Here is a 60,355-nt window from a genome sequence, read left to right as displayed (position 1 = left end):
TACCTTTTTTGTTATTAATCCATCTCTCAGCATAGGACAGCCACATTATTTCATACCATCTTTTCTTTCTAGCTCTGTCTAGACATTGCATTATTACTTACCGGTAAGTTGACAAAGAAAAGTTACAACGATCAGGGGAAATGTGTATTACAAATCAGGGGACCATTTCATGAAACTTTTTGTCAGTGATTTACACCGACAACTGTTAAAAGCTACTGAAATCCTTGCGTCTGATTGGCTGATAGCAAATTTGTCGTTGAAAACCTCCAACGAACTCGTTGATGATCTCCGTAGATCATGATACCTACTGACTAGCCAGCTGTGGTTATCGTTTGTTGTTTGTTTGTTTTTTGACTCCACCCACTGTGTATTGTGTTCAAAGTGCAAAGTTAAAATGTCTTGATTATTTCATTAAGATTATTCATTGAAGAGTCTCCTCACGTCTGCGTTTTATATCATGAAATATGATGTGTTTCCATGTAAGCTGGTATAAAAAGCAATTTGCAAACACAAATCACAATACGAACCTAAAAAAAAAAATCACAGAACTTTTATCACACAATAAAATTGTAGACTGATGTACCCTCTTATTTTTTTCTCCAATTCTATAGTATCTCCAGACATAAGTTTATTTTTTTTCTCATTAAAAAAAGAATTAAATGGTCATCAAAAGGTCCCAATTTTCAGAAAGCTGACAAATCTAGGGTGGGTTTAGTCAGCAAAGTATAATGATGTAACAAACTACCACATACTGTAAAACACAATATTTTCGTGGCATGAAATTTTCGTGAATTGGAGTCGACGGCCTTTTTCGCAACATGAAATTTTCATGAGTTGCCTCAAACAGTCAATGTGTATAGTGTAGACAAGAACTTTCACATGCATTTTAACTTCGCGAATCTTGGATTTCGCGAAATTCATGAAATTAAAATGCATGTGAATATTCCTCGTTTCACAGTAATATAGGACGTGTTTTAGGTGAATTAGCCCTTGATCAAGCCGACACATTTTTTTTTTCTTTCTTTCTCTTTTGCAGAAGGAGTCCAGGAAAATGGTTGCTGTTTCAGTTATTCCCATTGTACACATTTGCTTTTAGCTGCTGAATGTTACACAGAAAACGAGAAGAAAAAACAACAACAAAGAACAGATGATCAAAAAAAAAAAAAAAAAAAACTGGCCCAAAATCGATACTTATGCATTTGTGTCAAAACGAACCCCCTTTTTTATCAACCAAACGGACATTGATGGATGCTTTTGACAGTCTGGAGTTACTTTCCACCCCTTGTTCTCTAATTCTTCCATCCATGTAGCTACATCATTCTCTCCATTATCCTCACACCTTCAGAGAGTCGTCTCCAGCCGAGAGTGAGGTTAGTAACATCATCATTCCCGTTTGGGGGAGAATCCTTTCCCTCGTCCCTCAACAGAAAAGACTCACCGGTATCAAATGTGATGAGAGCCCCCGGCCACGGATTGATCCAGAAAACTAACACCGCCGTTCTCGCCCGAAGACGCCAGAGAAGAAAAGGAGAATTTTCTCTCCTCACCCCCCTCCCCCCCCCCCCCCCCCCAACTTCCTCTTCAAAGAATATGACTCGGTTTGATGATTGATTACGAACAATGCTTGGACACCTATTGTTTGCATCTTTGCACCAAAAATTAACACAAAAGTTTTCATGGCAGCGTACCTCTGGGAAATATCATGCTGGAAAGTATTCTTATTTTGTGGTTCCTTGACTTCACTGAATGGCCACGAGCATCTCTGTAACTTACTTCCTTAACCCCCTCTCTGCCAATGAGTCAAATGTGCATAAATTTCATACTCAAACCTATGGACATGAGATTAATGTGGCAAGAGAGGGATACCATTTGGCTCCATTAAGGGCTTTTTACACTTGTAAATTTTTGCGTAGCCCCGGACCAACGGTGGGGCTAAGGGGGGGCCTTAGCCCCACCGTTGGTACGGGACTATCCTTAGCCCACTTTCTGTTTACACTCGTTTTTGCCAAAGTGGGCTAGCCCCACCAATAGTACGGTACTATCTGGCCCTGCAAAATAGCAGGGGTTAGCACCGCAATTGCGGTGCCAAGCAAGTGAGTGTAAACAGAACGAAAAAATAATCCTGGGCTAAGCGACGGAGACGAAGGCCGACCCCCCACTGACCAATCAGAAACGAGGTAATCAAGTGCTGCCGATGTATGCGTGTACGTGTACAGTACACAGCGTAATTATGAATATTCATGTGGTTTGGAAAGTCCGGGGCTAAGAAATACGAGTGTAAAAAGGTCAGTTTTCTCCTTAGCCCTGGACAAGAGATAGTACGGGACTAATTGGCGAGTGTAAAAAGCTGAAAAAATTGGTACGGGACTAACGATAGTCCTGGGTCAGAGAAAGTCCGGGGTTAAGAAACACAAGTGTAAAAAGCCCTTTACACTCGTTTTACTCCACATACTACACGCTACATACAGAGCATACACACACACGCTGCACATATCCTCTTTCCCATGTTTGAAACATGTTTCAAATTGAATACCCGCTAAAAAAACACACTTGCACAGGCCTTCCAGATTGCATTTCTCAAATTGTTGAGTTTAGCATATCTATCACGAGTTGAGAGGGAGGCGTTGCCACTGTGCAGCTCCACTGCGATATTTGACATGAGGAGCGAAGATGTGTAGATGGCAGTGGTTGGCGTGGGCAGGTCCGCGCTATAAATGCGATTCAAAATGATTTTGTGTTTATCATCTCCACACAAAGTATGCAACATGCATTTCTGGCTCAAACAGGCTTGCGATCTGTTTTTTGGCGTTTCAAAAACGTGTTTCAAACTGCATTTTATAGACAGTTTTGCATTTATTGACTGCCCAAATTTCCCTGAAAGTTGTTTGGAAACCTCAATTCTATGCCAGAAGTGAGGTGATTAAAGTACCCACAGACACAGACACACATTTGGGAAGCAATGCATGCAGGTTTTCATCCATCCCATTAAAGAACATAGATGGTTGTATTATTGAGAGAAAAGTAATGGGAGAGATGCTGTGACAAAGACTATCAGTGAAATACTGTAAAACATGATATATTCGCGGCATGAATTTTTCGCGAATTGGAGCCGACAGCCTTTTTCGTGGCAGGAAATTTTCGCGAAGTGCCACTGGCGTTCAATGCATATAATGTAAACATGGACTTTCGCGTGCAATTTAATTTCGCGAATCTTGGCGCTCGCGAAATTCGCTAAATTAAAGTGCATGCGAAAATTCCTTGTTTTACAGTATACAACTCTGTCTCAATTAATCCTTTCTGTTCTAAGATTCAATGGTGCAAAAATTTTGCATACATACCTATGGATTAGAAATCAATGTGGAAAGCAGAGGGTTAAAAACTGTTGTGGTGAGAAAAGAGGTGGGAGGGGGGAAACCACATTCACACCCCCCCCCTCATTAACAGTTTTTAAAAAATCATTTCTTTTTTTTCCCTTATAAAGTCTGAATTCATGTAATAACATAAGACTGTTGGCTTCCATACTTTTTTCATACTAAATTTATGAGTCTACATTTGTAGTGCGACTGTGGAATTCACTTATTCCTAAAGCAACTTGTTCCCTGTGATATTCATACCTTCAATGTTGTGAAGAAATGTCCTTTCCTGCAACACCGTGAAATTGAAATATAGCTCTGCTAATTTTTTTCTGGCACTGTCCTAAATTTCACACAAAGGCATTTAATCTTCCAAAGTCAACAACCGCCCGCTGCATTTCAATACGTTTCCAAATCAATTGAGATGATCGTGTCAAGCATCGGCGCAATCATTGATGAAGTCGTCAAACAGCCCAGCAGTGTTCGGGCAACGGATTTTGAGAGCATGACAATTTTTGAATTATGGAATTTGGTCATTGTGTGCGCAAGCCCTTGAAATACAACATCAAACATAACGATTCTCTGGGTACCCCTTTGAACCATCGCTGGCCAAATTTACTCACACCTGATTAGAAAAATCTCGGGGCGACAATAATGTGTTTACTCGCTGGTCTCAAACGAAGGCTAGTACTAACATAAACTTGTCAAAGTGGAAGGCCTGGTATGGTGGCCACTTGTGAACACCCACACTAAAATGATTTATCACTCAAATTCATCCTCAACCACAACAGACTCAATAATACAGAACTATTACAGTGCTGGATTTATGAATTATATAAGTGACATGTATTCAAAATTACAATAGTTTTCTTATGTAATATGGAAATATAAGGTGGAATGTTGTGCCTGTTCCCTATAAAGTTTGCTGGATAGAAGTTTATTGCAGAAATTTGCTGCATGCATGATGGACAAAGTTATTGCACGCAGTACTGAAAGATATCAATATTATGTAATGTATTTGATGGCCAATATAAGATGTAAACATCTTGTGTATATGTCTCTCATGGCTTCCCAAATACAGTGGGTATACTATTAGACTCTATCCATAATATGCTCATTAAAAAAACAGGATAGATTTTGTTTGTTATTTTCTTAACAAGCAATCTAGTGAATACATGAACACATCAACTGCAAGAACTCTTTTTTTTATCAACAACATGTGCAGTTATTAATTCTTACTTCAAAATGCCATGGAAATGCAAATGACCTGACTTTACAAAGGTAGTTTTAATTCACTGATTATGCAAATTTTGACTGAGTTAAGTTAATGTGCATGACATCCAATAATGTATAATTGTAATATGCATGCTGACATGCAAATTATATAGAAAGGTATACCAGACCTGATTCACGCTCATTTAGCCCGTATGGACTAATTTCAAAAACTGATTTGATTTAATCTTCATCTATGAACCTGGGCAAAGGGCATCACAAGATTTGAAAAGGCCATCTCAAGTTCAAAATAAGAAGCAACACATGGAAGTTATGAATATATTTATGGCATATTTACCAAACTGAACAGTGTTAGCATAAACAACTCCATCTTCTTAATACAAGCTATTTGTATGCCCCTTTGACAGCCCATAACTGCTCTCATCACATGAAAAATGACCCCCAACTTGAATTTCATCAATATTCAGATTCTTTCAAAGACATCTGAAGCTGTCTTGCACATGAAAATGAACACTTGGCATTTGGCATTGGGTGGGAAATTTTTTGCATCATGACTCTGAACTACCATACTTGAACTCTTGGCCCAGGGATCATGAACATCTTGAAAATTCCCCTTCCATCATAAACTTGTGAGTCAGGCTCAAACTGAATATTAAATTTCAAACCATGCTTTTGACCGGTCAGGGATTAAATAAGGTGATAAAAACTTGAGCAGCTGAATGTGAGCTTGGAGACACAAAGTGCGGTTAATGACCTTTATTTTACTACAGTACAATACTATAGCTAGGTTCACATGCTGTTCCTAAACTTTAAGTTTAGGTCAAAAACTGAACTCTCGATGATTAGCTTGTAGTTTAGCACCGTGTGGACGCACTCAAAAGATAGCGATCTTAAAGTTTATCCCATGATTAGAACAATGAGACATCTTAGGGTTTACACTCTCTCCACAAGCCACAAGGGGTCCCCACTCGTAGTTTCGCTCCATGTGGACACAATAATCAACAAGCTTACAGAGTTATCATTAACCTCGCGTCTCGTTCGCTGAGCTATTTTGTATGGGCACTTCCGTTGTAATCATCAAGTGGGGCTCGCTTGTAAATTGTCACTTAAAGTTTAGATGTGCGTGTAAACCCGCGTCGTGAATTCACCAGTGGAGCTAATCATCGACAGTTAAGTTTTCGACCTAAACTTCAAGTTTAGCAACTGCGTCTGAACACCTTTGTTGTGTTTGATTTTCAGCATTAGTCTGAACACCTGTACCAAAGAAGGTCAGCTAAAATGACATGAATGGACAACATGAGTTTTGTGATTCAAATTTTGTTTATGAAACCCTTTAGCAATATTGACGGGCTGAAGTTCTGCCATATGAACATGACACATTACTGTAAAAGTGGATATTTTCATGTGAGGATTTTTTTTTTTGCGGTCAGCCAGGTGAGTTAAAGTTTGCATGTTTTCAATTCCACAGGAGGAAAATATAAACGGATCTACTACATATAACAAACAAAAAATTTAGTGTGCTTTCTATTTTTGTGCATTTTATCTGTCGCACAAAATGTGCGGAAATTTTCACCCTGCAAAAATGTTAATTTTCACAATACAATACTATAAGTGTCCGAAACACATTTTGTTGGTTTTATACACAACATTATTCGGAATATGGATTCCGAAGGGAAGATGAAATATCATGGACAAACAACATGTGAGTTCTGTGATTCAAATTTTGTTTCTGGCACACTACAGCAATACTTTATTCCTACGGGCTAAAGTTTTGCCTTTGAATGTGACACAATACCTCCCACTCTTTTTGACAACACAATACCTGATTAATGACAACCCTGCCCTCCAGATCTAAGGTGCAATCCCCGGGACCCTGCCGATCCCTCCCCCTCCTCCCACACCTCAATCACGCTCACCTCCAGAGGGCGACTCTAACGGGACAAAAGACCACACTTGTATCTTGCAGCCTGAAAGGGATACTTAGAAGCTATAGGGCTTCCATGACCTTGATCTCACACAACCTAGCTACCATACAAGAAAAGAGAGAGAACTTATACATACACACAAGAAAAAAAAAATACAAAAAATAAATGCCACCAACAATGAATTTCAAATTTTGACAGCGGTTGGTGTTGGCATTCATGCGATATGATACTGTGAGCAAAATGGTGAATCCCTGTCCCTCCCACTTCTCATGGGGGGTAACGGAGAGGTGGGACCGAATTGGATTAGAATTTCTGCCTATCTCGTTTCATTCCGCGGAAACATCGGGTATGACAGAGAAGAAGAGGAAAAGAATGTTTGAATGTCTGACAAATTACATCACACCCTCAAGAGCGGGGAGGTGGCGTGAGATGAAACCCAACCATCGAGGGCTTCCGTCGATCACACATTGCTGTCGCCGCGGCAACGCATCATCGATATAGATATACACTGAATTGGAAGTCCTCAAGGAATGTTGTCATCTTTTGCGCTGCACATTTATCAGCGCTCTGCCAGATTTGATGATGAACTTGCAAAAACAGATTCTATTTCATATAGTGTCAGAGCGAAATGCCTCAGGAGCATGAGTCTATACAAGCTCTGGGTCGTTGGGGTGATGATGGGCAAATTCAAACTGGTATCTTGAAACGCCAAAGAGATACACAGGTCCCAAACTGGTGCCTGTTCATATACAGCCTACTGGAAAAAGAAACCAAGAAAAAGAAAAAGAAAATGTCCATCTGATGGTTTGACCCTGTTACTGACAATGGTTTGCCTAACCTATCAACAACACTGCATACAAACAGACAATGTCCTGTACATGTCATCACATTATCTCTATTAAGTCCGAGATCAGAGAAGGTAGAAAAATGAGCATAAAGCTGACTTTATCAATGTGAACTTTTAATACTTTTCAGAAACATTTTTTCTGGTAACAAGTTGGGCAAGTTCCTTCAATAGTGTTTTGACACATTCATATCTAACAAAAATTTAAAAATTCTTTTCCCGACTTTACATGGCTCTCGTGATGATATATCACATGCAAACAATGATAACAGATTTATGTTTTTGAAGAAAGGTGAAACAAATAGTTCATATCTACTACTCAAGATGAAAAGAAAGAATAAACTGAGAATTAATACCAGTAACTATGCACTATTAGATGAACTGTGATTTTGAGTTTGGTTGTATTCATCCATGAGTTGCAGCACAATGATTCATCCAATACCGCTGCTGATTTCAATACACACATGCTATACAAATCTGTCATCACTCAACCCACACATTAATGCCATTTAATCCTCTGTTGACATTGCTATGTGTACTCACACATGCCATATCTCGTTGTTGGCTGAGATGTCTCCGTGTGTATTGATTTCTACCGAGGTAGATGTCAACAAACTTTGCATGACCCCAGCATCATATCCATGAAGTAAAATAACACATTTTTTTTTCATTTTCTTGAAGGAGTTATACTGTGTAACCTATCACTGCCCCTGCTTAATCCATGCCATAAGTTTCTTTCTGTTGCATCCTTCGCCCCCCCCCCCCCACCCTTTTCATCAGTAGAAGAAAAGAATGTACTAAAATGATAAAAAGGCATTCATCATCCTTTAGATATTACTTGCCTAAATAGGGTATTGACATTGCCAACATCATTCTCCATGGATGGGACTGAAAATCTTTGGCATATCAGTCAGACACTCTGCATTTAAAGGCATTATGTACCATTTGCAGATGAAACAAAAACACAGCTTTTAGTGCTTCAAAATAGTTCTAAACTATGGGTTAGGGATAGAAACAACTAATGTAAGAATATGAATCAGTACAAATCAATGTTAAGTATTGTTAAATATATAAAACATGAACAACAGTTATAATAAAAATGTTTCTAGACTAAAATGTCAACAGTAATGGTTTATTGAAAAAAATAAAGATATCTCCTTATATTTTAGGCTTAACTGCAAAATTTTTATATGGTAGGATGTATTGTGATACAACTGACCTACACATATGCATCAAATACAATATCTAAGACATTTTTTTTAAATCACTGCTCACAATGGTAAACAGTACCTTTAAGATAGTAAGTCAATGCAATTGTTAGAAATGGATACCAGATCATGACAACACCTTGCTGTAACCATAAATGCCCGCCTATACACATCATCTGCTTTTATTCAGATGGAGATATTACTGCTGTATTTTTTTATAAGGTTGTGAGTTTGTTTTGGGACCAGCATGGATGTATCTTTGTTATTCCATTGAAGATGAGTCCCGAGTATCCTCGGGCAGGCTGGTGTCTATGGGAAATGCGTGTTATGGCAAAATCAGTCCGTCCTCAACGGGTTAATAGTATTTTGTCTCGCATTTAAGTGTCTGCATGGGCAATTTTTATTGATTCTTTTTTTTTTGTAAGTGATTCAATAAAGCACCAGTTGTAATGTGTCAATATTCAAATAGAGCACTAGTGTTAGGGTGATAGATATTCAATTGGCTGGGCTGCCAGTGCCCTTGACTTCGTGTCTGCCTGGGCAGTGATAATATGAGCTGACCACTCAGCCACAATGACCATTCAATTCTCCCTTTTGACCACATCACTTGTGATCTTCAATCAACTCATCGAAAGGTCAAATATGGAAGTGGCCTAGGGAGAAAGGGAGGGTGAGGGGCAAATTTCAACTTCTCCTGACAAGCTATGTGAAGTCCATGTAAAAAAAAAAACACCTGCTCAATGCAATTAAGAAATATGTGACCCGCTACAACAAAAGGATCCGAAAGTCGGGGGAGGAGAATTTTCTGAAAATGGTATGATACTATTCCCGTACTCTTCTACTTTAATTTCATATATAGCACAACTCATGAAAGTATTCGGTGGCGGAGATATCGATGATTTTATCAGCGCATGTCAAGTGGTTGAGGAAATCAGAGTTTCGAGAAAAACGCCTTCAAACTTGTCCTTCCGACGCTATCATGGTCATGGGGAGGCGAGACAGTTTTCACCGCTTGACAATAGAAGGCACGCTCCTAGTGACCTCCGCCACGTTCAGTCAAGCTTAGCGCCAGCAGTCTACGCACGACCAATCGGTAATCAGGATACCACTCACTGACCAATAAGATCACTCCCTCGTTGCTAGGGGCAGAGTCTAGCTGTGGCGCTAAATCCAAATCTTCGGACAGGTTTCTCTTACATTGAAAGTCTGAAAATCATGACCCAGAAAAACGCTAATTTCTTGCCTTTCCTTTGATCATTTAGCTTCGAAATTTCGGCAGATGATGGACAAAACATTAGACTACAAAATTATGCCAAAAACAGAAATCCGATTGTTTTGACCAATTTTGATGATGTAACTTCTGACTCGATTTTCTCAGCTCGGCCATCAGCGCCTTTAGGATCCTTTTGTTGAAGCGGGTCACATATATACAGTCCCAATGCAGTTATGTTTGTGTTAGAAGTCTGTACATTTACTCAATTACAATGTCATAATTTTATAATTCTTTCAAACCTATAACAATTGCAGATAACAGAAATTTGTGCACTTCAAATCCTACGTGATCCTAATTCCACCAGCTTCTTTTGAGGTCCTTATCTATTGAAGGTATGCTGTTTGATACAGATTTACATCGGATTAAATGAGCAGACAAGTACAGATATTTGCCACCCCGTGGTCTTTTTCACCTGACCTGGCCTGTACCAGCACGCTGAAGCCTGGAGGCTATGAATCATGTGGTATGTAACACAGCAGTAATCTTCTGAATCACTTCATTGACATGGGTTGCCAGTGAAATACAAGCAGACATCACATTTATGCACCCTTGATTGTAATACATTACAGAGATATCAAGACAAATAAAGAATGATAAAGGTTTCGTCAAAATCACCCCTCGAATAAGACATGAATTTCTAAAATGAAATAGTTCTACATGTTACAGACAAAGCCAATGCTTCAAAAGTTTTCAGTAATACCTATCTGATCACAAATATTCATATTTCATCCCCTTTTCTTTTAAGCCATAAGATCAGAATGGAAGATCTGAATCCTTTACATCAAATCTCGACATCTTATAACTGATAATGATGACTTTTGGGCCCAGGAAAGGGTTGAACTTTGCCAAAATATCAACCAAACATATGATCTTTTAATATGATTTTGTGCACTAATCATGTGGGAGAATTGTTGGGTATATGGCGACATCACGACCCACTTCTAATTGCATTGGGGTTGCGATAAATTTTGAATGAATTTCTGATGAATGACACATGAAACATTGAAAATTCTATCATTTTTGTAATTTATGTTCGAAATTGATGAAATTGCTACCCATTTTGTTCATGTCGAGCTAATTCTACTATACCGTAGCTAATTTCGGCATGGTGTGAAATTGAAATGTAAGATTGGAAAGTGGAATACGATCCGACTCCGAAATGCCAGTCTGCCGTTAAGCAGTAATGTTGTGATGTGATGCTTGGTGGCTTGATATGTGCGCGGAATGCATACCATCACATATTCTAGGGTTGGCGCGGTGATGACAAGGTCAAAGGTCAATTTAAAATCATGGGCAGGAAGCAAAAGGTCTTGGTTCGACACATTTTTCATCCTGCAATGGATGTTACCGCCTGAGCCTAAAATTGTAAAGGTGGTAACGACTCGCAACTTTTGCATACTGCTGCTGACCCCTTTCCAACTCAGCTCCCTTTACAAAGGCATAAAAGAATGTAGCCTGCAGAATCACAATAAAACAGCTCAGAACGTGCTATCATTACATACATGTACTACCTTTTTGTTATCCTCCACTTTTACTTATAAAAGTTAGTTCTGACTAAACTTTTCCAGTTCATTCTCTCGATCTGTCTTTCAAAAAATGCATTATAATCATTGTTCACTGCAACGTTGAAACACAATAATGTTGTCTAGCCATATAACCAAGTTTTTGTTTTCAGAAGAGATAAAAATGTGACTAGTAAGCTTGTCTATTCCTTGGTATCCCATCATTGCAGTGTGTGTCTTGCAAACTATATTTTTATGACGGCATCATACGGAAAGAGGTGCAGAGATTTTAGGAGCCATCAAAACAAAATGATTGTGATCGATACATTTATCTTTCAATAATGCACAACACATCGCTCTCATTAGCATGCATGGTGTGGGACTACAATCATTACCCATGGGACTGTCCATTGATACAGCCATTCACAAATATACAGGATTAGCCATTCCCCTGTCTTTGTGGTCTCAAGAACCAAGGATTACAGCCATCCTTCTCCAGTGAATCACACATCTACAAAGAGACAAAAAGGAGTGGCTACCAGCTACTTAAAGAAGGATATAAAGGATTCCACTACTGTCCTTCTTTAGTGAGATGCATGCAGTTGCTTCCCTTTTCATAGACATGACCTAAGCCTATTCATCATGAAGCACCAAGCTGTTGAAGATTGTGTACTCAGAGGATAATTACCCTCATATTCCCTCCCTTACCCATTGTGAGGGTCCCTTTAAACTCCTGTTACCAAAACCAAAGTCAAACACAGGCCTCCATGTTTCCCTATTCAGAAAGACCTTCCACAATGCCGATGCCACTGAATACAGTAGGTCCTTCATCTACTGCTTTGCTTGACAAGTATCCATCTTCAAAGTAGCTTGATTTCCTCAAAAGATCTTTAAGCTGGTTCAGTGTGTGATTGGCTTGAACTGCTGCCACTCCCGACTTCCTTCAGTTGTGAGATTTCACACAGGGTCATGATTGCCCTTTTTGTGAGGTTTTTTAATGGACTTCTACAGGTAGATTATGCATCAGTAACTGAAGCCCTTGTCTAGATGTGTCCACATAATGATGCAATGTTAGGCCTCTGATGTTATGGTTTTACTTCAGATTCCATGACAAAGACTGCTGAGAATACTCACACAAAACATATGATTTGTCACCTTTTTATCAAACAACACCCTAATAAAGACATCAGCTTGTCATTAGGTAAACAGTGCAGGTGTACACTGACTCCTCAAAATAACTGCATGACAAAACCCACACAAAAATAACTTCAAGCTTAATCACACTAACTCTTAAATCAGTTACATGAATGGACTTCAAATAGTAAGGTTTTGGTCCAAACAGAAACCTTCCACAGAGAAGTGCTTCTTAACAATATGTAGGACATTCAAAAGATGTTTTTGTTTTTGTTTTTTTGTTTTGTTTTTTACGACAATGTGTTGATTGTTTCTGACCAGCTTTACATTTCACAATTTCTCATGAAGCACAGGTAAAAACAGACCCCAGTTACTTGTCACTCGAGTCATTTGTCCATCAACACTTAAGAGGATATGCAAGTGAACTTTTAATAGGCCTACACCAAATTAGTATCAGCTAATTCCCTGCAAAAACTTGCCATTGCTGTAATATAGCCTTATAAGAGCTGAAGAGGTGATTAAAAAGGCATCCTTCCTTAGATGATATATTTGAACTTAGCTCACACCTATCAATTAATAAATTAGCCTTGCCTTTACAAAGGCTCACCAAAATTGACACATCGCAGAAACATGCTAATGAGAAAACTCAAACATCTCTACTTAGATGAATTCTTTGTAAGATCCCACAATCATCTCCCATTCAGGATGTTAATATCACAATGTCATGTACATATACTATGAGCATCACACTCTGAAGATCTCCTGAGCTTGGCTGAGTGCAGTTTGTTTACCAGCTCCTCAGAAAACATTATGTGCGATCTCTTTCTTCCTCTTCAAGTGCCACTTTTGATGTGTTTGTGCTTTAAATAAACTTCCTTTGTGGGCCAATAAATCTACAGACCTGTGTGGGGAAGTCTGTGTCCACTACAGCCATTATTGCACACAAAAAATAATTTAACAAAAACTATATAACAAATAATGCCTCTTTGTGCCTTAAGAAGATAGATGTGATTTGATTATAAATGAATCATTTCCACCAACTCAAAACTATTTATGACCGGGTTATCAGAAGATGCCAGACCCAGAAATCAGAACATGTCGGACAGATTTCAAACTTGATAGCTTTGTTGCCATGCTCGTCCTCCCTCGTATTCAATGTATGACAAAAACAATTTCAGAATGCTGAAAATGAATGTAAAATGGTATCAAACGCCTCCAACTATGGATCAAATCACAATGATTACTTAAATGTAACATTCAACTCATAAAGTGAACTCTTTGCATTTATAATGAAACACAAGACAGAGTGTTTTTTTAGAATATAACATTAAAATCATATTTAAAAAAAAAATCTTTTGACAAACAAAGATATTATTATTAACCTCTGACCAAAAGGTTTCATGCAATATTCTCGTACTGAATGCCAGAGATAAAACAGTGCATGAAAAATATATTGAGCTATCAAAGGCCCTAATGACCATTCCTCTGATACTATGTCCAATGAATAGGCCTATCAGACTGTTTGCATAATGTTCATAAACCAGTATGTAAAGCATTAGAAAGATATTTGCAATGCCATATGTTTTGTTTAATATTTTGCAAATTAGGACTTGTAAGACAATTTAAGAAGTAATTGAATTTGCACTGAGAACCACATTGACAGCATGAGAATAAAGTGTTTCCATTCTTTAAAAGAAGTTAACAATTTGCCATCTTAGGGATGGTATACAATGCATTTGTGTCACAAGAAGCAAAATTTTGATGAGCTGTAAATTTCAGGAATAAAATAAAAATTGTCAGCTTCACAAAACTAGTGAAATTTAATACATCTTTGGGGGGGAAATGCATTTATATACAGTGTTTAGCACAGCTCTTCCACATAACAAGATTCCAAGAATAGCCACATGCATGTTTTTAACACTCTGAAACAACACTTGTCTAATGATGAAACTGTCCTTACATAAGAAACAGGTGAGTTATGACATCTTGCAGAATACCTGAGAAAAATGAGCTCCAGCATGCCAAATTCAGAGACATAAGCCAGGATGACACTTGCACGACTTTTGGCCACGATTTTGTCGTGGCAAGTCGTGACCAAAATTTTGAACAATTCAAAATTCTCGTCCCGACATGGCACGCAGGTCACAACGGGTCTACGCACACTTCACGCCAGTTTACGACTAGTTTGCGCACTGGCATGACTCGAGTTGTGCCAATGCGTGCCACAGAATCGTGCAGGCGTCAGCCTGGCTGACACACTACATTCAGACAGTCCCCCGCTTCGCGGGGAATGTCCCGTTTGCCAGGACTTAATTTCCGCGGCAATCTCATCGTGTGAATGCTCAGTGGGACATTCCCCGCTCCTCCGACAAGGTTGTCGAGTCCAGCAACAAAATTCTGGCGGGGGACTGACCTTGATCTCTCGCACAGCTGTTTTCCTCATAAGCGCGCATGCTCGAAATATGGTGGCATATCAGGTAATCATATAAATTTGCAATCGCGCGCCGTACAGCACTACGTACGGTGACCTAACGCACAGCTGAAACCACCAGCTGTGTATTTTGTCCCCCTTTCAGCGGGGGATATATTTCAAATGTATGTGTGGACGGTCGACTATGAAAAAAGATTCACATCTCATAACTTCCCCCGCAAAGCGGAGGATCATCTGAATGTAGGGATACACAGTGCCAATACTACATAATCACAAAAAGTTAAAAGCGCAATCTCAAGCAAAAATTCCTGCAACAAATACCTTGGTATAAAAATGACCTCTACAATGCCCGTCTTCACAACGCTGCATGCTGCAAATGCCACAAAATATAGCAAAATCAGGCAAGATCTCAAAGCAAATATGCCAGTAGCAGGGATGGACATATTTTTGATGAATAGAATCCTCTATTGACAACTGGAAAGCGTGGATACAATGACACATTTCTTCTATTGGAATGGTATCCTAGCCAGCATTAGGCTTCTGATCCTACTTGTGAGTGGCATGCTGTAAATAGCAGGCAAGGATTTGGGTTACGTAAAAATTAAAAAGCATGTTACACTTTTGCTCAGAGACTCCAACTCTCCCGCTTTTGACGGGAGATCTCCCGCCGAAAGCCCATTTTTGCAGAATCTCCCGTTCGAGATTTAATTTCTCCCACTTGAAATGATTTCTTACTTAACTTCATTGTATGTTGAAAAATAAGCCTTACATAACGCGAGAGAGCATCTAGAACCATAGACCGCAAGGGACTTTGCGTTCAGTTGGGAGTCTCCCGTTTGCTAGGGGTTTCAGGCGGGAGAATCTCCAGATCAGAAGGTGCTTGGGGTTGGAGTCTCTGTTTTGCTTGAACAGGTAATGTCAATGGTCAATGTGCACTTGTGTCTCTTCAGTTAAAGCAGGGAGGTGCTAAACACTAAAGTAGGCATTTTAGGTGATTTTTCAAAATGATATAATGCCAGGAAAAATTAGTGTAGAATGAAAGCCCTACTCTTCCCATTCACAAATCTTTTTGAATTTTTCAAATCGGTCAAGCGGTTGCAAAGATATAGGCGTTTTAATATCACAAGACATGCCCATTTTTCAACCCGGGGTCAAAGGTCAATCTTTTGTTTTACTTTGTTTTAACAGTGGCACCGCCTGAGCATGTACACAGACAACTAAATTGCCTATAATTCCTTTACTGTTTGAAGTATGACAATGAAACTTGCAGGATATGATGATGATAGATTGTGTCACAATTTTGCACTGTTTTTAAAGAAATATAATTCATATTTTGAAAATTATGAATATTAATATTCATAAAAATGCATATAAATACTTGTAACAGAGTGATGAATCACAATAACTCAACAAAATTTGCAGGATAGCTTTGTAGAATATTTTCCCACAAGTCTACAATAATTTTTTCATGAATATTACATTAAAAATATTAATATCAATATTAAAAAGTAAAATATAATGTATATTAATTGGTAATGGTTAACAATACCAGGAAAAAAATGCAGATTTGCTAAATGACATGTTTTGCCAGAATCCTGTCAGAAGGCCACATTAATATTATTCATACAAATATGAATACTGATATTCAGATGAAGATATGAATATTAATATTCATATTGGTCCATATATTTCTGGTCATAAATGTTCGCAATATCTGGGTGGAAGTTGCCTTTCATCTTCATATCACTTTCTGCCACAACTCTGCAATAGTATCAAATTCATATTTTTCATTTTTTGACAAATATGAATATCAATACTATACACACACACACACACACACACACACACACAATCACACAATTCATGGCACACATACATCTTTTGCAGTTCGCAGGTATAGAAACAAAGCACTACAAAACGCAAGTTCAATAAATCGTTGAGAAATGTATAGATGTATTCTGCCATGTGATTTCAAATTCACTTTATGTTCACTCTACTGGAGTTGCCTTCAAAGAAATACAGAGCAAAAACCTATATCAAGTCTCAGTCAGGTTTTAAATTTTGGGTTTGAAAAATGCATACTGATGCAGTACTGGGAACACATGGATAATCAGCACTATCCAAACATTATAACAGTTCCACTTACATAACATATGTGGAAGCACACATTAAGTGTGAAGAACATGTGTGACTTATATGTTATATATGACATCAAACACCAATGATCGGCCTCTATCAGGGAGCTGAATGTGAGTGGGGCAGCGATGAGCCTGCAGAGGATTCTTCTAGCAGCTGACTTGGCTGGACGGCAGAAAGGTTTGTTGGGCCTGTTACATGTCGTTGAGAGGATCCACTTCCAGCTTGGCCAGAGGGAAACACAGAGTCATGTTCCGTTATAAAGAAGTATGATCAATATTTGATTACTTTACATTGATTTTATTAGATTAAAAAAATAGTTCAGAGTCCTGGCTACATGTACAGTAATCACAGATTAACAATCTGTTTTGCAAAACGTTATCCAGATTATGAATTTATAAAGCCTGTGAAAATCTTGAGGCAAAATTTTAACAAATTTCTTAAACAAAAAAACAACAACAACATATATAGAATTGCAGTCTGTAAAGTTCAAGTTTGAAGTGTCACAATTTTAGGATAAGACCTTGCTTATTTGTCTCGCCCTCACTGGCCTCAGATTGTGTGTGCATGCATGTACGTACATGTTCACATGAAAAACCAGAAATCTAAAAATAATAATAAAAATAAAATAAAATAAATGAGTCACAATTTTGGGGGTTAAAGATGGATATATATATAACATAAGGAATGAACTTAAATTTTTCTAACCTGAACTTGGATTTTGTTTGCTGGCTACACCGCTGCAGTCACCTTCAACATCCATGACAATAAGAAGGCACACGTACCCGCCCAGTCACCTGAAAATAAAGTCGTAATCAAACTGACATGAATTACTCTCAGAATACGAAGATTGAAGGCTTCAGGCTACTCTGTAGGAAATACTAATGAATTGACAGTCAAGCGCTTAGTGTCTCATATAATCATCATCACTAGTCTGATCAATCTTGGTTCTTCTTCAAGCACACTGTCTAAATATCGAGCCAAGACTCATGAATGTTTCTGCTCAAAACTTGAGTTGAAACAAAACACTAAATATCAATTTATCAGTCACAGAAAATTAAATGTAAATGATGTAATTTCTGCTTTTTATATTTACGTAGGTTGACGTTAGTGACATAGCTAGGCCTAGTGCCCTCTTTATTAGCACGAGCAGCACGAAGTGCTGATATTTGTCATACACTTAAAAAATTACGGTAATTTCCCCTTCCTCCCAGCTCAGTGGTGTTCAGTACGAAGAATCAGAGAATGAATTCTGTAATTACGTAAAATACTTCACAGTAATTTTACTCCTGTAATTTAACAAAATATAACTATACCTGGAATACCAGGTTACAAGTAAACTATTGTACTGAAGCTTGAATTGTAGAAACTGAAGAAATTTTCCAAAAATTCTTGCAAGTTGCAAAGAAGTCTTTTCAAGTTGCTACTGTCTGTAAGTAACTCTAGCCCGACCAGACGCTAAAAAAAAAAAAATCATCGGTGTTACTCCGGCCTCCAATCTGACTTGTATACTAGTACTGTAACTCAATCTGTCAAATGTTCATAGTTTTTAGGTCGTCCAGAGGGGATATTTGAGAGAGACACTTCATAACAACTAGGGATTTTGAAAGTTGCTGTCAAAATAATCCGATCGAATTTCGATCGAAGTACGAAGTGGAACAAAGCCTGCTCTGCTCTGCAGGTCAGGTGTACACAGTACAGTAGCTCACATACATAACGTGTACTGTAGTATTGGCAAGTCAGTGTGCACGATCGTGACCACTACATTGATCAAAACATACGGTCGGTAACAAAAACCTGATCATAAATCTGACATTCAAACGCGAAATTTTCGTGAAGGATAGTATAAACTAAATATGGAAACAAATTAAGTCACTCTTGGGGGGTCGTGCCACAAGGGATTTTGATTAAAACATCGTCGATTCCTTCGTACCAACAGCAAGGGTTATCACACATCGCATTTGTTGTTTACCGTACTTGTTTACAACACATACCAAACGGAACGATCCATTCGCCATGCAGGTAAATCAACAGAATGAGGTAACTGAAAATGCAAACTTTGCCTCAATGATGACCGGATATTTAATCGATTGGCATTAAGATTACTCTTTACTATTAATAAAAATGATCAGCAGGCCAGCATCGTCTTTTACAAAGCTATAAAAAGACCACACACACAAACATCGCAACACTACGATACCTGTCCGTAATGGATCGTTCACGTAAACAAATCACTGCTCGACATGCTCTCAGCTGTCGACAGCTGCGTGATTGCAGTAAAAACTCGCTTGGAAATTGAACGGACAGTGCTGCCTAAAAATCACTCTAGCATCAAAATGAAATCATTTTTCACCATGAAACTTCACATAAAGTTTCTTGAAACATGATAGTATCTACTTACGTGTGAAATAGACGGATCTTGGCGCATCTGGATAATGAAATCTTCAAGCAAACTTTTCTTTTAGCTCAGACGTCATGAAGCTTCACGATAGGTGATCCATTTCACATATCATCGGAATTGTCAATGTTTACTCTGTCTGTTCGGATACTTTTGGAAATTCATTGACCAATCACATTGATGCTACGACCCTCGGAAGTTAGCAAGGTATTCCGAGCAATTTCGGAGAGTTTCTGAAAAGACGGTGCCGTCGACCCAAAACTCTTCTCGGCGGCGCTGCACACGCAAACCCTATAGTCCGGGAGCCAGCGGGGGTCAGCCTAGCTGAAAAGGTTACCAATTTTTATGTGTATAGCAATTTAGTACATACGCCCCTGAGTATGGAAATGCACGTCTGGCTGGTCATCGGTGGTGGGTGTGGCCAGGAGGGCCAAAAAAAGGACCCCCCAAAATTAGGCTAGCCTAGCTGGAAAAGTAACCCTTTGAAAACAACTGGAACTTGTTCGTTACACTTACAGGATAAATGAATGACCATTGCCAGACGTTTTAAGTGGTGGGGGGTAGCGGCCAGACGCTCTTAAAGGCCCAACTCCAGCTAGGCTAGCCTAGCTGAAAAAGTAACCTCATGAAACCCACTGGAACCTGTTCGTTACACTTACAGGATAAATGAATGACCATTGCCAGACGTTTTAAGTGGTGGGGGGTAGCCGCCAGACGCCCTTAAAGAACCAAATTTTTCCAGCTAGGCTAGCCTAGCTGAAAAAGTAACCTCATGAAACCCACTGGAACTTGTTCGTTACACTTACAGGATAAATGAATGACCATTGCCAGACGTTTTAAGTGGTGGAGGGTAGCCGCCAGACGCCCTTAAAGACCCAACTTTTTCCAGCTAGGCTAGCCTATTTAGCTGAAAAAGTAACCTAATGAAACCCACTGGAACTTGTTCGTTACACTCGGGATAAATGAATGACCATTGCCTGACGTTTTAAGTGGTGGGGGGGGGGGGGGTAGCCGCCAGACGCCCTTAAAGACCAAACTTTTTCCAGCTAGACTAGCCTGTATATAGCTGGAAAAATAACCTCCTGAAACCCACTGGAACTTGTTCTTGTGATACACTCAAAGGATAATTGAATGATTGTTGGCAGACAATAGGCGCCAGACGCCCCAAAGACCAAACTCTTACCAGCTAGGCTAGCCTAGCTGAAAATTAGGAAAGTAACCCCATGAAACCCACTGGAACTTGTTCTTTTGATACACTTACAGAATAAATGCATGACCGTTGCCAGACGCTTTAAGTGGTGGGGCGTAGCCCCCAGACGCTCTCAAAGATCCAATTTTACCAGCTATAAGGTTCACATATTTCAGAAATGATAGCAGTGTAATTCCATAACAATATGTCCTACAGTATCTATTCTTATATGAAGGCTTTTTTTTTAATAATTAAGTTTCTTTCCTCTATGACCATGATAAAACAAACCCCTGATGATTAAAACAAAAGACAATCAAAACTTGGCAAATGAACTCTTTGGACATTAGCAAAAGGGAATACATCAACAGTTTTTGCAAACACTTTATACAATTGTCTAATACTCCATCAAGCTCATAAAAAATACAATCATTAAGACTCATCCTCGGTGTACATAGCTTAAACTGCCAAATTTACTTTAAAAAGGGGAAGTAAAGCTCAACACCTTTGGCCTATGACTTTTTAGGTACCGTATCACCTTACACGGTTGAGGAGATGGGTAAAGAAAAATTACTAACGAAATAAAACTTATAGGAACATGCTTCACATGACCTCACCGTTTTCTTCTCTTAAGAAAGAAACGAAATATGAAAATTGTTCAAGAGTGTTTTTGAACATAGTACATTACAAAAGCAGACAAATTCAGGGTTTTTAAGAAACATACAACTCACAATTACAAGGAATTCCTGTCGTGTCTAGTATTGCACGTTTTTGGTTTGGAGGGTTTTTGATGCTAATATTTCAAGACAAGTTTATGCTCCTGCACTTCAATGAACTTAAATGTAAAGTAATGATCAACCTCTCTTGCCAATAAACTCAACATTTGCTGTTCTTCAGTAAAGCATATGACAGAAACATATGAGAAACATGTCTAAAATTCATATGAATAAGCTCACAGCAACAACAAAAATATTATGTTATCTATAAACTAATACTGCATGTACTTAGTTTCGAGGGATTAAGATGCAAAATGTTATGACAAAAGCCCCTACGTGGCTACCAGCAATTAAACATCCTTCAACTCCTTTAGCAAATGAGCTCATGTGTATCATCTTCTTGTTGAGAAGACGAAGATGAGTAACGATAAAATAACCAAACTATCAACTTTCCTTAACATGTTTTACGTGAAATCATTATTGCTTTCTCGTAACGAAATTGAAAAAAAAACAGAACATCTGAAATTGTTCAAAATCGCTTCTTGATAACGATGAAAGCAAAGGAAACTTAGTGTTTGTAACCACTATGACACGTGTCTACAGATCTGCCATGCTCATAAGAAACGTAACTCACAGGAATATAATTTTATACAGTAAGTACTTGGTTTGGAGGACATTTAGATGCCAACTTTTCAAGAAAAATACTCCAGCACTGACATTAACTGATAAAAAAAGGAATGCTCAGCTTCTTTATCCAATTAGCTCATAGGTAAAGTTGTAGTTGAAAAAAAAAAAACCGAGTACACATAAAAATATAGACTTCCCGTAACATGTATCACAGGTCATGATCTCCACATTTGCTCCTCTTAACTTAATCAAATATATATTTAAATTTGTTTTAAATTACCTTTAAACAATATGAAGAAAACAATTCTGTGTCTGCAAAGGCTTGACACGTGTCTAATACTGGGTCACGCTCATATTTAACGTAGCTCACAGGAACAAGGAATTCACGTGTGTATAAAATAATACTGCAGAGAGGGTGCAAAGTTGAACCCTTTATTGAGGGTGAGAAAATGTTCCCTTGGGTACATCTTTCCACCCACACTAAGTGGTGCTAGATTGCACCTTGAGGGTGCATCTTTCCACCCACACTAAGTGGTGTTAAGTTGCACCATTCTTGAGGGTGCGATCTTGCACCCTTTACCTTTCGGCGTACCTTTGTACCCCGTGTAGCCTTTACATCTTGGTGCAACTTTACGTCCTTTCGTGAGGGTGCAAAGAAACACCCAAAGTTCCAAGAATGTGCCTTGTTTTGAGGGTGCAATCTTGGAACTTTGGGTGCTGCTTTGTACCCGCAAGAAATGGTGAAAGTTACACCCTCGGGAGCAACTTTGCCCCCTTGAAAAAGGCGCAACCTCGTACCTTTAGGTGCAACTTTATGCCCGAAGGATGCAAGAATGTACCCTCTCTTGAGGGTGCAATCTTGTGCCTTATTGGTATGATGTTGCACCTATGTGGTGCCTATTTGCTCCATGACTGCTGCATAATTGCTCCTTTAAAGGAGCAAGTCAGTGTCACTGCCTGCTCCTTTATAGGGGCAATATTGCCCATCATCTCAGGGTGCAACTTAGCATCACAAAATCGGGTACGATTTAGTTCCTTAACTACTCTAAACCTTGAATAGTGCGAACTGATGTAAGCCTATTTGCTCAGTATATAACTTATGTTGTTGTTGCACTCTGCAAAGTAAATAGGATTAGTGTAACTTGGATCTTGTGAATCATGAAATGTGTGTGCGTGTGGAATTTGTGAGTTGTGAAAATGTTAATGTAAAAGTTAACTTAGTTGTGTTTGAATAATATACTGAAACCAAAAATGTACCCAATTACCTTTTCAATAAGGTGAGCACTATATCTATCAAACAGTTAACCTTCTCGGCAAGAGTATACATCTGCACGAACAGAGATGTGAAAATATGATATGCAGTTGTCTGGATACGTTTTATTCAAAACGTTCTTGAATGCGTACTTATTCACATAATCTATAAGAATAACATATGCTTCTTACAAGTACTCAAAGCCTCTAAAACAAGAGCATGCTTCTTACACTTCTAAAATATACACCATATCTTAAAAACAAAGAGGATTTAAGAAGCTGTTTGTATGCATTCAAACGAATCCATATTTCTATCTAAAATCTAAAACGTGTCTTGTAAAAGGGGAATTCGTTTTATGATGACGATGCCAATTGTCTTAAAGTCCTTATCACGACATGTCTTGGAGTTCACGCTTATTGAAAACATGAGATTCTTGTACGTAGATTACAACTAGGGTTTAAAGAGTTCACTGAGATACGCATACCGTATACGGGCATTTCGATGAAAACATTTAAATACAAGGTACTGTAAATAATATGAAAATCAAATTCGATACCAGCCCGTATCGGCAACCAATAGAGACTATGGAGAACTGCAGTTATATTGTATTCAGATATTGTTTTGGGTGATACACGCATGCCGACTGATCTGGGATCAATTCGAGTCCCTCGAGCTGAGATTCCGGAACTGCAATGAGCAAACCATCATTATGCATAACAAAGTGACTGAGAATAATGCATGCACCAGTTTCTGTTTCGTTGTTCTATACACAGAAAGTTGTTTCGTTTTCCAATCCTGTGCAGGCACACAGAGATTTACAGAATTCAATCATCTTTGGCTATAACGCCATGGTCGCGTGCAAAGTGAATGCAGCTTATCTAACTTAACCTGTAGTTACTGAATAGGGGACTACTGTATATTCAATTTATACATTATTAATCGGATGATAGAACCTGTCAAAGAGTAAATTGCGGATATTATATACCATTGTCAAATTCACTTTCTGTTCTATACATAATATCAATGGAATGTTATGAACCACTTCAGCATTACCGAATCATTATCATAATTATTTCCCTGAAACGGCTGCATTTATGAGCGGGAAGAGTTTGGCATCATACATAGCAAGAGTCGTGACTACAAAACTAAATACATGTATTATACAAGGTGTTAGGACACTTTGAATCACCCCCCCCCCCCAAAAAAAAAAAACAACAACAACAACAACAACTTAGTTAAATGTTGTACAATGTATGCCCTACTTCCATTAACCAATGATCTTTGACCTTTGAATACATGGCCCGCATTTTTTCAACGAATAGGCATTTGGATGCAACGTAGGTATTATATAAAAGAAAAAAATGTTTAAATAGGAAAATACATTTAACCACTTCAGAAATGATTATGGAACAAATAGCAAAATATTGACACGTTCACTTCTTCCGTAATGACATGACAGAAAACTTTCCTCACCGAATCGTTCTGCCGTAATTCAGGAGCAAGTCATGGATATATACTTAGTTCGATTAAAAGAGTCATTGCAAAAGTATCTAATGAAAAGTATGCTTCAGAACTACATCATTGTCATTTATTCTATAACACTACTAATATAGAGCTATTGGTCCGCCATATTGCCTAACAGGTCGTTGTCCTCCTACCACGTTTGTTTAGCAAAATAAGGCACAGAATTTAATTTTGCGCTTGTTGCCAGAGACTCTGATCTTCTTTACCGCTATTCTCAGACATGTATATGCTGGTGCTGTATGAATTAGAAACGGAAGCTTACAAATATTCACCATCTAACAAGGCAAAAGCGAAGTGATGTCTCGTCCACGTATCGACTTTGTGATTACAGAGATTTTCAAATGGTATAGTTCATTGACTTTTTGACTGTTGGCGTACAGTCGGACTTCACCAATATAAACACTTGACAGCAATCATTAGATGATCTGAGGAGTGAATTTGGTGGTCATATAGCTCAAAAGTGTGGAAAGTTATTTAAAGAACACCAGAATACTATGTCGACAGTGTTTATCAGGTGAGATACAAACATAGAACAAGTTCCAGTGGGTTTCAGGAGGTTACTATTCCAGCCAGGGCTATAGTGTAGCTGGTAAAATTGGGTCTTTGAGGGCATCTGGCGGCTACCCCCCCCCCCCCTCACTTCTTAAAACGTCTGGCAACGGCCATGCATATATCCTGTAAGTGTAAATAACAAGTTCCATACAGTGGGTTTCACTAGCAGGGGCGGATCCAGGAATTCCGTAAAGAGGGGGCGCGTTTACAAAATTAAAGGACAAGTTCACCTTTATAGACATGTGGGTTGAGTGAATGCAGCAATATTAGTAGAGCACATCAATGACAGTTTTAGGAGAATCGGACAATCCGTTCAAAAGTTATGAATTTTTGAAGTTTCTGCCTAGTCAGGGCTAGATGAGAAGACTACTATAGCTTGTGATGTCATATGAGTACTACAACTATATAAAGAAAGTATAAAGAAAATTCAAGATATTCTCACTTTTCCCACATAATAAAAGAACACTCGACTTCTCTCTTTCAGAAGTCAGGGGGAATAATATTACCCCTAACATAAGTCAGTAACAAGTCGAAGAAATGTGCACTTTATTCAAAAAGTCAAGTTTTGTGAAATTCTCTTTTTATTTCCCTTATATCGTTGTACGCATGTGACATCATACACTGCAGTAGTCTTCTCCTCCAGCAGTAATTGCACAGATGTTATAAAAATTCATAGCTTTTGAACGGATTATCGGATTTTCCCCAAACTTTCACTGATGTGTCCTGCTAATATTGTATATAGCCTTCACTCAATCCACATGACGAAGGTGAACTTGTCCTTTAAATGGGGGGCGCACGCACCCCTCCCCCATTTTTTTCTTTTTATTTCTTTTGTTTCAACAAAAAATGAAGGGGGGGGGGCGTGCGCCAGTTGCGGTCCTCCCTGGATCCGCCCCTGATTAGGTTATATTTTCAGCTAGGCTAGCCTAGCTGGAAAAGGTTGGGTCTTTGAGGGCGTCTGGCGGCTACCCCCCCCCCCCCCCCCCCACCACCACTTAAAACGTCTGGCAATGGTCATTCATTTATCCTGTAAGTGTAACGAACAAGTTCCAGTGGGTTTCATTAGGTTACTTTTTCAGCTAGGCTATATAGCCTAGCTGGAAAACGTTGGGTCTTTGAGGGCGTCTGGCGGGTACCCCCCACCACTTAAAACGTCTGGCAATGGTCATTCATTTATCCTGTAAGTGTAAGTGTAACGAACAAGTTCCAGTGGGTTTCATGAGGTTACTTTTTCAGCTAGGCTAGCCTAGCTGGAAAAATTTGGGTCTTTAAGGGCGTCTGGCGGCTACCCCCCACCACTTAAAACGTCTGGCAATGGTCATTCATTTATCCTGTAAGTGTAACGAACAAGTTCCAGTGGGTTTCATGAGGTTACTTTTTCAGCTAGGCTAGCCTAGCTGGAAAAATTTGGGTCTTTAAGGGCGTCTGGCGGCTACCCCCCCACCACTTAAAACGTCTGGCAATGGTCATTCATTTATCCTGTAAGTGTAACGAACAAGTTCCAGTGGGTTTCATGAGGTTACTTTTTCAGCTAGGCTAGCCTAGCTGGAAAAATTTGGGTCTTTAAGGGCGTCTGGCGGCTACCCCCCACCACTTAAAACGTCTGGCAATGGTCATTCATTTATCCTGTAAGTGTAACGAACAGGTTCCAGTGGGTTTCATGAGGTTACTTTTTCAGCTAGGCTAGCCTAGCTGGAGTTGGGCCTTTAAGAGCGTCTGGCGGCTACCCCCCACCACTTAAAACGTCTGGCAATGGTCATTCATTTATCCTGTAAGTGTAACGAACAAGTTCCAGTTGTTTTCATGGGGTTACTTTTTCAGCTAGGCTAGCCTAATTTTGAGGGGTCCTTTTTTTGGCCCTCCTGGCCACACCCACCACCGATGACCAGCCAGACGTGCATTTCCATACTCAGGGGCATATGTACTAAATTGCTATATACATAAAAATTGGTAACCTTTTCAGCTAGGCTGACCCCCGCTGGCTCCCGGACTAGTATGTAACGTAGCAGCAGTGTACAAATATTCGTTCTATTCCGCACATGCTCCTGAAAGAGAACGGCGACAATGGCTGAAGCACTCATAAGTTTATTTGTTAGTGCGGGACTGAGTGAACAAAAAGCGAAAGAAACGGCTAAGAACGAGGTTTTAGCCAGTAACTTCAAAACAGTCATTGAAAAGGTACGTTTATATATTTGATCGAGTTAATTTAGTGCGAGAATTCCAAAATTTGACCGCATTTATGCACGCACGTACATGTGTCGTCGATAGTATCCCGCACCGCTGGAAATTCGGCATTGCCTTATAAATGAGTTATGATTTGTTGCAAACTGCGCACAGTACTATGGTATTGTTACGAATCTGGCTGCTGTCGTGTCCAGTTATTGCATCATGTTTATGTTGTGTTATAGATCTAGGTCTAGACAGAAAGATCCGTCTGTCCGGAGTAGTCTTTTATTTTTTTGACGTTATCACTCTCCTCTGTAGACAACAATACAAAGAAAATATAAAGAAAATTCAACAAAAATTCACTTTTCTAGCATTATGAAAGAGCACTTCAACTGCCACTTGACTAACGTTAGATTCTAACCGCTTTCAGAAAATTTCAGAGGGAATATTGCTACCCTTAACATATGTCAGTATCAAGTTGATAGAATTTGTAATTTTCATGAAAAATGAACTTTTGTGGAATTTTCTTTATATTTTCTTTAGGTCCTAGTATTGTTGCCCACTCATACCTATAGCCTCTAGTAGTCTCCTCATCCAGCGGTTCCAACACCAAAACTTTAAAAATTCATAACTATTGCATCGATTGTCCAATTTTCCTCAAATTTTTAATGATATGTTCTACTAATGTTGCTGCTTTCACTCAATCCACCTTGCTCTTTGGGTTTGCGTTCCCTTTAACTCTTTATGTGCCACGTTCGCATGTCCGACTCAGTCGACGGCGCGCCAACTTCGCATATTCTGCTCAAACGCACAAACCCGCCAGGGGCGGATCTCTTTATTATCTTGTTTTGGGGTGTCATAGTGACAAAGCCAAGTATTTTAGGCAGTAAAGGTAGCTGTAGCAGAAAAAACTGTCTGCCATTTTTTGCTTGCTGTAAGCTACCTGCAGGTGACTGGTGCGTGCTCCACATGTAATGCACTTGTCAATGTAATGACGCACCCCACTACCCCCGGACATGGGTGCGTCATGGTCATTTTTTGACTGACCACACGGGGTTTTTGACGGACACCACAGTCACTTTTTTGACGGACATAACGCTGCAAGTGACGAACACCACAGTCACTTTTTTGACGGACAACACATTGAAAGTGACGCACACCTCGGTCACTTTTGTGACGGACATCCTCGGTACATTTGACGCACCCCCGTAAATACTGAAACGATTTTTGCATACGTTTTATTCAAGCAATTTCATTTTCTTTTGGTTCGTACACATACACTGTAATTTGTAAAAGTTTCGGCAAGTTTCCCTTACCATGTAAGCACCGTATTGTCATTCACCGTACATCACGCTGCTGCTACGATATTCCGAACAGTAGTATGTATTCTGTGCATGCAATCCATACATGACAATCACATATGTGTGCAGAATGCGCTGTGTGTGCGCGGCCATTGCTAGTGCGGTGGATGCATACTGCTAGCTGCAGCGCAGGTAGGTACACACCACGCCACGGCATTCATATTCCCGCTCGAGTAGGGGCAAGCATGGTGTCACCGGACACCATGGTATTACCGGACACGCACATTTTTGCGTACTAATGACATTCTGTACGCGCGAGACTTCGTAGATTAGCCTCACAGAACTTTTTGTGGACCGAAATCGCAAAAAACGCCACATAAAAATGTTAAAAAACGAAAAAATTCACATTTTACCTCAAATTTATAGTTGAGTGACCCGCACCTCGTTTATAGTTAATATTTATGCATGTTTGAATCACATTTCGCGACTGAAATTCTATGAAATCCCACTCACATACAGGAAAAATGCTGAAGATTCTATTAGAACCAAAAGTTCACTGATCAATATCGGAAAAATTGTAGCTATCGTCCTCAAACGCGAACGATGCGGAATAGTTGTGCGCTAAAGGGGCACGCAACTCATCACCCGCGCGTGCAGCTCCCATAGACAAAGCACGTATACTCTAACCAGTTGTCGATTTCTCACAAGGTTTTATTGCGTGAGCTGTTCGAAATGGTCAAGACAGACATTTTACTGTAAAATACGAAATTTGAGCTTCATTTGCAGATTTTTTTGTGTGTCATCCGCTCGGTGAGAATGTGTACGGTGATTTGTGGGATGAATTGTGATTCTGGTGCAAGGATTAGGTGCGAAAGACCTCGATTATTCGATTACGAAAATAGCGTCCGGTAATACAATGCGATTTTGCACCGCGCAAAAAACCACTATTTTTAGAGGGGTATGTTTGAAGCATATTTTCTAAAAACTGGAACGAAGAAATGACGTAAGTTGGCTGAATTCGTAATTTCCATGAGTCTGTGAATAAGTGGTGTTGTTTTTAGCCGAAATTTCATTCTATGAGTACGGAATTCAAAGCCACAAAGAAAAGCGTCCGGTAATAGGATGTTCCACCCTACTAGTACTGCGTAACTACAGCCTAGTCGCGGTACGTAGAGATTCGCACAGCTAACAGCGTCGCGCGCGCGTCTGGCCAGCTGGTCGGGCTAGATCCCGCGAGCAGAAAATAGCATGCGGCAGGCAGGTCTTCTGCTGCCGTTTCGACAGGAAAGATTGAACTAAGTTGTTACATCGCTGAACAGTCCCTGGTTTGAGATTGAGTATGCATGATTTCATGGGTTTGTTGGAGGGAAAATGTAAGGAGAAAGGGTGGCTTTTAAATTCTTTGCTTGCCAGATTCTGGCAAGCATTTTTTCCTCTTATTCCAAAACGCTTCCCGACTTTGATTTTCACTTGCTGCGGGAAAGCGCTCACTGTAACGTACCATGACGCACCCCTCGGTTCAAAATAATGCGTGTTATTTTCCATAGCCAAGTGACGTACCATGATGCACCCCTCGGTCAAAATTTTGACCGACAATGATGGGATTTTAACGCACCCCTCGGTCAAAAATTTGACGGACAAAGCTGGTAAAATGACGAACACCTGGGTCACAAATTTGACGGACCAAACGAGGAAATGACGCACCCATGTCCGGGGGTAGTGGGGTGAGTCATTACATTGACAAGTGCATAAAGCACAGTGAGGATTCATGAAAAAACACACACAAAAAGAAAAAACCTGCACAAAAAACAAAACTAAACAAAAAGTGCAGTCAGAAGAAGGTAGTTTGACTGCATGTGAACCCATCTTGACAAAAAATTAATAAAAAGAAGAAAGAACAAAAACCCCATGATGGCAAGGTGCCAGACTTGGGGAAGTGGGAGGGGGTAAAGTAGGAGACCAGAAACTGTGCACAGGCACATTCCTGGAGGTCATAAACCGTCTGGGGTTTGGGGAATGAACAGGGAGAGAATGTTTTGAGCTAGCTCAAGTCGAAGACTCCGGGCAAGACCACTGACAGGGTATCAAATGTTATGATTCTATAGTGCTTTTATTTAATTGGCCTCAAGTAAGGCTATTTCTCCTCTTTTCTTCATTTCTTTTCTGGATTATCTCCCACTGCCCGATAAAAAAGTAAGTTAACGATGTCAAACTCATAGTGACCAATTTTGCTCTAACTATTTCTCCTCCATTCTATATTATTTTTTTCTGAATTATCCCCCATTGATCACTGCTCCTGTCCATATTTCTTTTCTGAATTATCCACCAATGCAAAAGAAAAAGAAAAAGAAAAAAGAAATAGTGTGTGTGTGCGTGTGTTATATTGCCATTCTGGTACCGAAGTGCCTTACATTGTGCTACTTGTCATTTTAGAAAAATAGTGGCCTTGGTGCCCTTTTGACCAGAATTAGGTGCCCTTTAAAACTGGCCTCAATGCACTTTCGAATGGCCTTGATGCCTCATGAAATTGTGGGGTATCCAAGACCACTTTGCCCCAAGCTGAAAGTGCCCTTTTAAAAATTTTATTTTGAGCCCTGAGTTCAGTGAGAGTTTCAACCAATTTTTAATTTCTTGTGAATGTTTCTAGAATCTTGGGTCAGGACTTGCTCATGATTTGTTTTCTAAAATGTATCAGGATGTGCATAATGTTTGAAAAATGTTAGTAGAACCCGAGATAGATCCAGACAGTTTGGAGAATGTTTGGCATATGTCTTACAAAATCAGCAAAGTTCATTCGACTATTTGTTTGCCCATGATGGTTGGAACATCTGTATTGATTGCGTTAACTCGTATGTTCTTTGTGTGGGTCGACTCGCTGTAGTCAGCAATGGTACACATGACATTCACAAGAAAGCATTACTCCAATTATTTGACTGCCTCCATCTTTGCAAAATAATTGCTTATCAGCCCCAAAAACAAGTACAACATATATCCTGTTGTATAAACTTGTACTGAATAAGTGGAAATTTTTTGCACATTTCTCATAACATGAAACTAGCATGAAAAATAGAAACAAGCTATTCTTTTGCTTGTTATATATTATATGTAATGTTATGTATCTTTGATCTCGAGATTGGCATATTGAAGGGGAATCACTGTTCTGTTATATGTAGTTTTCTTTGTTTGCTAGTCCTGTAGTATATTATTGAATGTGCTAAATGTTTGTAGTGCAGACCAATTACCTTTTTGTGCTGCCAAAGCTGAAGTGGTGAGCTTTTTAGCTCACCTGAGCCGAAGGCTCAAGTGAGCTATTGCGATCGCTCTTCGTCCGGCGTGAGTCGTGTGTCTTGCGTCGTGCGTCGTGCGTCGTGCGTAAACTTTTTACATTTTCATCTTCTTCTTGAGAACCCCTTGACCGATTTTCACCAAACTTGGCAGGTAGCATCCCTAGGGGGATAGGATCTGAATTTGTTCAACTGGGCACCATACCCCACCTGGGGGCCCCCAGAGGGGCCCAAACCCCCCCCCCCAAAAAAAAAAAAAAAATAAGGAATCTTAAAAAATCTTCTTCTCTAGAACCAGAAGTGATAGAGCTAAGTTAATACTATGAATTAGTACATTGACGACTGTAGTTTCAAGTTTGTTCATGGCGGAATCAGGGGTGCCCCCCTTGGGACCCAGGGGAGGGGGTGGGGAAGGGTCCCAATGGGGCCCAAATTGTACATTTTCATCTTTTTCTTGAAAATGCCATTATGAATTTTCACCGAAGTTGGCAGGTAGCATCCCTAGGGGGAAAGAATCTCATTCCCATCAAATGGGCACCATGCCCAACCTGGGGGCCCCAGGGGGCCTAAATTTGGACCAAAATTGTAAATTTTCATCTTCTCTTGAAAACCCTATCATAAATTTTCACCAAACTTGGCAGGTAGCATCCCTAGGGGAATAGAATCTCAATTCCATCAAATGGTCACCATGCCCTACCTGGGGGCCCCAGGGGTCCCAATCCCCCCCCCCCCCCTCCCAATCTCCTACAGGTAAGGAATTTCTACAGATTTTCTCTGGAACCAGAAGTGATTGAGCTAAGTTGATACAATGAGTCAGTATATTGATTTTAAGTATATTAAGTTTGTTCATGGAAAAAATCAGGGGTGCCCTACCCCTCCCCCCCCCCCCACCCCCTTGGGACCCAAGGAAGGTTGATGGGATGGGGGGGGGGGGGGGTCCAAATGCGGGCCTAAATTTTTATCTTGCTGAAAACAACGTAATGGATTTTCATCAAACTTGTCAAGTAGCATTCCCATGGGGATAAGATTTCAAAGTGTTTGAATGGGCACCATGCTTTCCCTGGGGGCCCCAGGGGGTCCAAACCTCCTACATTAATGAATATTCAATAATATTTTTCTCTAATTCTAATCAAAAGTGATAGGGCTTTAAGTCTTTTTTTTTTTCCCAAGCTGCATAATCCAACATTCTATAAAGTACAGTGTACTTGGTAGATATTTTTTATCAGTGTGATGGAATATGTAAATGGACACCATGCCCCCACTCTCAAAGCTACCCCCACCATAAGTTTCCAATGTTCTCAGGTAAGAGTCTGCAAGAATGCATGGAAGGTGAACTTGCGATACTCAGATGAGCGCGTGACCCCCGGGTCTCTTGTTTGTGATGGTCTGCTAAATTAAAGTACGCAAAATTCATCTTACCTGGCCAAGTGCAAAAAATTACTTGCACAAAAATTTCCACTTTTACAGTACTAGTGGGAGTATGGTCAGTGTACAGAGATGAATGTGAAACTATAATGAATTGGGCCACAAGAGCCAAGGTCAGAAGCCAAACTGAAGTTTTCTACTTGATTTTAAACACTTTGACTAAAGTCAATTTTGTCCCATGGTTCAGGAGGAATATAGAAGACTTTGTTAGTGCACAAGTGTACTTCTTGTGAAATATTAATATTTTGGCACGCTGCTTTAGTTAATATTAATTTTGAGTCACTGTGCCATCTCCTGCCTTATCTGGCAAGCTACAATCCTGTCTAATATCAGTTCTTGATAATGTCAAAATATTTATCGAAGGCAAAGCAAAACAATGGAGGCGGTGATCTTGGCAAGGCTGTTGGCAACTTGCTGTACCATCTCAGCACCAGACTGAAGGACAAGAAAAGAGCAGACTTTCTCATCAGATATATCACCTCCAAGAAGATAGCCACTGAGCCTCAGCTTGCAGGTCAGCACCCACCATCAGAGTGCAGACAGCGTGAATTTCATTGTTACCAGCAACTTTCATTATCAAGTTCTAAGGACAATCCTTTTCTGTTTTCTTGATATCAACAACTATCCAGAAAAAGGAGATTGTGTTTAGGATTTATTTTGCTAGTAGATGTTTTGTCAAGATGTAACAATAGAATGACGAACAAAATAACCCCATTATTGATTATTTCACAGCTGAAAAACTTAATTTTACCTATATAATCAAGATAATCTACAAAATTTCATATTTGTATAAAAGTATGCATTCCTTTGACTCATTATGGATTATATGTTCTGAGTAATGTTACTCCTCCTGCTTTCTGAAAGAGGTAAGGCAAGTGTTCTTTCATTGTGCACGAAGAATGAAAATGTGTTGAATTTTCTTAATATTTCCTTCATATATTATCCTTGTATCGTATATGATCTTACAAAATACTGTAGTCTTCTCATCCAACGATGGCAACACTAAAACTTGAAAAAAAATTCATAACTTTGGAACAGATTGTCTGATTTTTCTCAAACTTTCATTGACGTGTCCGACTAATGTAGAGCTGTGCATTCACTCAATCGACAATTAATTGGGTTTCTTTCTCTTTTGACTGAATTATATTGAAAATGTTTTACAGTAATACAAAGAGTTGATCATTCAAGGCGTACGCATGAAATTTAGGAAGACCAAGAAGTTGATTATCAAATAGTTGGTAGCAGTGAGCATTACATTGTATATCCTATATAACAAAAATGCTTGTGAGTAAAAAACAAAACCAAACCAAACAGAGCAAAACAAAAGCAAAAAGGGGAGAGGATATGCTTTATATACAAGCTCAGCAGAATGGCAACCTGAACTTGTATGCAGAGGCTGCCAGCTATACTAGTCTCAAGGTCCATTACACTATCATCTCAGTTTATACCATATTCCATTCATGTATTTCTGTGTGTTTGTCCGGGCTTCATTTTTACAGCTGCCCTTGAGTACATCAAGTCACATCCAGTAGATCCCATCAGCATGCCAGAATTTGAAAAGGCATGTGGTATTGGGGTATCAGTGGACCCTGAAGACATTGAAGATGAGGTAAGGTTGAGAAGGATGTACAATTTATAACTTACAAATGCTTACCAAGCTGAAGTATCTATGAAGTTTAATAATTTTTGATGGCCAAAAGAGATCTTTGTTTAAATCTAAAGAGCCCCCCCCCCCCCAAGCCAAACATAGCACACAGCAGGAAATTTGACTGTTGCAGGTTGTAATTACCAATAACAATTTCTGTGTCTTAGGATTTACGAAATATGTTGTCAAATTTAGATACTTGATAATGGCCTTATCTCTTGATATTGAATGCTGCCTTTACATTGATACTGTAAAAAAAAAAAATAAATAAGTGTGCCTTGCCTATATATTCTTGTGAATCACCTAGAAATCAGTTGATATTTTTCCTTACTAAAAGATGAAACTTGTGCAAAGGATCTAGTGATTGAAAAGACACCTCTTACATGCATATGTATGTGCATCATATGATTTAGTGTATCTTGCTGTAACATGCTAAGCCTTCTCTTTGTTGTAGTTTATACGGTTTAAAGTACAATGGAGGTTCCTGCATATTTTGCTATATTTCATCATCCTTCTGCTATATTTCATCATCCTGCTTGATGTACTCCTGATATCTTGAATGTTGCAACTGTACAGCTCCATTTGTGTCAGTATTGTTACTGATGTTATTTTCTATGATTTCACGCTGTGACTCCCAATTGCCACAAGATGTCCTCTGTTTTTTAACTAAAAACATGATTCGTGCTATTATGCAGTTTTCATGATATAGATTTGTCCTATTTATTCACCATGGTAAAGATTTAATCCATGAGGAAGAGTACTCGAATTTAGAATGTTTCTGTTATGCTTCCCTAGGTGGAGAGGGCAATTAGTAAGCACAAGGATGGTCTGCTGGAAAAGAGGTACCAATATAACATGGGACTTCTCATCAGTAAGTATGTTACATCAGTGAAATCAGTTCTGTGTCACTTCTAGTAAGCAAAACTGAGGATGAGGAGAACATTTTTGATATTGAAACCCCACATTTTCAAAGATCAGGTGCACTTTAACATTTAAAACTTTAATATTTTGGTGTACAAACTCGCTTTGTATCATGGGGGGGGGGGGGGGTTGTTCATTAGTTCCTTTGTCATTCACAAAGTCCTTGTTGAAAGAGTGGCATGAGGATGCAACTTTATTTAATGATTACCTAATTCATATTACATGACATCATATGCAAGAATCAAAATGCTACCATTTTATTCAACTAGTGCTATCATAGCAAGATTGCAGCATACTCTACAAATTGTATTACACTTGTATAATTGAGCTGGTTTTGATCTCGCTACAGAATGTGCTGCCATTTGTAGTTTATGTGTTTGTTTTCAACAATGAACTGAAAACATTTTCTCAAATGTTGTCATCCAGTTCATTTTCATGATAATTTGGCCACTGTTTTGCAGGTGAAGTACGTCAGAAACTCAAGTGGGCCGATGGGAAAGCCATCAAGAATGAGGTGGACATGCAGGTTCTCATCTTACTTGGCCCCAAGACAGAAGCAGACATGACAAAACCTGGCAAGGTACAGAATGGATGCAGAACATCCTTTGGTCTGTTTGTGTACACAGTTTTGAAACAATGAATCATAAATATTGACGTTGTGCTCATTGCTGACTTGTTGACCTCAATGCGAACCTGGCTGGTATTTTTGCCAGTCTGATAGAATACACACATAGACACTGCCCTCTTGCATTCTTGCATTTTATATTTCTTTTCTTTTTTACATTTCAAACTAGATATGTTAATGTATTCTACTATTTCATGCATTTGCTATGAAGAATGAGGGGCATAAAATTCATTAAGACTGTCTTACCTGGCTGAGACAGCCCCCTCCCAAACTTGATATCTGTGGAGCCTTCTGAAGAGAGTCCTGACTTATAACTAGCATGTTTATATGAGAAGCATAGCGGAGCTGATTAACTGAAATGTCGTGGGTCAAAGTTAAAAGCTGAATAGCTGGATGTTCATCTTTGCATGGTGTCTTCATTCTTTTTAGGATGGCAGGAAGGAAAAGTCAAGTGGTGAAGCCAAGAACAAGTCCAAGCAGTCCAAGGAGGAACTGAAGAGGGCTGAGCCAGAGAAGGACCTGGAGTCACCAGCAGAACCTAAGGCACCACTGTCCATCAACCAACTTATGGGGGAAGCAGTCAAGTTCCACAAGCCAGGTGTGTTACACATGTCATGATGAACAGTGATAAAGTCAGTGGAATGTTGTATCCAAATGAAGCATGAATCAATGCAGGCACATAATGAAACCAAGATTTTAAATGTGGGTGTAATATTAGTCATGAGATTGAAGGGTCATGGATCAACATTTAGACCTAAAATTTGTGGTATGTAGTTACAACCAACCAACCATTTCATTGAATTTCAAATTCAACCTTAATGTGCGGTGATATCTTAATAATATGTTGTTTGTAGATGTGAGAATTAGGGATTAGGGAGGCTGTAAAATGGCCTTCACTGTTGTTCTGAACTTGGTAGCTGACCACAAGATTAATGTAGTTTTGTGTAGATTATGACAGTTTTTTTGATGGTTAAATTTTGCAAATCGACAGATTTGAGTAAGCCACCAAAATTCCAGTAGCCAGTAGATGTTGATCCAAAAGTGACAGGTAAAGTTTTGTTTTAGGATGTGATATGAAAACTTTTAAAGATAAAGATATATCTTTCCACTTTCCAGATAAAAGTCTTCATTTGAAAAAAAAAGGTATATCAACATTATTCATGCTTTCCAATGTTTTCATGATTATTTGTAGGAGAAAACTACAAGACTGATGGATACGTCACTACCCCGAATACCATGCAACTCTTGCAAGAACATTTGAAATTAACAGGAGGCCAGGTAATTTGGAATGAACGGTTTGCAATTTGTTAATGAATTGCTGTACATGAAATCACAAAGCAACTAGTTATGCAACACTGGTAATTCTCATGTTGAGTCTATATACTAGACAGCTGCACGATAAAGATTTAATGTACCGGTAATGATTTTATCATAACACTTTCACAGTAGACACTGCTTGTTGAAATGTGTTAAGAAGGGAGAAAACTACCTTCCATGTGCTTCCGGCACACTGCTCAAACCAGCACACTGTCTCGCTGGTGCTCAACCCAGCACAGAGCTCTGTTTCAAATGAAGCTCTTCATTTGTAATACTGGCAAGCTTGCAAGGTGTACCTGTGTAATTTTGTTTACTGTAAAACGAGGAATTTTCGCTTGCACTTTAATTTCACGAATTTCGCGAGCGCCAAGATTCGCGAAATTAAAATGCACGCGAAAGTCCTTGTTAACACCATATGCATTGAACGCCAGTGGCACTTCGCGAAAATTTCATGCCACGAAAAAGGCTGTCAGCTCCAATTCGCGAAAAATTCATGCCGCGAATATATCATGTTTTACAGTATAGCACATGACATCAGTATGTCCTGGCATGGACTTCAATATCATCTCCATGGGCAGAACCTTGAAAGGGCTAAAAGATAGTCACCTTCAGGCTGAAGAATTGCATGAATTACTGCTTTGCTGTGTCATTATGAGCTACAAAGATACTGATGCACTGATATCCAAATGATAGCAGTATCTGTGTAAAGAAACTAGCAAAATTCCATATTGTTACAGTGCTTGTGTTTTTATAAAAGGAGGCAGTCATGGTGCTTCAGTGTTGGAGGGATGTGTAGACAGGCCCATATTTCGATATAGTGGCTGTGGAGAAAATTCTATCTCTAAGATCTGCTGCATAACAAAACATGTTTCTTTGGCTTCATGCATAATGTTAGTGGCACAGTGCACTGATGTTTTTTGGTTGTGCGTGTTTGTGCGTTTGTATAAATCTAGTTTTATAGATATTTGTGAATGAAGCATTGATTTGAATTTCAATGTGTTGTTGTCATGATCTTTCCTTTGCTGATGTTCATGTAGGTGCGAACACGATTTCCGCCTGAACCTAATGGCATCTTGCACATTGGTCATGCCAAAGCCATCAACTTCAACTTTGGCTATGCAAGGGTGAGTCTAAATGAGTAGAGTCAGAAAGTTCTTTGTCAGTGAAATGTGTCAGTTCAGGTGGCTCATTCCCATACCTGCCAAATGTTCAGATTTAATCTGAATATTCAGATTTTTCACTGAAAGAAAATGCATCAATTTCAGTGTGTTCTGATTTTTGAAAATATCTTTTAGTAGTTAAGTATATGAAATTTATAAAAGTTCAGATTTTTAAATAATTTTTCTGCATTCCTAATGCCAAATGAACCCCGAAAGAACTGGAAAATTTCTGTGAAGTGTGAATCACTGCTGGACTGCTGCTAAAGCAAGTCAAACCAGGAAAGTGTTGTGAAGGTAGTTCAGTGCTTATTTGTTACCTGCTTATAACACATTTATTTGTAGCAGGAATGTGGATGTCATTGCCAAGGTAAAATAGGCAAATAAAGTTGACATTTTGATTATAAAGAGAACTGTTTTCAGTCAGTCTCTCTTCCATTTGCTGTCATCCAAGCAGAGGTAGCATCCTTCATACGAGCCTTGCTTATGATCATTCATGTTGTCAAAATTGAAAGTTTTCTCAATTGCAGGAGTAAGAAAACAAAATATGTATACATGTATATCTTAAACACAATATCTCATTCAGCACCGAAGAAAATGAGATACCTATGAATTGCTGCGAGATAAATGTAAATGTTTGTGGTATGTCCTAGTCACTTGATTGCCGCAGGAATTTGATGTGATATTTTCTTCCATATCTTTAATTCATCATCATGTGCAATGATACTCTAGGCAATGGATGGGATTACCTTCCTGAGGTACGATGACACAAATCCAGAAAAGGAGGAGGAGAAGTTCTTCAAGGGTATCTATGACATGGTCACTTGGCTTGGATATACCCCATATAAGGTCACACATGCTTCCGACAATTTCCAGCAGCTCTATGACTTGGCTGTAAGACTTATCAAGAGGTAAGTACTTCTTGTGAGGTTTATGCACATAGATTTAGTCAAAGCACAGCTGCAAGTATTACCATTGTTCCTCTTCCTGTTTTCAGCTCACCTGAGCCCAAAACTTGAATCAAAATTATGTACAATGTTCAAGTATACTTTAACAAAAGGAATAAATCAAACAAACAGAATGGTAGAGGTCACATACACATGAAATACAAATGGTATGTAATTTTAATGTCACATATTTTCTCCCAAAATTGATATTGGTTTAAACGACACACACAAACAAATGAGAAGAGGCGATAATGTCATTACGTCACAATTTCCTCTTGGCTTGTACACAGAAATATTATCAAAATGTTTTTGGTTAACAATTAAACAACTAAACCCCCTTTCCTCGTGAAATTCACCCTTACTAGTTTATAACAAAACTGCAATGATTTGGTGTGAAAGATTGTTACAACTCACTAATGTTGATTAAATGCCAAAAAACAAGGAATTTGTTTGTGTACAGGTCAATAGGAGACCTGTGTAGTTGCCCCTAACATCACTCTTGTGAAACTTCTAAATTCCCTAACTTTCTTATATTAGGTCAAGTTTTAATGAAACCTAGATTGCCATTCCATTTGGCAGATTTTACTTACTGTAAAGCAAGAAATATTTACGGCATGAAACTTTTGCAAATGAGAGCCAACAGCATGTTTTGTTCAAATTCATGATTTTCTTCCGTCGAGATGTTTTCATTGCAACTGATTGACAAATTGCCCTACATCGACATAAATAAGCACTGAATTGATCAGTGTTTTAGGGGTAGCCATGATAAAAAATCATGGGTGTACATACTCGAGCAGGATTTGAACCTACGACCTCCTGATCACCGGACAGGCGTCATCTCCACTAGACCACCGAGCTTTCGCCCGAAAGCTAGTGTTGGTTCTAATCCTTATAGCATGCAGCGGGTACTGCTTTGTTATTCAAATTCATGATTTTCTTCCGTCGAGATGTTTTCATTGCAACTGATTGACAAATTGCCCTACATCGACGTAAATAAGCACTGAATTGATCAGTGTTTTAGTAGTAGCCATGATAAAAAATCATGGGCGTACATACTCGAGCAGGATTTGAACCACGACCACCTGATCACCGGACAGGCGTCATCTCCACTAGACCACCGAGCTTTCGCCCGAAAGCTAGTGTTGGTTCTAATCCTTATCACATGCAGCGGGTACCACTTTGTTATTCAAATTCATGATTTTCTTCCGTCGAGATTTTTTATCATGGCTACTACTAAAACACTGATCAATTCAGTGCTTATTTACGTCGATGTAGGGCAATTTGTCAATCAGTTGCAATGAAAACATCTCGACGGAAGAAAATCATGAATTTGAATAACAAAGCAGTACCCGCTGCATGCTATAAGGATTAGAACCAACACTAGCTTTCGGGCGAAAGCTCGGTGGTCTAGTGGAGATGACGCCTGTCCGGTGATCAGGAGGTCGTAGGTTCAAATCCTGCTCGAGTATGTACGCCCATGATTTTTTTATCATGGCTACTACTAAAACACTGATCAATTCAGTGCTTATTTACGTCGATGTAGGGCAATTTGTCAATCAGCATCTTTTGTGTCATAAATACTTTGTGAATTGCCACTGGCATTCAATGCATATAGTGTAGACAAGAACTTTTGTGTGCATTCTAATTTAGCAAATTTTGGCTTCTGTGAAATTTGCAAGATAAGAATGCATGCGAACAGTTCTGGTTTTACCCCCCCCCCCCCCCCACCAAAAAAAAAGAAAAACAAAATGACTTCAGCGTACGATACATAGTAGAAGTACTTACTTAAGACAAAGTCAATATTACTAACATGTTTGTGATAGTGGAAGTATGTATTATCTTTCAAACAGGGGCCATGCTTATGTTTGTCATATGAAGTCAGAGGACCTGAAGGGTTTCAATGTTCCAGACTCGCCCTGGAGGGACCGCCCCATTGAGGAGAGCCTTCGCCTCTTTGAGGTAGACTACTTCACTGACTTGGAATTGTAGTTGTACCTTGATCCTTTGTATGTTATAAGGTTGAACAATGAGTCATGATTGAGAGTTCATAATAAAAGAGTTTTGCATTAAAAGCCTACTATAGAGTAGAATATTTCCTGTCATTCTGAAGTACATTTGAGGCGAATTGGAGGGATTTTTTGTTAGTACATCAGAGCTTGTTAGGATAGGCTGAGAAGGGAAAGGTGTCCACTTAGGTAACCCAGTGAAACAGACCAAGTGTCAACATTTTAAATATTGTGTCCCTTGCATATTGTCTTCTTGTGATTGCACTTTTAAAGCTATTTTAACAACGTAAGTATGAAGATCACATAAGAATGACAGTGATAAGGCTCCTGTAAAATCATCAGGCTTTACTCACTCTTTAGATAGTAATTGGTGCTTTGTTGTTGATATACTAGACAGTAGAAAGGCATGTAAATTCACTTGTAATTACTGCCTAGTTGCTGACATGAACCCCCCCCCCCCCAACTCGGGCAGTCAACCATAGACCCATGTTTGTTCCAGATGCTTAAAGATACTCTCTATAAGGATGGAAATGGGTTAGGATTTGGACCCCCTATTATGAGCTTTTGGAAGTGAAGCCTGCTAGCGTACGTACAAGCAGCATGATTTACATGTATGTGCAGTGCGTGTGGCAATCTGTCTTGCAAAAAGAATGTCGGCCCGACATGCTTTGCAGCAAAACATGCTCATTAAGTACATTTGGGAGAATTGGGGCAAACATGTCGAAGATGTTCTGCAGAATTGCTGTCAGTGAGACACCATCCAGAGAGCTTGAGGTCTTCTGATAAGCCTACACCATTTCCATCATACCAGAATGTATGGTCCAAGAAGCTTTTCACCAAAATAATATTATTATCATTATATCTAAGGCTGAAAACAGCAATGACAGTAAATAGTCTTGTTTTTACAGATGTTTGCTCTAGTAAAATTTCACAGGATTGATATTTCTTCAGCATGAAACACTTGCTTATGCTGTTTTTGTTTTGTTTTGTTTCATTGTTTCTCCTGTCTCAGGATATGAGGAAAGGGAAGTTTGAGGAAGGGGAGGTCACATTGAGGATGAAGACCACTTTGGAGGAAGGCAAGAAAGACCCGGTAGCCTACCGCATCAAGTATACCCCCCACCACCGCAGCAAGGACCAATGGTATGTACCATGCCACCTAAGCCTCACGGTCCTCAACAGTTTTTCTCAATGATCTACAACAGAAACTGTGAACATGCATGCTGACAAGAAATATTTTAACACCAGATTTCTTACAATCACTAGCACAATTGGAACACGCTTTCACAAGCTTTGCTTTTGCGGTTCCTTCATATTTCACATGTTATAGGGAATTGTCTTTTATGTACATATGCTGACACACTTTCTTGTCATAACCAACTTTATATCATATTTTGCATTTTGCTAACTGCTTGTTTATATTTTTGTTTCTTTTTCGTTTAAAGTACACGTACAGATGTGAAGTGAAATATGAAAATAAACGTGCTGGAACTGTTCACTGTGTCTCGAGTGTAAGACTAGTGCAGTTTCAGTAATAGATCTCACATGTTCATATTGTGCATAGTTAGTGAAAGTTGTCGTATTTGAGAATTGATGGAAATGATTTGTAGTTTTAAGTAGAGAACATTGCAAATAAAATAAATTTTCCATGTATGCAACTTTGTTCTAGTAGAAGTAGAATTATTCTTATGTCATTTTAACACTACCCTCGCCAATATTTGTGCTCTTTCTGTGCATACTTGTCTAGGTGTATCTACCCTACATATGACTACACACACTGTCTTTGTGATTCTATTGAGCACATCACGCACTCGCTCTGTACCAAGGAGTTTCAGTCAAGGTATGTTAACTCTTTGACCAGCGATACCTAAAGATTTTGCTTTGTTGATTTAATGACATTTATATCCATAGAGCTTGTTTATGATTTCCATGATAGCTATGATAGTTTTTTGTTTGTGCTTTTTCATATATTTTGTAGAAAAGAAGTACATTGTTTTACATATGAAGTGTCTTGTTACATTGAGGTCAGTAGATTTTGAGCTTTGAGATGACCAGTCACTGTAGAACAGGACCTGTTGATTTTCAGGGGAAAGTTGGCAGCTCGCTTTATGGTAGACATGTAAGCAAGGCCCACAGGATTTGGCCTCACTATATTTGAAGCTGGGGTGTTTTCCATGGTTTTCACTATGAAGATAAGCTAGTGGCTGTCATGGAGTACAGCACCTTTGCAACCTTGAACAGCATCCGTTTGAAAACCACACAAAAGTCTTGGTGGAGTTTGTCGGGAAGTTATGGCGAAGCCTCCATTCACTGCCAGGAGGACTCCAAGTTGCCTGGAAAATTCACGCAGGCAAGGGAATGTCCCTGGTGGCTTAGCTCTCGGTGCACGAGGTCGAGCGCAGGCAATGCTCAGCTACATGGCAAGAATCCTGATGTCAAGAAGTACTTGGTTTCCGTGCAACAGCTTGAGCTGTTAATGAAAAGTCTCATATCAAACACAGGGAGAATGAATTCAAACTAGGGCCATTTTGTGCTTCAAGAAATCTCCTGACAGTGTTGGGAAAATAAACTGACAAAATCCTTGCTGCTATATCGACAGCACTGCTTTGTTACTGCTTTCAGGCTTATCTTTTTTAGCTCACCTAAGTGAGCTATTGCGATCGCTCTTCGTCCGGCGTGCGTCATCCGTCGTGCATAAACTTTTACATTTTCATCTTCTTCTTGAGAACCCCTTGACCGATTTTCACCAAACTTGGCAGGTAGCCTCCCTAGGGGGATAGGATCTCAATTTGTTCAAGTGGGCACCATACCCCACCTGGGGGGCCCCAGAGGGGCCCAAACCCCCTAAAATTAAGGAATCTTAAAAAATCTTCTTCTCTAGAACCAGAAGTGATAGAGCTAAGTTAAGACTATGAATTAGTACATTGATAACTGTAGTTTCAAGTTTGTTCATGGCAGAATCATAGGTGCCCCCCTTGGGACCCAGGGGAGGGGGGTTTAGAGGGGTCCTAATGGGGCCCAAATTGTACATTTTCATCTTTTTCTTGAAAATGCCATTATGAATTTTCACCAAAGTTGGCAGGTAGCATCCCTAGGTAGAAAGAATCTCATTTCCATCAAATGGGCACCATGCCCCACTTACTGGGCCCCAGGGGGCCTAAATTTGGACCGAAATTTGGACCGAAATTGTAAATGTTTATCTTTTTCTTGAAAACCCTATCACTAATGTTCACGAAACTTGGCAGGTAGCATCCCTAGGGAGATAGAATCTCAATTCCATCAAATGGGCACCATGCTCCACCTGGGGGGCCCCAGGGGACCCCCCCCCCCTCCTGTAAGGAATCTGTACAGATTTTCTCTAGAACTGGAAGTGATTGAGCTAAGTTAATACAATAAGTCAGTATATTGATGACTGCTGTTTCAAGTTTGTTCATGGGAGAATCATTGGTGCCCCCCTCCCACCCCCTTGGAACCCAAGGAAGCAGGATGGGATGGGGGGGGGGGGGGGGTCCAAATGCGGACCTAAATTTTCATCTTCTTGCTGAAAACAACATAATGGATTTTCACCAAACTTATCAAGTAGCATTACCAAAGTGTTTGAATGGGCACCATGCTTCCCTTGGGGGCCCCAGGGGGTCCAAACCTCCTAATTTAATGAATATTAAATAAGTTTCCAATGTTCTCAGGTAAGAGTCTGCAGGAATGCGTGGAAGGTGAACTTGCGATACTCAGGTGAGCGCGTGACCCCCGGGTCTCTTGTTGTTTAACCAAATTTTCTCACCGTATCAGGACGTGTATTTCTCTTTACTAACCATGATTTTGGTCCCTGTTATGTACTGTCACCTCTGATTGGTTACACATGGGCCATCACTAAGAAACATCAACAGCAGCTCATACTATAGGCAATCTTGGCCAGCAAAGTGTTGGTACATTTATCTGTCAATGCTTATCAATAACTCTCACCCTATATGCCAGCCTTTTTGTGTCCTGTGCATACATCTTTCATATTTTATAACAAAAAGTAAATGATTCTACCCACACAAAATACAAAAAATGTCAGCAATGGCCACTTTGTGTATCTTGAAAATGTCAAATGTTCAGGAGAGTGAAAAAATCATGGCAGCCGAAGAACTATACCAGTTGGGATTGCCTTTCCTTTGACAAGCCCTGGTGGCTTCATATTTGGGGTAAGACAGCTAGGATTTTGACAGGACCTCACTTTACAGATTATTTGAGAATTAATCCAAAAGAGTGATTTTCACCAAAATGTGAGATAAAAGATCTTGTCACCCTGACGATGAGATGATGATAGTAGGGTATCAAGGGTTTCATACGCAGAAATTATACTGTTTACCAAAAACAACAACAAAAACAAAAACAAAACTGAACATGCAGGTAACTGCTTGAGAGTGTACCCTTCTACATACTGCCATCTCAGTTTCTGTTTCATACAATGCCAAGTTTGTACTTGGCACATCTTTTCAAGCTACTTTCCATCAAGTACGTAGTTGGGATGCTAGGATCTTTTCCAAATCTACTCTGCATAATTTACAGCTTACTTGTGATGACCATATTGTTTGCAATGTGCCATTATTTATTATTAGCATTTAGAATCTAGGGTCTCTTGAGTTTATAGCAACTTTTCATGATTGTTCGAATACCCATATACTGATTTTTGCTGAAAAGAGTCAGGTCTTGGTCTGCTCTTTCCTTTAACCTCATAATGATGCCAAAGTTGTATGTGTGTATGCATGATGCATCTTGACGTCTTATACCCAAGAAAGGAAGAATTTCTGATTGAAAACAGATTTCTCTTACAAGCTTTAGGATCTAAAGGAATATTTGCTACTCTGCATGTGATTTTCGTAAACTTCTAATCACAGTATTACTTGGAGTATATTCACAAACACATCAAAAAACAAAAGCAAAAAACACAATCTAGATGTACCAATGTCAGAAGAAACTTTTTCAACTACTTTCTTGAAATGTCAAAGTTTTGTATGAATTGATTGTGATAGGTTGATATGCTTAGCAGGCTTTTGAAAGCATTTGTGTTTAATTTCATTTCTATGTGCCAGGCAAAAATCATTGGTCAGGTGATTATACTACCCCAAACTGACGAGTGCTTTCTATTATTTTGTGTCCTCTCCTACGTGGGTACAGACGGTCCTCCTACTACTGGCTATGCAATGCATTGGATGTGTACTGCCCTGTTCAGTGGGAGTATGGCAGGCTTAACATGCACTACACAGTGGTCTCCAAGAGGAAAATAGGCAAACTTATCACAGCAGGCATTGTCAGGTGAGTGTTGTCATCTTCTTGCTTAAAATAACTAAAATAACTTTTCCAGTGGCAGTGGCAAACAGTTTCTTCAATCCATCTCTCTGGAAATGAAGCTAGAAATATTATATAAGATTATAGATAAAATTGGAATTATTGTAATGTCCTGTGTACGTTTGTTTTCTCAAAGAAAAATTATGTCTCCATGATTTTCATTAATTCACTTTGTCTCAAACTTTAATACAAAGTTACACATAGATATGACAGAGACTCCAACTCTCCCGCTGAAAGTCCATTTTTTCAAAATCTCCCGTTTTCCCATTTGAGATTTAATTTCTCCTGCCCTGGCTCTGTGTCTCCCGCTTGAAATGATTTCTTACTTATTGCCATAGTATGTTGAAAAATAAGCCTTTATCGAGATAGCACGAGAGAGCATCTAGATCCTTTGAGCTTCTAGGGCCCTTTACGCGGGCCCTGCATGGACCCTGGCCGCAAGGAACTTGGTGCACTGCGCTCGTGACGTGCGCTTCGCCCACATCAAGTTTGAGTCTCCTTTTTGCTAGGGGTTTCAGGCGGGAGAATCTCCAGATCAGAAGGTGCTCGGGGTTGGAGTCTCTGATATGAGCACCTTTGTTTGATTTCCTATTCAGGGATTGGGACGATCCAAGACTGTTTACACTGACAGCCCTGAGGAGAAGAGGTTTTCCATCTGAAGCCATCAACATGTTTTGTGCAAAGGTAAGTTCCGGCATGTGTTGCTCTTGTGTTGAACTTTTGAAGTGTGGCGTTCATAGCTGGAGAGGAGTGGAAGGGACATTAAAAATCCTTTTTCCATCGTTTACTTCACTCCAGATAGCACTACTCTAAATACATTTTCAATGTTTCACTTTTCCACCCATGCAATCAGTTCTTTGTTGTATATCTTGCTTGATGTAAATTGCTGTCATGTTTTGCACCATCAGAAACTCATGTAGAATTCTTAGACTCCAGACTGCATTGAAGCGGGAGGCTGATCTTGATTTCACAGACTAAAAGCAAAGATTCATGGAAGTAAAGATTGCCAGCCTTTCCAATGAGGGATATGGTGAAGCATTCAATGGCTTCCTTTCCTGGAAAGCCAGATGAAAAGATGAAATCCTATTAAATATGAAATCAAATGATTGTTCCATGTATCTTGCCCAGATCGGTGTAACCATGTCCAGAGTGGCTTTTGACCCGTCCATGCTGGAGTCATGTGTGCGAGATGTCCTCAACAATACAGCCAAGCGGGTCATGGCTGTACTTGATCCCATCAAGGTCTCAATATCCAACTTTGAGTCAAAGGTAAGATACCAGTGCTGTCTCGATGCACAAAGACCCCAGGTGTTATGGTATTTTTCAATTAATTAATTACCCATTCATTGTTGCGGCACAAGTGGTGTAATTTCAGCTTGAGAAGGAAAGTGTAGCCTATGATGCACCCATCTTCATGTTAGCTAAGGTATATCTTTAGCAAGTGGACTGGTGTTTTTTTTCTCACTCTCTTTCTTCTTATTTCTTCTTCTTCATTTGATCTTTAGCAACTTTGCTTGTAGTGAAAAATCCCCAAATCCCCAAATGATAGTAGATATGAGATACAGTATAACATTCCCCGCATTGACAGTTGTCATGCTAGATAGTCTAATCAATAATTCCTTCTCATAGTTGACCTTGAATAGGCTATGATGTGATCTTTTGAAAATAAAAAATATAAAATGAAGGTGATGCCTCAAGTAAGGCCAAAAAAAAAAAAAGAAGGTTGTATTGGCGTAACATGAGATTTTAAAATAGGGTCGGGCGGTCGGATTTTTTTTTTTTGGCTGCCTGTGTTTTAAGCCAAAAAAAAAAAAAAAAATGTTGCATTGGAGTAACGGGTCACTGAAAAATAGGGTAGGTAGGTAGGGATTTTTAAAAAAAAAATAAATCCCTCCCAAAATTTCCCCCAGATCGAGTACCCCCCTTCAGCGACTGCACCCACCCCCCCCCCCCCAAAAAAAACACAAAAAACAAACAAACAAACAAAAAAACTAGTTCAGTAAACCTTCATAAGTCGAATAATCGCCTATTAAGTCAAAGGTCTTATAAAGTTCTCTTCTCTTTATATTCTATTGTTTTAAAGACAAATCTTCTTTAAATCTAAGCTATTTCTTCAGTCCTATGAAAGATTCCGCTTTAATAGGCAAGGTTGACTGTAGTTTTTACAACAGCTCTAAGATGTGTAAATTCTATTGTCAAATGCCAGGAAATCCCATATGAAGACTCTTTATTTGATTTTTTTTTAAAACATGATAACTCCATGATCACCCTGCATTGAATTAAAGTTTCGCTTAGTGATGGTTCCTGTGTAATAATAATAAACAGTCAACATACTACACCAAAATCAAGACTGTGTACAGCTTCATTTCAGGCAGCCAGCAGGAGGCTACTGTAACCCTATTGCTCCGTAGATCCTTACACCTATCCCGCTGGCCGACCTTGGCTAACTAGAGACTCATTGCACTGCTAAACAATAAACAGTTTAACAGTACAACTGCTGCACTGAATGTGCTGCGTTCATCTATTCTACAAATCATTTATAAGGCCGATATTACTGGAACTATACCCCTTCACAGAATTTAAAGATGTTGAAATCCCTATCCTGAATGTTTTCACTTCATATTTTACTATTTTGACTTAGATATGATAGATGCAAATAGACGCATGTGTACGATCTTTTCATCGCACACGGCGATCTGTAATACAGTCCCACATATACAGATTCATGTACGTTTTCCACACAAGAAACCTATGGCAAAACTGTACACAATACAATGCAGTCTAAATGCAAATACATGTACACTGTATAAATCTTGATAGAGTACGCGTCCGTGTTGGAAACAGACGACGTACTGATCAAGCGAGGGTACGCGCTATAGCTAGCTCTCCCTCGAGGTACGCATCCCCGGCAGAGCCGTTTCCACCACCGGGTTTTTGCGATCGCGATTGCAATCAGCAAGATACTTGATATCGATAGCAAAAAACCCCAAAAAAAACATGGGGTCGGCGGAAATTTTAGGGTCGGGCGGGTTACGCCAATGCAACAATTTTTTTTTGGGGGGGGGGGCCTAATTGTAATGTAAATGAGTGCTGGCATCAATGGCTGGTTGCTAAATAGGATACACTGACAAAAGACTTCAAATTCATGTTAGAATACTATTGTTAATGCTGAACTAATCATATGTCACAGGTTTGCACATTGGAGGTGCCCAATATCCCCCACGATGCCAAGCAGGGCACGCACACCGTCGGCTTTGGTTCTGTGGTGTACATCGAGAGAGACGACTTCCAGCAGGTCAGTTTAGTGAGCAGCAAGTGCTTCCAGTATGGGGTTTTTGTCTGTAGCAGAAAGCAAGAACAATTGAGTGTCTAGCCATATCAACGTGACATGGTTGACAGAAATTCATATTTATCCAGGACTTGACAATAGTGGAGGCCCAGTGTCCTGGGACCACTAAAAATTGATGTCAGATCACATTTCAAAAAGGTTATCTTATGGTAGCCTGATTAGACAACTGGGATTCAAAATGGATTGTTACAAGCCCTGGTTTAGTTATGCATGTATACTCACACATAGGGTGCATTCAAGCACTCAAAAGTGAACCAAAGCGAACTGTACCGTGCAGTACCAGATTTGGAGCGTTCTAGTGCTTTGTGAGAAAGCGCACCTCATTAGTTATCTTTAGAGGAGTAAAACATTTTGTAGCAACAGGGCCATTCACCTTGCATGCTTAAGCCACTTACAGATGTTACGAACAAAGAGAATGAACTCTTTGCATTATGACGTATGTGCATATTACACACATTCTACACATGCCAACTTCTGGTACAGTTTTGGTACACTTTTGGAGCACATTGGACGTGGTCCACTATTGGCTCGGTACGGTACATGTTACGAGCATTCAAACACTCCTCTGGAGTGGGTATGGTAGAGTTCCGTTTGCTTTAGGAGAGTGCTCGAATGCACCCATAGGGAGGAAATTTGAAACTGTACTACATTAGTCAATGTGTATCTGTCAGCAGTGAAGCAAGCATTGCTTGAAGAATACTTTTCCTTTGCCCAAGTGGTATGTATTTTGACCTAGATCTATTTTATCAGTGCTTTTATTGCTTTGTTAACTTTATGAAATACTATTGGAGGAAAAATGAGCAAAGAAATTGGGATTCCATCGGTTTTTTTCTGTTTGTGTTTATGAAATACTGTGTGAATGAAGGAAAATTGTTTTGTTGTGAGAGATTAGGCATATTTACTTTTCATAAAATATCAAATTTTGTGGGATTTTCTTTATATTTTTTTATATCATTGTCCTGCTGTGACATTACAATTTGTTGTAGTCTTCTTATCCAGCAATTACAGTACCAAAACTTTGAAAAATTCATAACTTCTGAAAGGATTGTCCAATTTTCCTCACATTTCATCCATGTGTTAGACTAATACTTCTGCATTCACTCAATCTAATACAAATTTGGGTGTCATACATATCCTTTTTAAAGAAATTTGATGACACTGTAGTTGGATGTATTCACTTGATATACATGTATTAATTAGTATGTGTGATTGTATCTTCTCAGAAAGCAGAGAAGGGATATAGGAGATTGACTCCTGCCCAGCCTGTTGGTTTGAAATACACTGGCAAAGTTCTCAGTGTGGAATCAGTCTTAACAGACAACAAGGGACAAGTGACTGAACTGAAGGCTAGAATTACACCTTTGGAAGAGACAACCAAGCCAAAGGCATTCATCCACTGGGTATCAGATCCTCTGGAATGTGAAGTCCGAATCTATGAGAGACTGTGAGTTATAATTGGTTTCTATGGTCACTTGTGTATGAGAGTCTGTACTTCTCTCTCTATCTTTCTGTACTACATTTCCCTACTTCCAACTAAAATTTCAGGCTTCTGTTTGCCACACAGTATATTCCAAAGAGTCCTGTGATTCCGTTTGAAAGTGAAGTGACAACCATGCTAGTAGCAATGGTAGAATGTATCACAACATCCAAGTGAAAAGTTATTGGTTAGCCCAGTTATTTAATGAGTGTAAAAACTAAGGACATGATAGGACACATGTGAACTTACTTGTGCAAGATAAACAGCGTTATAAGAGTGTCTTTCCTTTATTCTTTTAGTTTGTTCTTGTTATTCTCCTTGTCATATAAATGGTTGGATACTAGAATAGATTTTAAATGTAGCCAAGCGAGAGGAAAGGAGATCTTGTATATTTGTTTTTAGTTTGTGTGTTTAGTGTGCCTCTGCCCAAAGTGTGCCAACAATATTATGTGTCCCCCTGTCCCACATGTTGTTTTAGCAATATCAGAAAAACTGCCATATGAACTTTCTTCGTACCTGACCCAAGTACACTACATGAAGTGTAGATACACTGGGTAGATTATGGGCAACTTCATCAAGGTCAACAGGTCAAGTTGGTTGACAAAGTACAAATGACATAACAATTATTATTTAATTATGAAAATGATAGTAATGATATGTCAAAGGTTACTTAGATATTTTTTGCATGTCATTTCTGGCCATGAAATTTAGAAGTGTATGTCAAGTAATAATATCATTGTACTCACCAGTTTGAGGATACTTTGGATTCAGCAGTGTTACGCTGCTGCAGTGTCTCATTTTGTGTGCACATTCTGGCCTCTTTTCTTGACAGAATTCATTCAAATTCAGTATGGAGGTGCAATTGTAGTAAGATGAAATCTAGCCGCCCATAACTTTTGGTAGTATTTTCACCTACTCGGTGTCTAGCTTGATAAAAGAATACTTGACTAACCTTTTTCACAAAAAGTAGGGGGAATGATATTACCCTTGACAGATATCAGCAACAAGTCAAAGAAATTGGAACTTCTCATAAAATGTGAACTTTTCCGAAATTTTTAATTACCTTTTCTTTACATCTTTTTCCTTATAAGACGTTATGAATTATCAGTCTTCTCATCCAGCAGTGACTGCACCAAAAACTATAAAAATGCATAACTTTTGAGTGGATTATCACATTTTAGTCAAACTTTCACTGATCTGTTCCAATAATATTACTGCTTTCATTCAATGCACATGTATATTTGGGTTTCATCCCCCTTTGACCCTTTTAATCTGGGGGCGGTGTCATGATTTGATCATTTTTGTATATATTCATTCCTTCATTTAGTATCATTATTATTTTGTTGTTGTTTCCCATTTGCAGCTTCAAGCACAAGAACCCAGAAGACCCTGAAGAAGTTCCTGGAGGATTTATCACAGATTGTAACAAGGTAAGGTCATACAGTGGGGAATAACTTGAGATATGTCACCTGTGTCTTGACAAATTGATGTCAACAAGAGGTTTCATAGTTTTCATATATTTGTTATTTACTCATTCACATATCTCTCTCATGCTATGGATGACCCAGATTCAGTGTCACCACAGGCTCCATTTGTGATCAACAAACATCTTGTATGTCTTCTGTTGAGGGGAATGCTTCTGCATGTTACAGTCTGTTACTAATTTTATTCAAGACACTCAAATCGCTGCTCAAAGTACAATCTTATAAATTTCATAAATGATACTGCTCATAAGCAAGCTGAAGATGTTTGCAATTAAATTTAACTGTTTATTTCCAGTGTAAAGTCATTTATCAGTCTTATGTACTCAGAAATCTATTGCATACAAGAGTGCAGAATTCTTGTACATGATTTTTGTTTGTAATCTTTTAAAATTTGTTTTCAATGTATGAATAGTTTTGAAATAGCTTTAACTCTAACTAGGCCAGGGGGGCCTGGGAGGTCCCCCTTGATATTCTGCATGATATGTCACTATCGCCAAAAGCTATCACTGCAATGTTTCAGGACTTTTTACGTTTTAGTCTCCCTCATCTCATGAGACCAAATTTGTGATCCCTGGGCATGCGATTTTAAAATTGCACATAAATACCGGTAGATACATGCATGTCAGACGAAAACTTGCTCCAAAGCATGAATTCATATACAATTTCAATGCATATTGTACTTTTAGTCAAATTTCATGAAAGCATGATTATTTTTGCCTTTTTATATTAAATTCACTTAACATATTTTCTTGCTTCGTGCAGTGTCGCCGACAAATTTCATTAAAAAAAAACCTAAAAAAAAAAATACACAAGAAATTAAGAAAACCATAAATGCTTTAGAAATTATTTTTGACAGCATAGTTTTTTCACTACATTTGCTAAAAATACCAGAAAGAATTTGTACAGACAAAATACGTCTTTTTGGAGCTTTATTCAATGATTTAGAGCAAAAAGTGTGATTTCATGCATGCATTATGCATAAATTAGCATAAATGATAATTTTTTGAAAATTCAACTCAACAGTTTTGTGAATTGCATCACAGGCAATTTGTTGGGATTGCGCGGGTGATGGCCAAGATCTGGATGGGGGCTTGGGAGCCCCCCCGCTTTGTCATGTACCTAAATAGCCTGGCCTAGTTAGGGTTACGATGACTATCAATTATGCTAAATATATTTGTGAGGAAAGAGATACATCTGAATGAATTTAAATTACATTTTATCTTCTTTCTTTCCCTGATTTGAATGCCTACCTATTGGTGCCTCAATGGAGGAAACCTTGTCATTTATTTTAGCCAAACTTCCCGGGTTTATTTTCGATGCAGTAATTGTGAGGATCCTCAATGGTAGGGATTGTTGATGAGGTGAACTCCAAATATATAAACACAAAGTACATAACCCAGCTTGTCATGTTTTTGTTGAGGTGAAATTGAATAGTTCGTACTATGTTTTGCTGGGGTATTGACATTGTTAGGGTTATATAGTCGTGTGTCTGCATCACAGTTGTGCCATGCACAATGCATTGGAATATTACAGATAATACTTGTTGCATGTACACCAAACTTGATGCCTGAAATATGTTTTGTGATGGGTATAACCTGGGTAACATGATTTAACATTATTTCTTTTGGTTTTGCATGTATCTATATTTATATTCTTAACAGAATTCCCTCACAGTGATCCCATGTGCCCTAGTTGATCAATCAGTGTCAGGAGCCAAGGTCTTTGACAAGTTCCAGTTTGAAAGAATTGGTTACTTCTCTGTGGACACAGATGCCTCAGACAAAAAGGTGAGAAAATGCCTTAAATTGTAGTAACTCTCTTTAAGAAGCTCCCGTGAAATACCTTTCATGTCATCTGTAGATAACACTTCATATCACAGTCTCATGTGATTGTATTCTAGGAAATATTCAAATGGGTTGAGCAGAAAGCTAGAAACACACAATGACTTTGTTATCTGCGAAAATAGAAAGCCTCTTGAACGCATGCTTTAAGACCAATCATCAAAGAAGTATGCGCCATGTTGTAAGCTAGAACGTTGTGATGTGGATATTACAGAAGGTGTTTTGATGAGCTGTTATGAACCTTTTATGGTCAAACGCTATGCTATGAAAATGAGGTCTTCTACCTTTATAATTGTACTGTAAAGTTATTCTGATAAACCCTTTTTGTTTAAGTCCAGCCATTCCAATACCACTGAAAAAAAAAACACTAGATATACAGGGCCAATGCTGGATTTGACATAACAAACATTTTGTGAAACTAGGCTACTACTTGACACTATGTATGATAGCAACAAACCAGGCTCATCTACTGATGAGATGAATAACAGAGAGTACTCTTGATGCTGTCAGATTTAAAGTGATGCAATTAATTGGTGATATCAGCACCTATCTGATTGTTCAACACCTTCAAAAATTGTAGCATTGATTTGTAGCATTTTTTGTTTTGATTTTGGATATTTGAAATCATATTCAGGTCCATTAGTGTGATTATGATGTCTTTTGTATCTTTCAGCTGGTCTTCAATAAGACTGTCGCTCTCAAAGAAGACTCTGGAAAGAATTGACATGAACAGCTGCCATACAAGTATTCATGTTGAAGCTGTCGGCTGTTTTTTTCTTTAAGATACAATATTCCCTTTTTGATAATCTGAAAATACACTGTTGTTTTATTTTCCTTCTCAATCCACCTCTCTGACTTAGAAGTGTCACATTTTCCGTTTACAAATTATGGAACATCGTAATGAGATGTTTACTAACAGTTTCTAAGCAGATGTGCTCATATATTTTTCTGTTAGCTGTCTTAGCCGATGTTAGGGTCTTTAATAGATTAGTTTGTGTATGTTTAAAAATTGAGAGAAACATACAGTGCAGAGTATAGTGTAGGAATGATGATGGTGACAATGTCTTGTGACCAGAGGCCAAAAGTTATGAAAGTTGTGTCATAAGATATTACTGGTATCTGTTGAATGAATGTTCCACATTTTGTGTGATGAAAGCAGAGTGATCTTAAGAGCACTATGGATAGTTCAAAATGGCTGCTGACATGCCTGTAGCAACCAGGCTGGCAATATTTCTTTTTTTTCTCTCTTTAAATTGTCATTGACTAACCTCTTGTGTAGGTATTTGTTGTTTTATTTTTTTTTCTGGTGTGCTGTTGTATTGTGCTCAGTAATTACCGAGGGATATTGGCTCACCAACGCATCAATTGCTCATATTCTAAAATTTGTTAGGTAGGAGAAAAAAATATGTTTTTACCACGAATTGCTCATTTGTGTTTGACATAAAAAAAGTAAGTCTTCAGATGACCAAATGCATTTAATTTACACGACAATTGATATGCAAAAAGAGATGTTTCCTTGATTACTTGTTTGTAATAAAACAAGTAAATAATTTTCTGTCTGATTCTTCCAGCATTCCCTGTCATAGGCAAGTAAAACCCTAAATTGTCTAAAGAAATGCAGGTATGCATCCAAACATTGGGCACATGTACATTTGTGGTGACATTTGAAATTCGGATATTTGAAATGGTCATGTGAATTTATATCAGTGGATTGGTAATCTCCATATTGCTTGATTAAATCTTACATTATATTTTCCATGTCAATCCAGTTTAGTTTAATCACCATTTTTCTGTTCTTGCTTTCTGTAAAAGTGATGAAAACAGTTGTTTAGTTCAATCACTTCCAAAGTAAAAGCATAGATGACTCATTTCTATTTGGGATACATTTCATTTTCGTGTTGAGGCAACGTCTCACGCAATATTTCTTTGCTTTGTTGTTTGAGGAACTAGCCTGCGTTTATAAAGCATTGTAGTAAGACCCAGAAACTATCTTGTATAGTTGTAGAAGGTTGCACAGCCTTTTCCAATAATCATGTAGATTTGATTCAATCATCTTGTATATGAAGAGTTCCTTTTCAAAACCTGCTAAATCCATTTTTCATCAAATTGGACTTTCGTACACAAATGTATTTATTTTTATTACTCCCATACAGCAAACGTTTCAAAGTACATGTATTGAAATTTTTGTCAGGAAATGAAGAAATCAGGCAATGAAAATGACTTTTGTTCCAAAAGGTGCTAAATCCAACTGGATACAATCAGAAACCAGCATGCATGCTTGACTGCATGTTTACCCCAGAGTAAAGCCAGGCTGGCTAGCTCTCCCAGCTGCATAGCTTATTACTTGATTATCAGATATGAGATGTTTCATTTCCAAGCATATACTTATAGATTATTTAGAGAGATTTAGAAAACTGGAGGAGAATGTGAAGAGATAACATATCAACCTAGAAAATTGTCACTAAAACAATATTTAGATGCTGTACATTACTGTGCTAAAATATTTGTTCCTAAAGGTGCTAAATCCACAAAATCCCCTCAAATACTGTATTGATTCTTTAAAGATCATTCTAGACACATAGATTTTGCCTTTCCAAGGCACATTACCTCTATCTCATTTATCTCATAATGGTGTACTCTTATGGGACATGAAGTTATTGCATGAAAACACTTACAAGCATGTGAAATAAAAATCCAGGTTTTTTCCATATTTCCCCCATTTCCATACCATCAAAAGTGGCTTAAGCACATTTTAGAAAGAAACTCTTCATATGTTATCGATTCATTAGAATATTTCTGATTATTTGCCAAGCCAACCGTATGGGAGCCATATTGCAAATTTAGCTAAGAATGTCCATGTTTCTGGCAGATTAAAGTTAGTCTTGCCTGATGCCGTGAATTTGAGTTATCCACATTTATACATTGACCATATACATTGACCATTTGGAAAATTATCACTTGTGAAAATAAATGAAAACGTGTACCTCATATGCGACAACTTATGTAATGAAATTTTCTGAACAGCTGAAGTAAAATCAGACAACATTTGCAGACAAGCTTGGTTGTTGCTGTACATGTGTGTCCTTCAAAAAACAATAGGTAGTAAAATCATGTCCCAAAGACTTATTCATTCTATCTTTGAAAGATGTTATGTTAACTGATATTGCAGTACATTTTCAATTTGTTTGCATTTTGCTACTTTCAGTTCTGTGCCTAAGTATGGCAAATAGTTCTCTTTTCTTTGCAATCCCCTGCATAATAGGTTTGTGTCTTGATAAAGACTGTCATAATGAACACTGTGTTGGCACAATTGGTACTTGTAATATGTATAGCAGCTGGCAGAGACCATTGAAGTTGTGTGGTTTCTAGATCTGTGTAAGGAGCTCTACATGCATCAAGACAAACCTTGACACCACCTATTCTAATTTCTGTGTTTTGTATTCATTTCTCATTTTACTTGCTCTGGTATTTAGTGAAGAAAACATATAAGGCCAGATCTTATATGTTTTCATACAGCTGCGAACGAAAGAAAAAAGAAGACAGTCCTGCAGATAGATATAAAACCTGATATTTCTTTCATTCTCAGCAACCTTATGAGACATGTTTACACTGTGTGCATTTATTTTGGTAGTCTTGTCAATGTCTTGGTAGTCTTGTCAATGTCTTGATACAGAGGAATATGATGTATTGAAAATATCACACATAATTTCTTATCAGTCATAGAAATGAAGAGGATGGAGTTTGCCATGATTTCACAAAAGAGTGTTTCAATACCTTGGCAGTACCATTGTAATATGCCACATCATGAATATTAATAAAGCACAACTGGTTATGCATTCTTTAAAAAAAAAGCCTTGAAAGTATGTTCGTGTGATTCTTGTGTTTGAAGTCATGTCATCTTTGTGGCTTAGATATAGAGTACAGAAAGTGTCTCCCACCCTGCCTAAAGATGAAATATGAATGTGTCAAGACTGTTGATTTGTAAATTAAAATGTGATACAGGTACTGTATACTGTATAAGCTGTTATTTTTCTCTAATTTCACAAATCACAGTTGAATTGCGAATTTAATAACACGAAAATGTCGCCATGTGCTTGTGTAATGATGTATTTAAGATAGCATCGGTGTCAATTTGCAAAAACAACATCTCGCAAAAATGTCTGTGACCTCCTAATTTGCGAAAATATCTGTACGCAAAAATAACAGTTTATACCGTATGTCCAAAAAAATTTACAACAGGAACTTCCGCAACGATAACTTTAAAAATTGTGAATCAATCCAAATACAATTTTAGGGTATGAAACTACAACTTATTACCCACATCTTACAGCAAACCCCATCCAATCTGCTTCAGTGGTAAAAAAGAACATGTGAGGAATCCCTTCCCTCCAAGTTTCGTCCATTGATTTCACAGTTCCAAGAGCATCCAAGTGCTGAACATGGAAGAGACGGACCCATGACATGCTTTACAACTTTCCACGTTTCTCTGTGACCACTTAACCAAATTGAATGGGGTTTTCTGCAAAATGTAGGTAAGAAGTTATAGTTTCATTGCCTGAAATAGCATTCAGATTGTTTAATCATTTTGAAAGTTATGAATGCGAAAATGTGACTGTAATTTTTTTGTTTTTTTTTGTTTTTTGGATGTACTGTAAGGTAAAGTAATGCAGGGTACAAGTCAGAAGGACTCTTGCTTCAGTAAGGAAAATTGTTAAAAAAAAAATAAGAGGTTACTTGTGACTTGCCTGACACTTCATACATGTAGCACAAATTTGATTGAAA

The 60,355-nt window shown here is 38.7% G+C and overlaps 1 protein-coding gene across 1 annotated transcript; it reads left to right on the top strand.

Moving 5' to 3' along the window:
* The first annotated feature begins 27,324 nt into the window (after positions 1 to 27,324).
* LOC139728168 (glutamine--tRNA ligase-like) lies at positions 27,325 to 59,396 on the top strand. The gene is made up of 20 exons (XM_071639135.1): positions 27,325 to 27,472; positions 33,834 to 33,984; positions 34,970 to 35,079; positions 35,911 to 35,986; positions 36,498 to 36,616; positions 37,091 to 37,259; positions 37,854 to 37,939; positions 39,016 to 39,102; positions 39,868 to 40,046; positions 41,933 to 42,041; positions 43,101 to 43,231; positions 43,836 to 43,928; positions 47,252 to 47,389; positions 48,019 to 48,106; positions 48,551 to 48,691; positions 50,613 to 50,717; positions 51,995 to 52,215; positions 53,612 to 53,678; positions 55,394 to 55,519; positions 56,247 to 59,396. Exons 1-20 carry the CDS (start codon positions 27,359 to 27,361, stop codon positions 56,295 to 56,297), a joined length of 2,361 nt encoding a protein of 786 aa, XP_071495236.1. The 5' UTR covers positions 27,325 to 27,358; the 3' UTR covers positions 56,298 to 59,396.
* The last annotated feature ends 959 nt before the right edge of the window (positions 59,397 to 60,355 follow it).

Source organism: Diadema antillarum, unplaced genomic scaffold (genome assembly GCF_040938485.1).
Source record: "Diadema antillarum isolate AM-2024a unplaced genomic scaffold, OU_Dant_1.0 scf00000018, whole genome shotgun sequence".
In the NCBI taxonomy this organism is placed as follows: domain Eukaryota; kingdom Metazoa; phylum Echinodermata; class Echinoidea; order Diadematoida; family Diadematidae; genus Diadema; species Diadema antillarum.
The sequence above is the reverse complement of the archived record's forward strand: the minus strand, read 5'-3'. Positions and strand labels throughout refer to the sequence as shown.

Coding starts and splice junctions, on each gene's coding strand:
- LOC139728168 (XM_071639135.1), top strand. CDS start 27,359: ATGGCTGAAGCACTCATAAGTTTATTTGTTAGTGCGGGACTGAGTGAA. Junction 35,080..35,910: donor CTGAAGACATTGAAGATGAG/GTAAGGTTGAGA, acceptor ATGCTTCCCTAG/GTGGAGAGGGCAATTAGTAA. Junction 39,103..39,867: donor TCAACTTTGGCTATGCAAGG/GTGAGTCTAAAT, acceptor ATGATACTCTAG/GCAATGGATGGGATTACCTT.